The sequence below is a fragment of the Triticum aestivum genome, chromosome 1A (genome assembly GCF_018294505.1).
Source record: "Triticum aestivum cultivar Chinese Spring chromosome 1A, IWGSC CS RefSeq v2.1, whole genome shotgun sequence".
Classification (NCBI taxonomy): domain Eukaryota; kingdom Viridiplantae; phylum Streptophyta; class Magnoliopsida; order Poales; family Poaceae; genus Triticum; species Triticum aestivum.
In genome coordinates, this window is record NC_057794.1 from 103291721 (window position 1) to 103363809 (window position 72089).

Sequence of the window (72089 nt, forward strand, 5' to 3'; positions counted from 1 at the left end):
CTTGGCCCATGACGGCTCAGAGGAAGGAGTGGTGGACCTAGCAGCACGGTCCTCAGCAACATTCTCAGCAGCAGCCGCCTCCTCACTAGCAGCCCTCCTAGCAGAAGAGGCCTCAACACGGGTAGTGGTGTTGGCCTAGTTGTGCTTGACGCGGAGGCTGATGGACTCATGGCGAATCCAGTCTGGAGCAAGGAACTCATCACCCGGGTACATCTTCTCCCAAGTGGTGGAGAGCAGCAGAAACATGTACGGTCCATAGATAGGTACCTTGTGAGTGAACACCGCAAACCAAAGCTCACACCACATGATGTGTGAGACATCAAGTGGCTGAGTCTGAGAAGAACGTGCCTCTGCACATAGGAGCAACATGTCCACTAGATATGCATGGACCTTGTCCTTGTCGCCAATGCGTGGGAACAGAGTGTTGCGAAAGATGCGATGCATGATATCCAGAAAGGAGTTTAACACTCAAGTTGACCTGCCATTGGGGAGCACCTTCTCAACAAGGAAAGGCTGAAGCAGGTTCTTGTTGGCAGACTCAGAGTTGCATGGGGGCGAACCAACGGGGGTGTGAAGCTCGTCATCAGGAATGTGCAGCAGATCCATGAACTCTTTCCATGTAGCAGACAACTGACGACCATTGGTCATCCATGTCATCCTCCGCTCCTCCCCGGGATGAAAGTACACTGAGGCAAAGAACTGACAGATGAGCTCAGGGTCATAGTCATGGTGAAAAGAGATCACCGGCTCAATAGCAAACTGCTCCACCAAGTCCAGAGCCTCTCCAAAATAGTCATGAAACTTGTCCTTCCGCATGTGATGCATGTCTATCCACTTGACCTCCATGAAGGTATTCTACTTGCTCTTGATCACATCCAGATGGATGAGAACCTGTTGCTTGTTCCAGAACATCTCAGTGCCTCTGAGCACAACCCGAGGAGTCACATAGGGATTGATCCTCCGGCGTTCGACATACCCAGAGATAGAAATCTCGTCCATGCCCTTAGCAGGTTCCTTTTGCTTGCTGGCAGTGGTCCTGACATTGCGCTTGGGGGCATTGGAGCCCTCTGGGGCTTCATCTTGGGGGTTGCGCAGACGCTTGGAGCCAGTGTCACGACTGGGATTGGAATGGCGAGAGCCACCACCTGAGACACAAAAACGCAAAACACCCACAACAGCCAAGAGGGATTAATGCAAAGACCACAACAAAGCAAGAGAAACAAGCAGAAAGCACACATGATAAATGCCTAGAGAGAGATTTGATCCCTACGGTAGTACTGCCAAGTGTTGCGAAGCTAAGATAGTAGTACCGCTCTTAGACGCGGTAGTACCGTGCAAGGTCACGGTAGTACCGGGTCTAGGAGCGGTAGTACGACCTTAGCGCCTCATCTAGCACGGTAGTACCGCGTCTGTTGAGCGGTAGTACCGCACGAGCTAGCACGGTAGTACCGCACCTGACGGGTGGTAGTACCGCAAGAGCGGTAGTACCGCACATCAGACACGGTAGTACCGCACCGCGTCAGATCTGAACAGGTTCAAATCTGAGAAAAGCCCGCGAAACCACGGCGGTACTACGGTTGGACAAAGCTACCACAAGACATCATATCAAGTATGATTCCTACGCATCACGACTCTCCTACATCCTACTCTTGCATAGATTTGGCCTAAAATCTCAAGAACAACAAGTTTCTCCCCAAAAACCTAGAAGCAGAGAACAGCCAAGAAAAAGAGGGATTTGGGGAAAAACCTTGGTCCATGGCAAGAGGAAGTGGTGGGGAACGATCCCACCGGCCGGAATCCGAGGAGAGTGGCCGGAGATGGAGATCCGGCGAGGGCCTCCGGCGCCGTTCTTGAGCGAGAGAGAGAGACGTGGGGAGAGAGACAAATGAATGGGTATGTGGAGTTGGAACTCCCCTGCTCGAGTCATAACCCCCACACTCCCTCGACGGTGCGGTAGTACCGTGCCCCAACGCGGTAGTACCGCCCGGCGCGGTACTTCCGAAGTACCGCACCTGAGCAGTAGTACCGTGCTGTGGCGCGGTAGTATCGTGCCTCCCAAAGTGGTAGTACCACGGCCAGCCACGGTAGTACCATGAGCTCAAGAAGATGCACGTTTCGAGCACACGAAAAACTGGGTCTTTGCACAAACACTCCGAGCCAACACGACACCACAAGACCACGCAACACACAAAGCCAGAAAGGCACACGAAAAACGAAACAACCATGAGACACCACCTCTCCAAAGAGAGGGCGGTGGCCGTAGCCACCTATGTTTGAGTCAATTGGTATGGCACCGCGAAGAATTATCCTTGGGTCCATGACCAAAACTCGTCTTTGAAGCACAAGTACCATCAAACATGGCTAATGTGAAAGACTTGATCGATTTATGCATAATGGGGGGAGGGAGAGTTCATTGAGAGAACATCACTCCCCCTATGTCTATGCCTACATCTAAACAGGACAACACATTGAGTATGGTGGGGTGTGCAAGGGTTCAAGCAACATTGCTCGAATCAATGATATTTAGCTCATGCCTTAACTCGCGAAATCTTGCTTCATCCAAGGGCTTCATGAAGATATCTGCAAGGTTATCATGAGTGTTGACATAGTTGAGCTCGATCTCTCCTCGCCTAATGTGATCCCGAATGAAGTGATACCGAATCTCAATATGCTTCGTCTTGAAGTGTTGCACCGGATTGAGAGAGATCTTGATGGCACTTTCATTGTCACACCAAAGAGGCACTTTGTCACAAATGACACCGTAATCCTTTAAAATTTGCCTCATCCATAATAGATGTGCACAACAACTACCGACCGCCACATACTCCACTTTGGTGGACGAGAGAGACACACAACTTTGCTTTTTGGAAGACCAACTTACCAAAGAACAACCAAGAAATTGGCACCCTCCGGAAGTGGACTTCCTATCCACTTTGTCTCCCGCCCAATCGGAATCCGAATACCCTACAAGCTTGAAGTTTGCTCCTCTTGGGTACCATAGGCCAAAGTTTGGGGTATGAGCCAAATATCGAAAGATTCGTTTGACCACCACATAGTGACTTTCCTTAGGCGCGGCTTGAAAACGTGCACAAATTCCCACACTCAACATGATATCCGGTCTAGATGCACAAAGGTAAAGCAAGGAACCTATCATGGAGCGATATACCTTTTGATCCACCGCTTTACCATTGGGATCTATGTCGAGTTGGCACTTGGTGGGCATGGGAGTGGAAGCCGGCTTGACATCACTTAGCTTGAATCTTTTGAGCATGTCTTGAGTATATTTGTCTTGATTGATGAAGGTTCCTTCTCTTCTTTGCTTCACTTTGAACCCTAGAAAGAACTTCAACTCTCCCGTGGAAGACATCTTGAACTTTGAGGTCATGAGAGCGGCAAATTCCTCATTGAAAGCTTTGTTAGGGGAACCAAAGATAATATCATCAACATATAATTGGCACACAAACTACTCCCCTTTGACCTTCTTAGTAAAAAGAGTGGGGTCGATTAGCCCAACTTCGAAACCACGGTCTTGTAACAACTCGGTAAGGTGGTCATACCACGCACGTGGGGCTTGTTTAAGGCCATAGAGTGCCTTATCGAGTTGATACACATGATCGGGAAAGTAGGGATCCTCAAACCCGGGGGGTTGCTTGACATAAACCAATTCATTAATGGGACCATTAAGAAAAGCACTCTTCACATCCATTTGTTGTAACTTAAAGTTATGATGAGAAGCATAGGCAATCAACATGCGAATAGATTCAAGACGAGCAACGGGAGCAAAGGTTTCACCGTAGTCGATACCCTCGACTTGGGAGTAGCCTTGTGCTACCAAACGAGCCTTGTTGCGAATGATAATCCCATGGGAATCTTGCTTGTTCTTAAATATCCACTTGGTTCCGATGACATTGTGGTTCCCCGTCAGTCTTGGCACCAATCTCCACACTTTGTTGCGCTCGAAGTTGTTGAGTTCTTCATGCATGGCATTGAGCCAATCTAGATCTTCTAGCGCCTCATAGACCTTGTGGGGTTCCACACAAGAGACAAACGCGTGATGCTCACAATAATTTGCTAATTGTCTACGAGTGCTTACCCCCTTTCGTAAGCTTCCAAGCACATTCGTCATGAGATGATCCTTGGTGGAGATCTTGGAAGCAACCTTGGTGACACGGCGCTCTAATTCCTCCTCGGGGGTGAGACGAGGAGTGATCACTTGATCATCTTGAGCGTTGTCTTGAGCTTGTTCTTGTTCTTGAACTCACTCGGAGGAGAGAACTAGACCTTGGGCATCACTTGATGTGTCAACACCGTCTTGAGCGTGATCTTGCCCTTGGTCATGTTCTTGAGGATAAGGGCCTTCATGTTGTTCTTCAGAAGTGTGTGGGCCTTGGGTTGGTGATGGCTCCGCTTGAGTGGAGCTTTGTCCTTCTCCTTCGGCCACAAGGGGTTCCTCAATGGGTAGGATAAAGCCAACACACATTCTTCTTATGGCTTGGGGAGGAATTTCATCACCTACATCACAAGTGCCACTTTGCTCCACTTGGGAGCCGTTATTCTCATCAAACTCCACGTTACACGTCTCCTCAATAAGTCTCGTGGATTTATTGAGGACACGGTAAGCATGAGAGTTTGTAGCATAACCAACAAATATGCCCTCATAAGCTCTAGCCTCAAATTTAGACAACCGAACACCTTTCTTGAGAATGAAACACTTACACCCGAACACCCGGAAGTACTTGAGGTTGGGCTTGTTACCGGTGAGTATCTCATATGGAGTCTTGTTCAAGCCCTTGCGGAGGTAGAGCCGATTGGATGCATGACACACGGTGTTGATGGCTTCGGCCCAACAGTTGTACAGAGACTTGAACTCCACCATCATGGTCCTTGCCGCATCCATCAATGTCCGGTTCTTCCTCTCCGCAACACCGTTTTGTTGAGGGGTGTAAGGTGCATAATGTTGATGCTTGATCCCCTCATCACTAAGAAACTCATCCAAGGTGTAGTTCTTGAACTCGGTGCCGTTGTCACTTCTTATTGTCAAGATCTTTGCATTGTATTGATGTTGTGCTTCATGTCACATCCCTAGCTCTACCTTGGCCTTGTACTAGCTTGGTTGCTGCATCATGTTTAAATTCAAATGAAATTTGAACTGAGGAATTCAGAAGCCTCAAAACCCTAATTAAAAGAAGGGCAAGCAACCCTTAAATTGCATTCTGTGAATCCAAAATGCCCTAAAAATAGTTTTGTGAATTTTGGCAAGGGTTATACATCAAACCAAAATTCTGGAATATTTTTAAGGAATTATTTGGTCTCTGAATTTAAATCAATAATCTATTTGAATTTGGGGATATATCCATAATATATAATGAATATATTTTCAAATGCTTTGAAATATTTTATGTACTTTTGGAATAGTCCAGAGAGGTAACATAAAATATTTCAGAATGTTTTGGCACTGTATGAAATTATTTTGAGTTTGAAAAACAGTGGCAAAATAAAATAAAAAGGGAAACAGAACTGAAAATTTAAAAAAAGAACATTACTCACCAGGGCCACTTACCTGCGCGGCCAGCCCACCTGGCAGCCCACTGGCCGGCCCAGCACTGTGCTGGCCCGTGCCAGCCACCTGCTTCCTCTCGCCAGGCAGGCAGAGAGGAGCACGCCGGCGCGCGCGCGGGCGCCACGCCACCAGGCTGCCTGCCTGCGTCGCCTGGCCACCGCGACGCCTCGCGTCTTCTCCCCGGCGCCGCCCCGACTCCCTGGACCCCCTCGCTCTCTTCCTCTCCCTCGTTCCCCTCCTCTGTCTCGTTCTCTCACGCTCCACCGAACACGCCCACCGCCGCCGTTCGCCGTTGCCGCAACCACCGCTGTCCCGACAATGCCCTGAGCCGCTCCCAAGCTCCTGCGCCTCGTCACCAACCCCCTCACCGAGCCACACAACCGAAAGAGCCCCGGAGCGCCGCCCCGATGTTTTCCCCCTCGTCGGCTACCGAGGATCGCCGTCGTCAAATTCGTCGCCGCTCATCCTTCCCCGAGCTCGCCGTTCATCCCACGGTCATCTACGTGAGCTTCTGATCATCCTCCCCCTCTCCGTTCCCTCTCTGGCACGCCGTAGCCGCCTCGCGCCTCTCGCCCGACTGCGCCGCCGCCTGCACTCGTCGCCGGTGATGCTCCGGTGACCATTTGGTCCCGGGCATCGCGTCAACACGCTCCCCGCATCGCGTAGAGGCCGTAGGTGCTAGCGCCACGCCGACTAGGCCACCGCAGCCCCGCGCACGAGCTGGCCGAGCTTCAGCCTCCGCCTGGCCTCGTCGCCGGCGAAGCTCCGGCCACTCCCCGGCCAAGCCACCACCATGGCTGGGTGCGGGCGATCACCAGCTGCCCGTAGCTGCCCTCCGCGCAGCAAATGGCGCCCTGTGGGCGAATCCCGCAGCACGCCGCCGCGTCTGTCCTCGCCGGCGGCTAAACGCCGGCGGGTTGACCGCTCCGACCGGCGGGGGTTTGACCTCTCTCTCTCACTGACGTGTGGGCCCAGGCGCCTGCTTAATTAGTATTAGGTTAATTAGTGTTAATTAATTTAGTTAATTAGGTGAGCCACTGACATGCGGGCCCCGCTCGGCTAACTAAGTTAGTTAGGGCTAACTAACCCAGTTAGTTGACTGGGTCACTGACCAGTGGACCCCACTGGTCAGGTTTGACCAGCAGCAGCGTCTGTTGACCTGCTGACGTCATAGTGATGCAGTGCTGACGCAGTAACTCTTTTTCTGTATTTATTCTTATATAGGAAATTCCAGAAAATTGTAAAAACTTCTAAAAATCATAGAAAATTAACCGTAACTCCAAATTTAATAAATTATATATGAAAAATTATCAGAAAAATTCAAGGAATCCATCTGTACCATTTTCATGCATGTTAGAACAACTTATCACTACTGTTTAGGGCAAATGAAGTGAATGCCATTTAAATAACCACATACGGAGTTTGAATTTGAATCTTGTATTCAAACCAACTTCATTTAATCTGGTTTTAGGTACATTAGCCCAAAACACATTCATATTGCCATGTCATAGCATGCATCATATTGTGCATTGCATTGATCGTGTCTTTTCTGTGTTTGCCGGTATTTGTCCCCTCTCGATAGACGTGATACCGATGATGTGATCGTTGACACTGATGAAGACTCAATGTTATCTTCAGAAGTGCCAGGCAAGCAAAACCCCCTTGTTCATTCCGATAAAATCCCACTCTCTCGCTCCTGCTCTCTTTTACTGCATTAGGACAACATCGATTCATCTGTTACTTGCTGCGGTAGTTGAACCCCTTTATCCTCTGCATGACCTGTCATTCCACAGTAATTAGATGAAACCCACTAGCATGAGTAGGAGTTGTTTGAGCCCTGTTGTGCCTACTCGTTCATGCTTGTTTGTCATGCCTGCTACTGCCTAGAGTTGAGTCAGGTCTGATTCATCGGGGATGAATCAGAGGTGTGTGAACATGTCCTACTGTGTGTGAGCTAAGTGTGTGAACACGATTTGGTAAAGGTAGCGGTGAGAGGCCATGTAGGAGTACATGGTGGGTTGTCTCATTGCAGCCGTCCTCAGGAACTGAGTTCTGTGTTTGTGATCCATGATTCAGCTACTACCACGCATTGGGCCCGAAACCAATGGACCCTCTCGGCTTCTTGATCACCCTTGTCCTCTGTCCAGGAGTTGCAAGTAGTTTCTGGTGTTTGTAGTATGCTGGAGGCCGTGGACAGCGCTGACCGTAGGGGTGGGCTGTGATGCGGTAGGCACGTGGCCGGGTAAACCGGGCACCCGTTTGGTGTCACGGAACCCTGTACACATCGTTTGGGGCTGTGAGCGAAACTCCGGCCGGATCTCCTCATGGATGGAACCCGAATAGGCGATAAACCTGGACTAGAGACTTAGGTGATTAGGTAGGTCGTGGCCGACACCCACGTTGGGCTTCCGCTTGAAGGTTGCCGAGTACATGTCGTGTAAACGGCGGTAAGTGGTGAGAGCGTGTGTGAAGAAGTACACCCCTGCAGGGTTAACCTAATCTATTCGAATAGCCGTGTCCACGGAAAAGGACTTCTGGGTTGCTTATATCAGTTCATAGACAAGTGAAAGTGGATACTCTAAAATACGCAAGATAAGCGTGAGTGCTATGGATGGCGTTCTCGTAGGGAGACGGGAGCGGATCCATAGTGGTGTATTGGTTGGTGAATATGTGGACTCGTGTGCGCCACCTCAAAAGAGTTGCTTGCAGTCGTAGTTTAGGATAGCCACCGAGTCAAAGCTGGCTTGCTGCAGTTAGACCCCACCACCCCTTTGTTGATAATGATGCATATGTAGATAGTTCTGATGTAAGTCTTGCTGGGTACATTTGTACTCACGTTTGCCTATTTTATGTTTTTTTGCAGAGAGACTTCAGTCTCACTAGTATTTCCGCGTGGTCTTCGACGTTTAGCTTGTTACCTCAGCTACGATCTTGTGCCCTCGGCAGGATCTGATAGATAGTCAGGCTTCTCAGCCTTTTTCATTTATAGTTGTCTGTACTCAGACATGATAGCTTCCGCTTGTGCTTTGACTTGTATGCTCTGAGTGTTGGGTCATGAGACCCATGTTTGTAATATCTCGCTCCTCGGAGCCTATTGAATAAACTACTTGAGTCGTAGAGTCATTTTGTGATGCCATGTTGTATTGCACATATCGAGCATATTGTGTGTATGTTATTGAAATGCTTGGTATGTGTGGGATCTGACCATCTAGTTGTTTATCTTTAGTAGCCTCTCTTACGGGGAAATGTCTCCTAGTGTTTCCACCGAGCCATGGTAGCTTGCTACTGCTCCGGAACACTTAGGCTGGCCGGCATGTGTCCTTCTTCGTTCCTGTGTCTGTCCCTTCGGGGAAATGTCACGCGGTGAATACCGGAGTCCTGTTAGCCCGCTACAGCCCGGTTCCCCGGAGTCCTGCTAGCCCAGTGCTACAGCCTGGATTCACTCGCTGATGACCGACACGTTCGATGCTGGGTCATGGATGCCTGTCCCTGTAAGTCTGTGCCGCTTTGGGTTTACGACTAGCCATGTCAGCCCGGGCTCCTTATCATATGGATGCTAGCGACACTGTCATATACGTGTGCCAAAAGGCGCAAACGGTCCCGGGCAAAGGTAAGGCGACACCCGTGGGAATACCGTGCGTGAGGCCGCAAAGTGATATGAGGTGTTGCATGCTAGATCGATGTGGCATTGAGTCGGGGTCCTGACAGCGTTGGTATCAGAGCTTGACTGCCTGTAGGATTACCAAGCCAAACTGGTCGAAGTTGAGTCTAGAAATTCTTTAGTTATATAAGGGAATTGATTGTGGGATGGAACGTAAGGCTCTTTTACTCCTTATACCTCATGCCCTTCTGATCTGAGTCATCTTATCTTTCCTACGGGGTTAAGAAACTAGGCTATCTCTTCTTTCTATCAGGATCACGTGTTACTAATCCGTAGACTTATAAGATTGTTGGACTTAAGCCTCGTTTCAGTCCCTATTACTTCCGTATGTTAAATTGTTGATCTCGAAACCTTGATTTTGTGCTTCTGAGTGGTTATGCCACCGTTTTTGTGAATGTCTCAAATCTTTTCTGAGCATTTACAGCCGTTATGCTGTCCAAGTCATCCCAGGTTTCTAAATAGTCTGATGCACTTGCAAAATCCTTTCCCTCTGGTTTCGATGTTCCTTTATGCCAGCTCAACCACACTAATCGGTGAGTTGAGGTAAATTATTGCCTTGACATATATGTTGGAGCTATTATTATGACCCTAGGTGTTTTAGGGAGTCATCTAGTGGTCTAGCCATGATTTGTGTCCTAGTGTGAAGATTCTGGCTTTTATTCTCGAAAGCATCCCGTGATGCCACTTAGTAGTAGGTATTCTACTCCTTGGGCTTTGAACCCGAGATTCACTCTACTTACTTCATGTTGATAGTGTTTGCTAGTTCCTTTAGGATATTAGTAACCTTTGCATTGGTCCTCGAGGTCCATGGTATTTCCCTTCTTCCAAATACTATGAACCACTTATGGCAGTAGTTTGTTGGATCAAAAGATCATAACCAGAGTGCTCTCGATGGGTTCTCCATGCTATATTGTGACTCTGCCAGCTCAACCTTTCTGCATGGGTTATCCGGAAGAAATATGTTGAACTTCGTCCGACATACTAACCTATGCATCCACAACTCAGAAAATTATATGTTCCTTTGAGTTGTTCTCCGTAGTTGCATTCTGACCCTCGTCTATCAATTGATAGTCAGGAGTATGCGTGCGTTCGTTCATCGATGCCTATGACTCTTGTGGTCTGTCAAGCCATTCTATTCCGGAATGACTAGGAGAAACAAACTCCAGTACCTCTTCCATATCTAGGATTGGGTCAAAGCAATTGTATTCCGCAGATCAAAATGCTAATCCAGCTTCTGGTCTGTTCTACCTTGAAGTATTACCATCTTTATATCGAGATTGTTATAGGAATTGCACACCATCCTATGAACTCTTGGTACAGTGATACTTCTTGCCATCATTGTTCATTCCTCGGTTCCTGTGTTATTGTCACCGGAATGCCGACAAATGAATCATGGTGTGTGAAATCAATACTCGTAGCAACCTCGTTGCTTGGTAGTTAAAGGATAATAATTTCATTCTTAGTTTGTTGGTTTTTGAATCATCCTTCTAAGACTGATCGTGCTACCTAGTCCTTATTTTGGTGCACCCTTCGATTGATGAGTTAGGATTTTGTCAAGTCCTCACCCATTTGATCATATCGTCTTGCCCTGAAAAGCAAGATTGATCTCGAGCTTAGTAACATATCGGTGGTTCGTGACTTTCCAAATATCTTCTTGGAGGTGTTACCGGGTTGTCACCTGACCGCTATGTTGAGTTCGTGATCAAGTTGGTTTCTTGTGAACCACCTTCTCTCCAAGAATCGGTGTTAGATATCCCTGAGCTAGTTGGTTAAGCTAGACAACAACTTGGAGAGTTGGAAGATAAAAGCTTGTCTGACTTAGTTCATGTTAAGGGATATCTTTTTGTGTGTGTGTGTTGAAGAAAGATGATATCTTCATCAATTGGTCCTTGTGAACAATTGTTGGATCTATTATCCTACCCAAACCTTTGATTGAGTATGGGCTATCATCCAATCAGCCTAGAACCAACGATATTCGTAATGTTGTCTTACTCGTGGTTGATCCCTCGAGGATACACCATTATATCTTTTGGGTCTAACCAATGCTATCACTTGTTCACTTAACTATGGAATTCCTTTTAAAAGGAAACCCGGATGAATTGTTGTTGAGCCCATTGACAACATCCTTATCTCCTCCATGATTTTGTTGAACATTAAGCTAGTGTTGGAAACTTTTGAAAGCATTTGTTCATGCTAGTTCATGAAGCATATGTTCGGATGTAAGTAGTGACTTCCTTTAATTCATGTGCATCTGATGCAAGTTGCCGCCGTGGATTCGGGAAAGTCAATGTTGCTTTCTTTGGAATCATTCCAAATCAGTCATGCACACGTGCGAAGAATGCTGTGGTTTGAAGACTTGCAACCTTCAATCTATATGTATCCCTAGCACACCAAGCCACTGATTGATTTGTTCAAGGAGGAGTTCCTTCATAAGAGCTAATCCGGACTTATGTAAGGACTTCGATACCCCCGCTGATGGTTCCCAACCAGAACTCGGTAGTGTTTTATTGTAAGACTACCATGTGGGCATGCTTGTCTGGGACAACGTGTTCACATGTTAGTAGCAGAACCAGCTCATGTTCTGGAGCTTGCTATCGTAGTTCATCTCCCGAGAATCCCGCAACGTCATCTCGTCAATTGGTGTTGCAAACCTTCATTTTTCTTCCTAGACTCGATGGGTCTGGAATATCCTGACACCAACCAGATCTGAATCTCAGGCAGATATGATGGTTGGAACATTTCCCAAGAACTATAATATCGGTCCCTCGAAAACCGGTAAAGTGGATGTCGTGGCCAACACATCCAGCCGGAAGACCTGTTATTATAATATCTTGATTGATGAAGTTGACCCCCCCCCCTAGGGATTTCGTAGGATTTACTCCCTAGTTGCCCCTATGGATTTTTGTGTTCCCGAAGTCCGACCTTTTACTTGATGTTTTAGATATCAAACCATATCTATGAATGGGTTATACTAGCACATCAAGGAGAACATTAGAAGCGGAGTGCTAAATGTCTCTCGGTCGATCATCTAGATTTTATTTGCTTGGCCTCGCTAAGATGAAATCTGAGAAAGTGTTATCCTCCTTTGCATCTGCATCGTCCATCGCTATTCATCATGGTAGTATGTTGTGTTGTCAGCACCCTTGACGCGGTTGGTGATAAAACCGTGATGATTGTGGAAATGCTCAAGTTCTTGAGAGCACGCACAAGCGCTACGTCTTATCATCGGCACTAGCTGGGATTGCCCCAGATTTCCTCGGTTATGCTATAACCACTTCAACAGTGAATTAACTCTCTATTGTTGGGTTCTTCCCCAGTTACCAGAATCATTCCCAGCATTTGCATTTTGTTCCCAGCTTGCACCGCCAATGTGCCATTCTACCATGGGTCTCTTCCATTTCCGGTGATAAGCAAAATTCATCCATTACATTGTCTTCAACAAGGTAATCCACATCATCCAAGTTTGAGTATGCCATTCTATCGAACCCCTCTAAATGGTCGATTATGATTTGCCTTAAGTTGGCATAAAGAGTTTCAATGATCTCTGAATCAAAGGTAATTCTTTTGCCACTTAAGGGGAGATATCTACGAGTCACGGTTCCGAAGGTGTCTCGTTGTGGTATCATGGCAACTCAACTCCTCGCTACGTTGACAATCGTTTACCACCTTCTTAAGCGTGGAATCGTTGTCCACCTAGTGAACCTTCGTCATCTGTTCCACTCCATTTCTTCAAATCTGTGCTTCGTCTCCCAGCTCAAGAGATGTTGCTATGTCTCATTCCGTGAGTTGTTCGATCTTCGAGAAGATCGACCCTTCTAGAGTCTCCTTCTTCCCTCCATGTCATGTGGCAGGATTTCTCAGAGCAAGACGACAAGGCAAAGATGGTGAATGAATCAACGTTCAACTGAAGTGCACCCTGGGTCGTGAAGATTATACTAGTTGCGTTTCCCCTTCACCTTACCCTACGCTTGAATCTCGAGACGAGATTCTTGTTTAGTGGGGGTGAGTTGTCACATCCCTAGCTCTACCTTGGCCTTGTACTAGCTTGGTTGCTGCATCATGTTTAAATTCAAATGAAATTTGAACTGAGGAATTCAGAAGCCTCAAAACCCTAATTAAAAGAAGGGCAAGCAACCCTTAAATTGCATTCTGTGAATCCAAAATGCCCTAAAAATAGTTTTGTGAATTTTGGCAAGGGTTATACATCAAACCAAAATTCTGGAATATTTTTAAGGAATTATTTGGTCTCTGAATTTAAATCAATAATCTATTTGAATTTGGGGATATATCCATAATATATAATGAATATATTTTCAAATGCTTTGAAATATTTTATGTACTTTTGGAATAGTCCAGAGAGGTAACATAAAATATTTCAGAATGTTTTGGCACTGTATGAAATTATTTTGAGTTTGAAAAACAGTGGCAAAATAAAATAAAAAGGGAAACAGAACTGAAAATTTAAAAAAAGAACATTACTCACCAGGGCCACTTACCTGCGCGGCCAGCCCACCTGGCAGCCCACTGGCTGGCCCAGCATTGTGCTGGCCCGTGCCAGCCACCTGCTTCCTCTCGCCAGGCAGGCAGAGAGGAGCACGCCGGCGCGCGCGCGGGCGCCACGCCACCAGGCTGCCTGCCTGCGTCGCCTGGCCACCGCGACGCCTCGCGTCTTCTCCCCGGCGCCGCCCCGACTCCCTGGACCCCCTCGCTCTCTTCCTCTCCCTCGTTCCCCTCCTCTGTCTCGTTCTCTCACGCTCCACCGAACACGCCCACCGCCGCCGTTCGCCGTTGCCGCAACCACCGCCGTCCCGACAATGCCCCGAGCCGCTCCCAAGCTCCTGCGCCTCGTCACCAACCCCCTCACCGAGCCACACGACCGAAAGAGCCCCGGAGCGCCGCCCCGATGTTTTCCCCCTCGTCGGCTACCGAGGATCGCCGTCGTCAAATTCGTCGCCGCTCGTCCTTCCCCGAGCTCGCCGTTCATCCCACGGTCATCTACGTGAGCTTCTGATCATCCTCCCCCTCTCCGTTCCCTCTCTGGCACGCCGTAGCCGCCTCGCGCCTCTCGCCCGACTGCGCCGCCGCCTGCACTCGTCGCCGGTGATGCTCCGGTGACCATTTGGTCTCGGGCATCGCGTCAACACGCTCCCCGCATCGCGTAGAGGCCGTAGGTGCTAGCGCCACGCCGACTAGGCCACCGCAGCCCCGCGCACGAGCTGGCCGAGCTTCAGCCTCCGCCTGGCCTCGTCGCCGGCGAAGCTCCGGCCACTCCCCGGCCAAGCCACCACCATGGCTGGGTGCGGGCGATCACCAGCTGCCCGTAGCTGCCCTCCGCGCAGCAAATGGCGCCCTGTGGGCGAATCCCGCAGCACGCCGCCGCGTCTGTCCTCGCCGGCGGCTAAACGCCGGCGGGTTGACCGCTCCGACCGGCGGGGGTTTGACCTCTCTCTCTCACTGACGTGTGGGCCCAGGCGCCTGCTTAATTAGTATTAGGTTAATTAGTGTTAATTAATTTAGTTAATTAGGTGAGCCACTGACATGCGGGCCCCGCTCGGCTAACTAAGTTAGTTAGGGCTAACTAACCCAGTTAGTTGACTGGGTCACTGACCAGTGGACCCCACTGGTCAGGTTTGACCAGCAGCAGCGTCTGTTGACCTGCTGACGTCATAGTGATGCAGTGCTGACGCAGTAACTCTTTTTCTGTATTTATTCTTATATAGGAAATTCCAGAAAATTGTAAAAACTTCTAAAAATCATAGAAAATTAACCGTAACTCCAAATTTAATAAATTATATATGAAAAATTATCAGAAAAATTCAAGGAATCCATCTGTACCATTTTCATGCATGTTAGAACAACTTATCACTACTGTTTAGGGCAAATGAAGTGAATGCCATTTAAATAACCACATACGGAGTTTGAATTTGAATCTTGTATTCAAACCAACTTCATTTAATCTGGTTTTAGGTACATTAGCCCAAAACACATTCATATTGCCATGTCATAGCATGCATCATATTGTGCATTGCATTGATCGTGTCTTTTCTGTGTTTGCCGGTATTTGTCCCCTCTCGATAGACGTGATACCGATGATGTGATCGTTGACACTGATGAAGACTCAATGTTATCTTCAGAAGTGCCAGGCAAGCAAAACCCCCTTGTTCATTCCGATAAAATCCCACTCTCTCGCTCCTGCTCTCTTTTACTGCATTAGGACAACATCGATTCATCTGTTACTTGCTGCGGTAGATGAACCCCTTTATCCTTTGCATGACCTGTCATTCCACAGTAAATAGATGAAACCCACTAGCATGAGTAGGAGTTGTTTGAGCCCTGTTGTGCCTACTCATTCATGTTTGTTTGTCATGCCTGCTACTGCTTAGAGTTGAGTCAGGTCTGATTCATCGGGGATGAATCAGAGGCGTGTGAACATGTCCTACTGTGTGTGAGCTAAGTGTGTGAACACGATTTGGTAAAGGTAGCGGTGAGAGGCCATGTAGGAGTACATGGTGGGTTGTCTCATTGCAGCCGTCCTCAGGAACTGAGTTCTGTGTTTGTGATCCATGATTCAGCTACTACCACGCATTGGGCCTGAAACCAATGGACCCTCTCGGCTTCTTAATCACCCTTGTCCTCTGTCCAGGAGTTGCAAGTAGTTTCTGGTGTTTGTAGTATGCTGGAGGCCGTGGACAGCGCTGACCGTAGGGGTGGGCTGTGATGCGGTAGGCACGTGGCCGGGTAAACCGGGCACCCGTTTGGTGTCACGGAACCCTGTACACATCGTTTGGGGCTGTGAGCGAAACTCCGGCCGGATCTCCTCATGGATGGAACCCGAATAGGCGATAAACCTGGACTAGAGACTTAGGTGATTAGGTAGGTCGTGGCCGACACCCACGTTGGGCTTCCGCTTGAAGGTTGCCGAGTACATGTCGTGTAAACGGCGGTAAGTGGTGAGAGCGTGTGTGAAGAAGTACACCCCTGCAGGGTTAACCTAATCTATTCGAATAGCCGTGTCCACGGAAAAGGACTTCTGGGTTGCTTATATCAGTTCATAGACAAGTGAAAGTGGATACTCTAAAATACGCAAGATAAGCGTGAGTGCTATGGATGGCGTTCTCGTAGGGAGACGGGAGCGGATCCATAGTGGTGTATTGGTTGGTGAATATGTGGACTCGTGTGCGCCACCTCAAAAGAGTTGCTTGCAGTCGTAGTTTAGGATAGCCACCGAGTCAAAGCTGGCTTGCTGCAGTTAGACCCCACCACCCCTTTGTTGATAATGATGCATATGTAGATAGTTCTGATGTAAGTCTTGCTGGGTACATTTGTACTCACGTTTGCCTATTTTATGTTTTTTTGCAGAGAGACTTCAGTCTCACTAGTATTTCCGCGTGATCTTCGACGTTTAGCTTGTTACCTCAGCTACGATCTTGTGCCCTCGGCAGGATCTGATAGATAGTCAGGCTTCTCAGCCTTTTTCATTTATAGTTGTCTGTACTCAGACATGATAGCTTCCGCTTGTGCTTTGACTTGTATGCTCTGAGTGTTGGGTCATGAGACCCATGTTTGTAATATCTCGCTCCTCGGAGCCTATTGAATAAACTACTTGAGTCGTAGAGTCATTTTGTGATGCCATGTTGTATTGCACATATCGAGCATATTGTGTGTATGTTATTGAAATGCTTGGTATGTGTGGGATCTGACCATCTAGTTGTTTATCTTTAGTAGCCTCTCTTACGGGGAAATGTCTCCTAGTGTTTCCACCGAGCCATGGTAGCTTGCTACTGCTCCGGAACACTTAGGCTGGCCGGCATGTGTCCTTCTTCGTTCCTGTGTCTGTCCCTTCGGGGAAATGTCACGCGGTGAATACCGGAGTCCTGTTAGCCCGCTACAGCCCGGTTCCCCGGAGTCCTGCTAGCCCAGTGCTACAGCCTGGATTCACTCGCTGATGACCGACACGTTCGATGCTGGGTCATGGATGCCTGTCCCTGTAAGTCTGTGCCGCTTTGGGTTTACGACTAGCCATGTCAGCCCGGGCTCCTTATCATATGGATGCTAGCGACACTGTCATATACGTGTGCCAAAAGGCGCAAACGGTCCCGGGCAAAGGTAAGGCGACACCCGTGGGAATACCGTGCGTGAGGCCGCAAAGTGATATGAGGTGTTGCATGCTAGATCGATGTGGCATTGAGTCGGGGTCCTGACACTTCATTTGCAAAGTCAATGACGGTTTGTTGGGTCTCGCTCTTCCTCTTGAAGAAATACACCCACGTGTACTAGTCATCCACAATCACCAAGCAATACTTCCTACCTCCAAGACTATCGAAGGATGGAGGCCCAAAGAGATCCATGTGAAGGAGCTCCAAAGGCCTCTTTGAATAAATGATAGTCATGGGAGGGTGAGCCTTCTCATGTAGCTTTCCTTCGATACACGCACTGCAAGCACGATCTTTAGCAAAACTAACATTCGTTAGTCCACGGACATGGTCCCCCTTGAGGAGACTTTGCAAAGATCTCATATTGACGTGGGCTAAACAGCGATGCCAAAGCCATCCCACATCAACTTTAGCCATTAGGCACGTCGCGGTCTTAGTGGGTCGCTCCGAAAAGTTAATCACATATAGACCGTTCTCGACATGCCCAACAAAGGCTACTTTAAGAGTCTTGCTCCACAAGAGGGCCATGGTATCGATATCAAAGAAAGTGGCAAAGCCCATGATTGCAAGTTGACGAACGGAAAGTAAATTGTATGCAAGGGACTCAACAAGCATGACCTTCTCGATCGTGAGATCATGAGAGATGACCACCTTGCCAAGTCCCAATACCTTAGAAGATGAGGCGTCACCCCACTTGACATTGGTGGGCATAGATGGAATCTTGTGCATGTCCACCACCAAGTCCTTGCTTCCGGTCATATGATTTGTAGCTCCGCTATCGAGCAACCATGATCCCCCACCGGAAGCAAACACCTACAAGAGATCAACGCTTGGTTTTAGGTACCCATTTTGTAATGGGTCATTTGATGTTAGTAACAAGGGTTTTTGGAACCCAAATAGACCATTCAATGTATTCATGAAGAGAACCAACAAATTTGGCATAAACATGCCCATCACTAGCACGGCATAACACATAAGAAGGATTAAAATCGCCGGCTTTGATGGGAGGGGTGGCATTGCCCTTCTTGACATTGCCGCCCTTTGCAATGTTCTTCTTCTTCTCCTCGGAGGCACTCTCTCTCTCCTTTACAAAGGTTTGCATGAGAGGAGGAGGTTGTTTGGTCTTGTCATTCTTCTTCTTGTTCTTGGAGTCGGGCACGTACCCAACCCCTTCCTTGGCCACAACTCCCTTTTGGTTGATCAAGATATCATTGAGGTTCTTCTTGCCTTGTATGCAAGTCGCAAGACCTCTCTCAAGTTGCCCCTTTAGCTTAGCGTTCTCCTCAACGATATGGACATGCTCACAACACGGGTTAGTAGCATTTGCATTATCAATTAACATCATACGAGGGAAAGTGGCTTTTTCCTTGGTTAGCTTTACTTGAAGTTGATCATGCGACTCTTTGAGGCTAGCATGAGCACCCTTCAAGACCTTGTGAGCCTTGTCAAGTAGATCAAACTCCTCTTTGAGTCTAGCAAAATCAACCTCAAGTTTGGCCTTCTCGGAGTTTAGCACATGAGAAACAATGAGGACATGATCATAATCTTTCTTTAACTTAGCATGATCAACGTTGTGTGACTCCTCAAGAGCCAAACGAAGACCACACTCTTCCTCAAGAGCATTGGAAAGATCCAAAATCTCATCGGCATAGTCATGACTATGCCCTTCCATCTTAATGATGGTGTTTTCGTGAGCCTCGATCATGTCATTGGCTTCACCAAGTTGTTCCAAGAGAGCAACAAAGTGCTTCTTGGATTTTCCCTTGAGTTTGCCCATAAAGGCCTCAAACTCATTAGCCTCCACATTAGCTTCCTCAAGTTCATTAATGCTATTCGTCGGAGAAGGATGATTAATGATGGTAGTTTTGATGTTGGAGGTTACCTTGTTGGTGGCTTTAGCCATGAGGCACTTGGCTGTGATGCTCTCATTGGGTGAGTCGAAGAGAGACACCCGTGGAGTCGTCGCAATGGCAACGGAGGCCATGGCAACCGACTCATCACTTTCATCATCGTAATCATCCTCATTGTACTCTTCTTGTACCACCCATGCCTTGGGAGGAGTCTTCTTGGTGAAGTTGCTCTTGTTGGGGAACGACTTGGCCTTGTCCTTTCGGATGAGCTTGCCACCATTGTCTTCCCTCTTCTCATACGGGCACTCCACAACAAAATGACTCACGTTGCCACAATTGTAGCAAGTCCTTACATGTTGCTTGCTCTTCGTGCCACTTGAGTTGTTTTTGCTAAAGTTTGGCCTCAAGTTTTTCTTGCTCCAAAATTGCCTTGAAGCAAGTGCCATGTGTTCATGATACGCATACTTCGTATCTTCGGGGTTGCTCTCCTCTTCTTACTCTTCTTCTTCTTCAACGGTGAGCTTGGCCTTCAATGCAAGGTTAGGCTTCTTTGCCCTTTGAGAACGAAGCACCGCATTATCGGCGGTCTTGTCCGAAATGTTCACGGCCACAAACTCATCCAACACTTCGCTTGAGGTCAAAGTGTGGAAGTCCGGTCTTTGACGAATGACGGAGGACATGGCCTTGTGATAGGGCATCATTTCCTTGAGGAATTTGCACTTGACCCAATTGTCATCCGTGTCCTTGCCCCCGTGATCTCGTAGTGAGACCGCGAGTTTGGTTACTCTCCGATAAAGCTCACGAGGTTCTTCATCTTCTTTCATTGCAAACTCATCGGCCTCATCTTGCACCACTTCATAGTTGGAGCGTTGAATGCTTACGCTTCCCCGGTAGAGAGAGACAACACAATGCCATGCATCTTTGGCCAAGGCGAAGGGACGAAGATGAGGTAGGTCTTCGGGTGGAATTGCATCTTGAATGATGAAGAGAGCATTCTCATTGAATTAATTGTCCGTGGCTTCTCGAGGAGTGAAGTTGCTTGGATCATGCGGATAGAAACCTTCTTCAATGATTCTCCAAAGGTTAGTGTTCACATGATTTAAATGACGTTTAAAGCGGTAAACCCAAGAATCAAAATCCTCATTTTTCACAATCTTAGGGGGAGGACCGGCATGATTCAAATGAGTGGAAGGAACCGGTCCACCATAAACAAGTGGTGGTTCCACATGGGCAAAAATGTCGGTGCCATTCTTACCACTAGAAGAAGGAGCCTTTTCACTACTAGCTTCCCCCTTGTCGGGGATATCATCCGTCACCTTGTCGGCGGGGTCACCCACTTTCAACGATGCGGTGGATAGTTTAAGCCCCTCAAGAAATTTAGTAAACATGCTTTCAACTTCGGTCGCCATGGAGGTTTTCAATGTCTCCAAGGCCACATTGAACTCCTCACAAGAGACCGAGGTTCCCCCATCGCCCGTAGACGAGGTCGGATTCACACCGGAGTGTTCCTCCACACCGTCTACGGTATCAACCATACTCTTTGGACGGTAAAGTCCTTAATAAAGAGATGAGGCTCTGATACCAATTGAAAGGATCGATATGGTTGACTAGAGGGGGGGGGGGTGAATAGGCAACTAACAATTTTTAGCTTTTCTTTAACAATTTAAACTTTGCATCAAAGTAGGTTATCTAGATATGCAACTAGGTGAGCAACCTATATGATGCAACAAGGATAGGAACGCAAGCAAGCAAGATATATGAAACAAATAAGCTTGCACAAGTAAAGGCACGAGATAACCAAGAGTGGAGACGGTGGAGACGAGGATGTGTTGCCGAAGTTCCTTCCCTTTGAGAGGAAGTACGTCTCCGTTGGAGCGGTGTGGAGGCACAATGCTCCCCAAGAAGCCACTAGGGCCACCGTATTCTCCTCACGCCCTCACACAATGCGAGACGCCGTGATTCCACGTGCCCTTTACAAACTAGGTTGGGGCAATCTCCACAACTCAATTGGAGGCTCCCAATGACACCACGAAGCTTCACCACAATGGACTATGGCTTCGCGGTGACCTCAACCGTCTAGGATGCTCAAACACCCAAGAGTAACAAGATCCACAAGGGATTAGTGGGGGGAATCAAATATCTCTTGGTGGAAGTGTAGATCGAGGCCTTCTCAACCACTCCCGAGCAAATCAACAAGTTTGGTCGGCTAGGGAGGGAGATCGGGCGAAAATGGAGCTTAGAGCAATAATGGAGCTTGGGGGTGGAAGAGATAAGTCAACGGGGAAGAAGGGGACCCCTTATATAGTGTGGGAAAAGGATCCAACCATTACCCACCAACCAGCCCACGGCCAGCGGTACTACCGCAAGGGCGCGCGATACTACTGCTTGCAACCAAGCGGTACTACCGCACGGCTGTGCGGTACTACCGTACCGACCCACGGTACTGCCGCAACTCTAGCAACAGAAAAGATAAATAGACGCGCAGGAGCTGGGGCCGGTACTTCCGCACTCGCGGTACTACCGCACCCCCATGCGGTACTACCGCAAGGCAAACACCCCAGCCAGGGGGAAGGGAACTTCCATGCCTACTTCCACAAAGAAACGGAAGTAGCAAAAACCCGACACAATAGTACTGCGGAGGGACGGTACTACTGCCTGACTGCAAAGCGCAGTACTACCGCTCGGTGAAAGCGGCACTACCGCGGTAGGTTCGGATGTAAAAAAATTACATCCGCCCCTACTACCGCAAAGGGGCGGCAGTAGCCTGGTGGGCAGCGGTAGTGCGGCTCCAGGGGAGCGGTACTACCGTGGGCACCTGCGGTACTACCGCGCCACCGCGTGGTACTACCGCGGATGCCTACGGTACTACCGTTTTCCTGGGAGCAGTACTACCGCGACCAACCACAGCAGCCAGACAAGGGAGGCAAGAAAACGGAGGAAGCTCCAAGGAAAAAGGAGGGGACAAGAAGGAGACGTGTACGTGATGATTCCACCCAAACCTTTCCAACGCGGACCCCCTCTTAATAGTACGGCTTTCCTACGACTCAAATCCACCAAAAAGAAACATAGAAAAGACGCCGTCTTCATCAGTCTTCGAGGGGCACCCAATCGTCTTGTGCCTAGCAATGAAGTGTCTGGAATACTCAAGGCACACGATTAGTCCGCAAATGCGTTGTCATCAATCACCAAAACACTTAGGGATAAATATGCGCTTACAGACATCGACATTGGTGCTTTCACTGAGAGTTCCACTGTGTCGTCGATGAAAGGCTCGATGGCTCGCCCTGTCCTTAAAGACAACATCACCTCCGGGGGAGCTCTGGTCCCAGGCCAAACCCTCTAGCTGGGCGGCTTTACTATGATCGCCCGTTCGTCCGATGAGCCGATGATGACCTCTTGGGCCATCGAAAACCCCCTTCACATCAACTCCGAGCACTCCAAGCATATGGATTCGATGGAGTTTTCGTCTTGGAATGAACTCCTAGATCGCATCGCCGCTTTGGGAATAGCCACAGACTATGATCGGATCGGGCCTAAAACAGATCAAGGAGAAATCGAGAACCTACCGGTCACCCACCAGATTGCGGTAGTCGTGGAGCAGGACGGCGAGTCTTCTTCTATACCGAAGATGGACTATGTTCGGATCACCGATCAGGAAGAGCCGGATACTCACCTGTGAAAGGATGCGACCAGCCCTCCGAACATAGCATCAGACGGCGGTCCTAAACAATCAGAAGATATTTCGGAACCCGGACTGTTAAGTCCAGAAGGTCGTCAAACTCCGGATAATCGATCAGGTAGGGGTTCAATTTAATTCCACCCACCCACCCGGACGTAGATGCTCTCATGAGCATAAAACAACAGCCTCAGGAAATGGTCCACCACTTCTGGGCCAGATTCCTCCTTGTCAAAGACAAGGTAAAAGATTGCCGTGATGAGGACGCAATATCAGCGTTCTGCAACAATTGCACGGACAAAGGAATCCTCAACGCCATCAATCGCCGCTGCATACTGAAATTCGCTGACTTAGCAACCATCGTACAAAAGTACAGCGCGATGGAGAGCACCTGGAAAACTTAGGCAACTCGCTGGGAACCGTCAGTCCCAACTCAACTCTCCCTACAGGCGAAAAGGGCGCACCCTCGTGGCACGCCCAGTCCAACAGTCAAGAAATACAAAACCGCTATGCGGCACGGCACCATTCTGATGGGGTGGATCGATGGCCCATGAAAAATACATACAACACCAGATACCGTGGCAACCCACAGCCTTAGAGCATGTTGGATACTATGACAGGTAGCCAAGAGTGGCGAGGAAATCCTTATCAAGGACGACCCAGAACGAGATCCCCCAGAGGACGAATTGACGGTCTTTGAGACATTCGCTTCAAACAACAAGCGCAAAAGGGTGCTTCGCGAGCTCACCGAAGTCTGCCAAATTACTAAAACAAACCCCTAGAACGACACGGCTATAACATTCAACGCCGGTGACGAACCAAAGTACAAAACAGTATGAGTGCCAGCCGCGTTAGTCCTCAGTCCCATCGTGGACGGGTTTCGACTTACCAAGGTCCTCATGGACGGCGACAGTGGACTAAACCTCATTTATGAGGACACACTCCATAAAATGGAAATAGACAGGAGCTGCATCAAGCAAAGTAACACAACCTTTCGAGGAATTATTCCCAGTCGGGAGGCGTGGTGTGCGGGCAAAATCACACTTGACATAGTATTCGGCATGCCGGAGAACTATCGGTCCGAAGAAATAACTTTCCAAGTGGCCCCTTTCAGCAGTGGATATCACACCCTGTTGGGCCGGGATGCTTTTACACGCTTTCAGGCCATAGCCCATTACGGGTATATGAAGCTCAAAATGCCCGGACCAAACGGTATAATCACTCTCGTCAGTGATCCGGAGACAGCACTCCGTGCTGAAAACAAAACTGCATCCCTGGCCCTGGAGGCGCTATCCAAAGCCCTCGCGGCCGAAGAATTAACCGCACTACACTCCACGGTGGACATGGACGACGTGATCCTCAACAAACGCCCTAAATCCAAATCCTTCAAACCAGCAGAAGAAATAGTCAAATTCTAGGTCCACCCAACGGACCGCAAGAAGACATCATCTATCGGAGCTCAATTGAACCCAACAGTTGACACCGCACTACGAGAATTCCTGCGCAAAAACTGGGACATATTCGCCTGGCACCCTTCAGATATGCAAGGGATCCCAAGCGAGCTGGCAGAACATAGCCTCAATATATTAAAGGGATTTAAACCGGTTAAGAAAACACTGCGGCGCTTTTCCAAACCCAAGCGACAAGCCATGGGGGAGGAGCTGGCCAAACTCATCAATGCTAGATTCATTAGAGAAATCAAACATCCGGACTGGCTGGCAAACCTGGTGATGGTACCAAAGAAGGACAAATCCTGGCACTTGTGTGTCGATTTCAAAGACCTCAACAAGGCTTTCCCTAAGGATCCCTTCCCCCTCCCCTGCATTGATCAAATCATCGACGCCACCGCATGACACGACTCACTGTGTTTCCTTGAGGCATATTCCGGATACCATCAAATCAAAATGAAGGAGTCCGATTAAGCCGCAACACCATTTATCACCCCATATGGGCCATTCTGCTTCAACACCATGCCCTTTGGGCTCAAGAACGCCGGCGCCACATACCAACGCATGATTCAAACATGCCTGGTGAAACAGATTGGCAAAACGGTAGAAGCTTACGTCGATGACGTCGTCATCAAAACTAGGCACGTTGAAACACTCATAGACGACTCACGTCTTACATTCGACAACCTCCTAGCGTATGACATTAAGCTCAACCCGAAAAAGTGTGTCTTCGGCGTCCCCGCTGGAAAACTGCTGGGCTTCATCGTTTCCATTAGAGGAATCGAAGCAAATCCAGCTAAAATCCGAGCTCTATCACAGTTGGCTACACCAACAGACCTCAAACAGGTCCAAAAGCTAGCTGGATGCGTAGCAGCGCTAAGCCGCTTTATCTCCAAATTAGGAGAAAAGGCACTACCACTCTATCACCTCTTACGGCGCACTGATAACTTCGAATGGACAGACGCGGCGACTGCCGGGCTGGAGGAAATAAAGGCCCTCCTAGCAAGCAACCCAATCCTGGCCGCACCAAACACCGGCGAGCCCATGTTGTTATACATATCGACAACACATCAGGTGGTGAGCGTCGTGCTCGTCGTTGAACGAGAATAGGACGGACACAAATTTCCGCTCCAAAAACCAGTATACTATGTATCAATTGTCCTCACACCGTGCAAATCCCGGTACCCCCACTACCAAAAGATAGCATACGCGGTCTTCATGGCATCCCGCAAGCTACGACACTACTTCCAGGAGTGTTCAATCACGGTGGCTTCTGAGGTCCCACTCAATGACATAATAAACAACCGCGATGCCACGGGACGAATCACCAAATGGGCCATAGAGCTACTTCCATTCGACATAACTTTCAAGCCACGACGAGCCATCAAATCCCAAGTACTGTCCGACTTCATCGCCGAATGGACAGAGGCCGAACTCCCCAAAGAGTACGACACATATTCCAATTGGGTTATGTATTTTGACGGCTCCAAAATGTTGGCAGGGCTGGGAGCGGGAGTCGTGTTAACATCCCCCACTGGAGACATCGTCCAGTATGTACTCCAGATATTATACACAGACTCTAACAACACAGCCGAATACGAGGCCCTACTGCATGGTCTTCGGATGGCCGTATCCATGGGCATACAACGCCTGGAGGTGCGCGCGGACTCAAACCTCGCCATATCTCAAATAAACGGCCACTTTGACACCAAAGATCCAAAGATGGCAGCTTATCATAATGCCGTATTAAAGATGTCGGCTCGCTTCGAGGGGCTTGAATTTCATCATGTCGCCCGAGAAAGTAACCAAGCGGTGGACGTCCTTGCTCGCATCGGCACTAAGCGTGACCCCGTCCCACCCAACATCTTCCTGGAAAGGCTTTTCAAGCCATTTGTGGTGTGGCAAGGGGAGAGCAGCAACAATAGTCCAGATCCGAATATAACTCCAAATCCCGAACACACCGATAGTATCGGGGGCCCAGCCATCGAAGTAACACCGTCGTCCCATCTCATTATGGCAGTAATTTCTCCATGGACGGAACCTTTCTTGGCCTACATTAATAGGAAGGAGCTCCCCAAAGACCAGAATGAGGCTCACCGCATTGTCCGACGCTCGAAGGCCTACAAGGTTCACGACGGAGAGCTCTACAAGAAAAGTACCACCGGAGTACTTCAAAGATGTATCTCTGAAGAAGAGGGGCGGCAGCTTCTAGCGGAAATTCACGCCGGTCTCGGTGGATACCACGCCGCAGCTCGGGCTCTTGTTAGCAAGGCCTTCCGTACTGGGTTTTATTGGCCGACAACCCGAGCAGACGCACAGGACCTTGTCCAACGCTGCGTCGGATGCCAACTCTTCGCCAACCAAAGCCACATGCCCCCAACTGCCTTACAGACTATCCCCATCACTTGGCCTTTCGTGGTCTGGGGACTGGATATGGTTGGCCCCCTTAAAGGGGGGAGCCACAAGAAAAAATATCTGCTGGTTATGGTGGACAAATTCACTAAGTGGATAGAGGCTAAACCGGTCAAAACGGCTGAGTCCGGCCCGGTGATAGACTTCATATCCGGTGTTGTGCACCATTATGGTGTCCCACACAGCATCATCACTGACAATGGCTCTAATTTCACGGCCGACAAGGTAAAAACCTGGTGTACTAATCTAGGTATTAAACTCAATTACGCCTCCATCTACCACCCACAAACCAACGGTCAAGTCGAACGAGCCAACAGTCTTATTATGAGCGGCATTAAGCCCAGACTAGTGCGGTCTTTGAAAGAATCAGACAAGCACTGGGTTGAGGAGCTCGACTCCGTACTCTGGGGGCTGTGGACCACGCCAAACCATACTACCGGATACACACCTTTCTTCATGGTGTATGGCGCAGAGGATGTATTGCCCTGCGATATTATTCATGACTCACCTCGAGTGCGTATGTACGAAGAGAGAGAAGCCGAGCTTGATCGGCAGGACAACCTAGATGCCCTGCAGGAGGAACGCAATGTCGCAAAAGCCCGTTCAGCATTTTACCAACAACAGGCTCGAAGATATCAAAGCGGAGAAGTACGGGCCAAGACTTACAACGTTGGCGAACTCGTTCTGCGCCTGCCGGAGAAGAAAAAGGACAAACTCAAGCCCAAATGGGAGGGTCCCATCATAATTGACGAAGTTCTCACCGGAGGAGCATACCGTCTTCGCGATTCATCAGACAATCGCCTCGAGCCGAACCCCTGGAACGCGGCCAGACTCCAAAGATTCTATGCCTACCGCCAAACCCATTGTTCGTCTCCTCCTCCCCTGTAGTTTCCATTATTTTTTCTCTCTTTTCCGATTACTTCCTTCTTTCTCGCTTTAACGCTTTGGCACGGCTAGACTGCACACCATTGACACATACATCTCTAAATATGTACGTCACTTGTACCTGGGGGCTTCTTGGACAGAGGTTCTTGTCATTCCTTGAGCATTAAGCTCCTCACATATGAGTTTTCCATATGTACCTTTTCTTTGCCACTATATGCATCGATATGACTTAAGTTTTGGCCAAGCTGGGTTGCCTGGCTCCTGTGCTTATGCCCTACGTTCTCGTTAGTTCGGCTAGGGCATAAAGGGAGCACCTCTGCGATTGTTACTGCTGGGTCGTCTGGATGTGTACCTCAGACTGGGTGAAGTCGAAAGCTAGCGTTCTTAAGGGAATATCCGGTCAGTGAATTAAAGATGTTTTCTAAACTCACTCCACTGTGCACCCCCAGAAGTTATACAAATTGTGGTGCTCGCATCACAATTCAGACATGTACATTAAATGCATGCACACCCAGGGAAAGGAACCCTTAACGGAACTATTCTCTCTGGATGATGTTTCTTACAATACCAATGTAATATAACATAGCTAGCCGGATACAACTTGTTTGTTCAAGCAACTATGACCCCTACGCCTAGTTTTCCAGGCATACCTTGGCCTATTTAGCCGTGACGGTATTCGGAAACACTCCGCACCTTCGGGTCCGGAGGTTGAAGCGAAAAGGTATGCCATGACAAATGATATACAATTCAGCTAAAGTTTTACATAATGAGGAAAGTACATAGTCACTTGGACTCGAACACTTCCTCCTCTACACCTTCCAACAAGCAGTCTAACTTACAATCCTGTTGGGAATATTTGGCGGCCACCTCTACTTGGTCATATACTAAACTAACGGGAATTTCTTCCCCATTTGACCCTAATGGTCCAACCCGAGCCATGTGATTTGGATCCTGCTTGGTATATCATGTTTTCACCATGGCCCAGGCCTCTCGTGCGCCCTCACGGCAGGCCGATATCTTCCATAGTCCGCCGCGCTCCCTTGAACAGCTCTACAAGCTCCTCCATACTTCCTGGAGGGGAGGCAGAGGGCCATAAGGCCTTGGCAACGCTCCGCATGGCCAGCCAGACATGTTCGTGCACTTGCTACAGTCTTTGCAGCAGATCACTCGATGATCTGGACACCTCCTCTTTAGGACGGCCTGTCAATATACCTACAAACATGACTATATCAGTCCCATTTATCTCCGAACTACTTTAAAAATAGTTCAGACACATACTGAATATGCCGCCCCGCAGCTTCTTGCTCTCCTTCACGGAATCGGGTAGCTGGGCTCGAACATCTTTCAATTCTTCACCCAATGTAGTGTTGGAATCCTGTAGCTTGTTTTTCTCGTCTCTGACGCGGGTCAGCACATGCTCGCCTGTGGCGTGTTGCCTTTTCGCCTCTTTTTCTCCCTCTTGGGCGATCTTCAACTTCTCTTCAAGTTGATCAGACGACCCTACTATGTGATCAGCAGCAGAATTAGCACAGTTGGTATATAATCATTGTTCCTCGGTAGAGGGGAACACTACTAGAAGACGACTTCTTGACGTTTTCCAGTTCGGCAGTAGCAATATTTAGCTGCGACCGGCACTGGTCCAGCTCCTGGGCTAGCAAGCAATTCTTCTCTGTAAGGACCTGGTCGTACAACGATCCTTAAATCAGTTGTGCCAACTGCTTTCAGTCTCGGGGGCTACGGGTACATGGTTATCCTTTTTTGACAAAGAAAACTTACCTGCATTTCTGTCAGATATTGCTTCATGGCTCTTCTAAGCCCATCTCGAGCAGCTCAGATGTATGCGTCGCCCAAGCTAAAGGCATTAAAAGCCTCCTCCGAGAACTTGGGGTCTCGCAAGACAGCCCTGCAGCGCCGATGGTTCATGGCGCTCTCTACCTCCGAGTTGGTGACGGACATATTTTCCGAACCCTCGGCCGAAGGGTAGTCCAGCACTGTACCCGCACCAGCCCTAGTATCCCCGATTGGATCTAAATCCTGGTTATTGGGAACACCACCGACCGGATCCGCGGACACAGTTCGGCGAACCTTCTACCTGTAACCAAACAAACATACAAGTCACAGTCGGATGTGACTACTGAAAAGCATGTTTATCCGTACCTCCTCGATGAAGGCTTGGCTGTGTCTCCACCCGCCTTCCTCTTTGAAAGCTTGCCCGTTGCGGGAGCCGATCTCTTTGAAATTGCTGAACATCTCCCCTATGAAGCACGATACAGTGCGGTGGGTGAGGTAGAATAAGAGCACTCTTTTAGAGAATGTGTTTCTTAATTATTTACATGTGAAGCAGGAAGAATGCTAGGGTAGACGGCGGTGATGGCCACTTCTATGCCGTCATAGCTTGTCTGGTAAAACACCCCCCCGCAAGCACCACGAATATCTCCGGATCCTCTTCAAACCCAGGATCTAGCTCCTGATTGTGGATCTCCAGCTATGGGGCGGGACTATGAAGTCCTTCGGTGACCTTCCGCTAGTGCTGTCATAACAAACAGGCTTGAAATTTATCAAAAGTAATCCGGAACGGGAATGAGTGGAATAGAGGGGTCAAAGCTTACCCAACTGGGAGGATGGCACTAGGTGTGGGTTATATGGAACTAGGTGTACTGGGAAGTTTAGTCCCACCCCAGAAGTGGAAGAGGAGTTGGACCTCCTTATAAGGGTTTCTCTTCTACATGCTATTGGAGCTTGAGAAGAGAAGAGGCCCTCGCGCACTCCTCCTCCGCTGCCCGCCTCGCCATGCCACGCCTCGTCACGACGCGCCGTGGGCTGCGGGATTGAGCCGAGCCGAGCTCACACCTACGCGCTTATTTTTTCCAGTCACTAACCGAGTGTTCTCTGATAGATGGGCCACGATCTAAGACGTCGAATCATGGGCTATCACGGACTCGGACGTGGGTCGAGCCCACGTCTCTCCACGCGGCTGCGCCTATATAAGTGTGCGGTGTCTCCTAACCCTAGCCGCCACTAACAGATCACATCTGCTCCCACACGCACGCCCACCGTTGTTCCCTTGCTGCTACTACCGCCGGTGACTCCATCCCGTCCGCTACGTACACGGTCGACGAGAGAGCAGGTCTCCGAAACCACGCCCTTCTGGTTCCTGTACGGGGTGAGGGGCGAATAGGTTTTTGGGCAGCGATTAGCCCACAATAAGGACGCCGCTGCCGCCACCAAAGCCGCGGCCTCTACATGGCCTACTGGAGGGTATAACTCGTTTATCCCGCACCTACTGTTTTCTGTTTTAGCCATGCTAGCGTTATACGTAGATCTTTCTGCAATTAGCGTAGTATGTGCTAGGTTGACTGAATATCCGTATGCGTTTATTTGTGTCAATGCCATGCTAGTGATTTACTCATGGATTAATTCAATCGAGAAATTGCCTATTTACTCAACAATCCAAAAACCTATTATGTGTAGGAATTTTTCAGCAAGTGGCTTTGCCGCTGCACTGAAACCGGATAAGTTTACCGGTTCGTATTTTAAGTGTTGGCAGACTAAGAACACTTTATGGCTCACGGCTATGAACGTGTTCTGGGTCACCGGTGTCTCCACGGGAACAATTGCTCCTGAACAGGAGAAGGCGTTCAAGGAGGCAACCGTTGTGTTCCTCAGAGCAGTTCTTAGCATGATCGGAGATAAACTGGTCGACGCATATTTACATGTGCATGTCGCCAAGGACTTGTGGGATGCGCTCGAATCTAAGTTCAGGGCCGCTGATGCCGGGAGCGAGATGTATATTATAGAGCAGTTCCGCCTTTGTTGGAAAAGGTTATGAGAGCATTTATCCAAGGCATGGTGGGGGGAGGCTATATTGACGGCATGTCATGTCCTGAATAAAGTTCCGACAAAGGATAATGAGATCACTCCCTATGATAAATGGGCAAAGAGAAGGACAACACTCTCGTACTTGCGTACTTGGGGCTGTTTGGCGAAACTCAATGTGCCGATCCCCAAAAAGCGTAAGCTTGGACCGAAGACTATGGACCGCGTTAATTTGGGCTACGCAAAGAACAATGTTGGCTATAGATTTCTAGTAGTGAAATCTGAGGTACCTGACCAGAAGGTCGGTACAATTATGGAGTCTAAGGATGCTACATTCTTCGAGGATATTTTTCCTATCAGAGATATGCAAAGCACTTCTAGACAGAAATCTGAGGAGACTCCTGAACCTGCCATCCCTATGGAATATTATGAACAAACACATGATGGAAATCCCGAGGAGGATGATGAGGAAACCCTTGGTAGGGGCAAGAGACAAAGGAATGCAAAGACCTTTGGTGTTGATTTCTTCGTGTACCTCGTGGATGATACTCCTACTTTTATTTCAGAAGCGTATGCCTCACCAGAAGCTGACTACTGGAAGGATGCGGTCCGTAGCAAGATGGATTCCATCATGGCTAACGGGACATGGGAGATCACTGAGCGTCCCTATGGTTGCAAACCATTGGGATGTAAGTGGGTGTTCAAAAAGAAGCTTAGGCCCGATGGTACGATTGAAAAGTACAAGGCTAGGCTTGTGGCCAAGGGTTATGGCCAGAAAGAAGAGGAAGATTTCTTCGATACTTATTCACCTATGGCTAGACTGATCACCACTAGAGTATTACTCTCGTTGGCGGCCTCGCATGGTCTTCTCGTCCACTAGATGGATGTTAAGACGGCTTTTCTGAATGGAGAGCCAAATGAGGAAATCTATGTGCAACAGCTAGATGGCTTTGTGATAGATGGTCAGGAAAGAAAGGTGTGTAGGTTGCTGAAATCTTTATATGGCCTGAAGCAAGCACCTAAGCAATGGCATGATAAGTTTAATACAACTCTGACATCTGTTGGCTTCGTTGTTAACGAGGCTGACAAATGTGTATACTATCGCCATGGTGGGGGCGAAGGAGTTATACTATGCTTGTATGTTGATGACATACTGATATTCGGAACCAACCTCAAAGTCATTGAGGAGGTCAAGTCGTTTCTGTCTCAGAACTTTGAGATGAAAGACCTTGGTGTGGCTGATGTTATCTTGAACATCAAGCTACTGAGAGATAACGAGGGTGGGATTACACTTCTGCAATCCCACTATGTTGAGAAGGTGTTGAGTCGTTTTGGATATTCGGACTGCACACCATCTCAAACACCATATGATCCTAGCATGTTGATTCGAAAGTCCAAAGGCACGGCTATAGATCAATTGAGATACTCTCAAATCATTGGTTCACTGATGTACCTAGCGAGCGCAACGAGGCCTGACATCGCGTTTGCTGTGAGCAAACTGAGCCGGTTTGTTTCCAAATCGGGTGATGTACATTGGCATGCTGTTGAAAGAGTTATGCGCTATGTGGAAGGTACTATGAACTATGGACTTCACTATACCGGATACCCATCGGTACTTGAAGGGTATAGTGATGCAAATTGGATCTCTGATGCTGATGAGATGAAGACCACAACTGGGTATATGTTTACTCTTGGAGGTGGCATTGTTTCCTGGAAGTCTTGCAAGCAAACGATCTTAACAAGATCGACAATGGAAGCAGAATTAACAACATTAGACACATCTGGTGTCGAAGCAGGATGGCTTCGAGATCTTTTGATGGACTTGCAATTGGTTGATAAACCGGTTCCGGCTATCCTTATGAACTGCAATAATCAGACTGTCATCACCAAGGTGAAAAGTTCAAAGGACAACATGAAGTCCAACAAACACATAGGAATGAGATTAAAGGCTGTCAGAAAATTAAGAAACTCCGGAGTGATAGCGTTGGAGTATGTCCATACAACTAAGAATCTGGCAGATCCCTTTACGAAAGGGCTATCACGTGTAGTGATAGATAATGCATCGAGGGAGATGGGTATGAGACCCACATGAGTTGCCATGGTAGTAACCCAACCTATGTGATCGGAGATCCCGTGAATTAGGACCTGGGAAAACAAGCCAGTGGTGAACTGAGGAGAGTAACTATACTAACCCACTCCGTTGGAGATGCAATACTCTCGATACTGTATGGTAGGATGACTACTGTCTTAATGTGTTCCGAAGCTTATATAAGCAAGATGCTATCCTACAGAGCGATCTTTGGAGGAACACACCTATATGAGCTCGACTGTTGGTCACAGTCTATGAGATTGGGGTGATCTCTAGTAAGCTCATGAATAGGCCAGGAGTGTGACTTATATGCTCCACCCAAGGGGTCAGCCTTCGGCAACCTAGTACTAGTAAGACATATGGTGAAACTTCTTTACGCCAAACTGACAATTCAAGGCATAGTCCATTGTTCAGTTGTGAAGGAGTGTAACTACTTGCTCTAGGTGAAGCTCAACCTTAACAGGTCTTCACTGAAACACTGGTATATCGAAATAGTAATTGGAACAGAGGACACAATGGGCCCTCGAGATCTGGTGGGGGATTGCTGAAAGTTGAGATGGGCTCTAGGCCCATATAGCAAATTCTGAAAAATCTCTAAGGGCCCATGTGGGTTATATGGCACTAGGTGTAGTGGGAAGTTTAGTCCCACCCCAGAAGTGGAAGAGGAGTTGGACCTCCTTATAAGGGTTTCTCTTCTACATGCTATTGGAGCTTGAGAAGAGAAGAGGCCCTCACGCACTCGTCCTCTGCCACCCGCCTCGCCATGCCATGCCTCGTCATGACGCGCCGCGGGTTGTGGGATTGAGCTGAGCCGAGCTCACACCTACGCGCTTATTTTTGCCAGTCACTAATGGAGAGTTCTCTGACAGTTGGGCCACGATCTGAGAGGTCGGATCATGGGCTGTCACGGACTCGGACGTGGGTCGAGCCCACGTCTCTCCACGTGGCTGCGCCTATATAAGTGTGTGGTGTCTCCTAACCCTAGCCGCCACGAACAGATCACATCTGCTCACACACACACGCCCACCATCGTTCCCTTGCTGCAGCTGCCGCCGGTGACTCCATCCCGTCCTCCGCGTACATGGCCGAGGAAGAGCAGGTCTCCGAAACCACGCCCTTCTGGTTCCTGTATGGGGTGAGGGGCGAATAGGTTTTTGGGAAGCGATTAGCCGACAAGAAGGACGCCGCTGCCGCCACCAAAGCCGCGGCCTCTACATGGCCAACTGGAGGGTATAACTCGTTTATCCCGCTCCTACTGTTTTCTGTTTTAGCCATGCTAGCGTTATACATAGATCCTTCTGTAATTAGCATAGTATGTGCTAGCTTGACTGAATATCAGTATGCATTTATTTGTGTCAATGCCATGCTAGTGATTTACTCATGGATTAATTTAATCGAGAAATTGCCTATCTACTCAACAATCCAAAAACCTATTATGTGTAGGAATTTTTCGGCAAGTGACTTTGCCGCTGCACTGAAACCGGATAAGTTTACCGGTTCGTATTTTAAGCGTTGGCAGACTAAGACCACTTTATGGCTAACGGCTATGAACGTGTTCTGGGTCACCGGTGTCTCCACGGGAACGATTGCTCCTGAACAGGAGAAGGCGTTCAAGGAGGCCACCATTGTGTTCCTCGGAGCAGTTCTTAGCATGATCAGAGATAAACTTGTCGATGCATATTTACAAGTGCATGTCGCCAAGGACTTGTGGGAGGCGCTCAAATCTAAGTTCGGGGCCGCCGATGCCGGGAGCGAGATGTATATTATAGAGCAGTTCCTTCTTTGTTGGAAAAGGTTATGAGAGCGTTTATCCAAGGCATGGTGGGGAGGCTATATTAACGGCATGTCATGTCCTGAATAAAGTTCCGACAAAGGATAATGAGATCACTCCCTATGAGAAATGAGCAAAGAGAAGGACAACACAGCCGTACTTGCATACTTGGGGCTGTTTGGCGAAACTCAATGTGCCAATCCCCAAAAAGCGTAAGCTTGGACCAAAGACTGTGGACTGTGTTATTTTGGGCTACGCTAAGAACAGTGTTGGCTATAGATTTCTACTAGTGCAATCTGAGGTACCTGACCAGAAAGTCAGTACAATTATGGAGTCTAAGGATGCTACATTCTTTGAGGATATTTTCCCTATGAGAGATATGCAAAGCACTTCTAGGCAGAAATCTGAGGAGACTCCTGAACCTGCCATCCCTATGGAATATTATGAAGAAACACATGATGAAAATCCTGAGGAGGATGACAAGGAAACCCTTGGTAGGGGCAAGAGACAAAGGACTCCAAAGACCTTTGGTGTTGATTTCTTCGTGTACCTCGTGGATGATACTCCTACTTCTATTTCAGAAGCGTATGCCTCACCAGAAGCTGACTACTGGAAGGATGCGGTCCGTAGGGAGATGGATTCCATCATGGCTAACGGGACATGGGAGATCACTGAGCGTCCCTGCGGCTGCACACCATTGGGATGTAAGTGGGTGTTCAAAAAGAAGGTTAGGCCCGATGGTACGATTGAAAAGTACAAGGCTAGGCTTGTGGCCAAGGGTTATGGCTAGAAAGAAGAGGAAGATTTCTTCGATACTTATTCACCTGTGGCTAGACTGACCACCATTAGAGTATTACTCTCGTTGGCGGCCTCACATGGTCTTCTCGTCCACCAGATGGATGTTAAGACGGCTTTTCTGAATGGAGAGCTAAATGAGGAAATCTATATGCAACAACCAGATGGCTTTGTGATAGATGGTCAGGAAAGAAAGGTGTGTAGGTTGCTGAAACCTTTATATGGCCTGAAGCAAGCACCTAAGCAATGGCTTGATAAGTTTAATACAACTCTGACATCTGTTGGTTTCGTTGTTAATAAGGCTGACAAATGTGTATACTATCGCCATGGTGGGGGCGAAGGAGTTATACTATGCTTGTATGTTGATGACATACTAATAATCGGAACCAACCTCAAAGTCATTGAGGAGGTCAAGTCGTTTCTGTCTCAGAACTTTGAGATGAAAGACCTTGGTGTGGCTGATGTTATCTTGAACATCAAGCTACTGAGAGATAATGAGGGTGGGATTACACTTCTGCAATCCCACTATGTTGAGAAGGTGTTGAGTCGTTTTGGATATTCGGACTGCACACCTTCTCAAACACCATATGATCCTAGCGTGTTGATTCGAAAGTCCAAAGGCACGACTATAGATCAATTGAGATACTCTCAAATCATTGGTTCACAGATGTACCAAGCAAGCGCAACGAGGCCTGACATCGCGTTTGCTGTAAGCAAACTAAGCCCGGTTGTTTCCAAATTGGGTGATGTACATTGGCATGCTGTTGAAAGAGTTATGCGCTATTTGTTAGGTACTATGAACTATGGACTTCACTATACCGGATACCCGTCGGTACTTGAAGGGTATAGTGATGCAAATTGGATCTCTGATGCTGATGAGATGAAGACCACAACTGGGTATATGTTTACTCTTGGAGGTGGCGCCGTTTCCTGGAAGTCTTGCAAGCAAACGATCTTAACGAGATCGACAATGGAAGCAGAATTGACAGCATTAGACACATCTGGTGTCGAAGCAGGATGGCTTCGAGATCTTTTGATGGACTTGCCATTGGTTGATAAACCGGTTCCGTCTATCCTTATGAACTGCAATAATCAGACTGTCATCACCAAGGTGAAAAGTTCAAAGGACAACATGAAGTCTAACAAACACATAAGAATGAGATTAAAGGCTGTCAGAAAATTAAGAAACTCCGGAGTGATAGCGTTGGAGTATGTCCATACGGCTAAGAATCTGGCAGATCCCTTTACGAAAGGGCTATCATGTGTAGTGATAGATAATGCATCGAGGGAGATGGGTATGAGAGCCACATGAGTTGCCATGGTAGTAACCCAACCTATGTGATCGGAGATCCCGTGAATTAGGACCTGGGAAAACAAGCCAGTGGTGAACTGAGGAGAGTAACTATACTAACCCACTCCATTGGAGATGCAATACTCTCGATACTGTATGGTAGGATGACTACTGTCTTAATGTGTTCCGAAGCTTATATAAGCAAGATGCTATCCTACACAGCGACCTTTAGAGGAACACACATATATGAGCCCGACTACTGGTCACAGTCTATGATATTGGGGTGATCTCTAGTAAGCTCATGAATAGGCCAGGAGTGTGACTTATATGCTCCACCCGAGGGGTCAGCCTTCAGTAGCCTAGTACTAGTAAGACATGTGGTGAAACTTCTTTACGCCAAACTGACAATTCAAGGCATAGTCCATTGTTCAGTTGTGAAGGAGTGTAACTACTTGCTCTAGGTGAAGCTCAACCTTAACAGGTCTTCACTGATACACTGGTATATCGAAACAGTAATTGGAACAGAGGACACAGTGGGCCCTCGAGATCTGGTGGGGGATTGCAGAAATTTGAGATGGGCTCTAGGCCCATATAGCAATTTCTGAAAAATCTCTAAGGGCCCATGTGGGTTATATGGCACTAGGTGTAGTGGGAAGTTTAGTCCCACCCCAGAAGTGGAAGAGGAGTTGGACCTCCTTATAAGGGTTTCTCTTCTACATGCTATTGGAGCTTGAGAAGAGAAGAGGCCCTCACGCACTCGTCCTCTGCCACCCGCCTCGCCATGCCATGCCTCGTCATGACGCGCCGCGGGTTGTGGGATTGAGCTGAGCCGAGCTCACACCTACGCGCTTATTTTTGCCAGTCACTAATGGAGAGTTCTCTGACAGTTGGGCCACGATCTGAGAGGTCGGATCATGGGCTGTCACGGACTCGGACGTGGGTCGAGCCCACGTCTCTCCACGTGGCTGCGCCTATATAAGTGTGTGGTGTCTCCTAACCCTAGCCGCCACGAACAGATCACATCTGCTCACACACACACGCCCACCATCGTTCCCTTGCTGCAGCTGCCGCCGGTGACTCCATCCCGTCCTCCGCGTACATGGCCGAGGAAGAGCAGGTCTCCGAAACCACGCCCTTCTGGTTCCTGTATGGGGTGAGGGGCGAATAGGTTTTTGGGAAGCGATTAGCCGACAAGAAGGACGCCGCTGCCGCCACCAAAGCCGCGGCCTCTACATGGCCAACTGGAGGGTATAACTCGTTTATCCCGCTCCTACTGTTTTCTGTTTTAGCCATGCTAGCGTTATACATAGATCCTTCTGTAATTAGCATAGTATGTGCTAGCTTGACTGAATATCAGTATGCATTTATTTGTGTCAATGCCATGCTAGTGATTTACTCATGGATTAATTTAATCGAGAAATTGCCTATCTACTCAACAATCCAAAAACCTATTATGTGTAGGAATTTTTCGGCAAGTGACTTTGCCGCTGCACTGAAACCGGATAAGTTTACCGGTTCGTATTTTAAGCGTTGGCAGACTAAGACCACTTTATGGCTAACGGCTATGAACGTGTTCTGGGTCACCGGTGTCTCCACGGGAACGATTGCTCCTGAACAGGAGAAGGCGTTCAAGGAGGCCACCATTGTGTTCCTCGGAGCAGTTCTTAGCATGATCAGAGATAAACTTGTCGATGCATATTTACAAGTGCATGTCGCCAAGGACTTGTGGGAGGCGCTCAAATCTAAGTTCGGGGCCGCCGATGCCGGGAGCGAGATGTATATTATAGAGCAGTTCCTTCTTTGTTGGAAAAGGTTATGAGAGCGTTTATCCAAGGCATGGTGGGGAGGCTATATTAACGGCATGTCATGTCCTGAATAAAGTTCCGACAAAGGATAATGAGATCACTCCCTATGAGAAATGAGCAAAGAGAAGGACAACACAGCCGTACTTGCATACTTGGGGCTGTTTGGCGAAACTCAATGTGCCAATCCCCAAAAAGCGTAAGCTTGGACCAAAGACTGTGGACTGTGTTATTTTGGGCTACGCTAAGAACAGTGTTGGCTATAGATTTCTACTAGTGCAATCTGAGGTACCTGACCAGAAAGTCAGTACAATTATGGAGTCTAAGGATGCTACATTCTTTGAGGATATTTTCCCTATGAGAGATATGCAAAGCACTTCTAGGCAGAAATCTGAGGAGACTCCTGAACCTGCCATCCCTATGGAATATTATGAAGAAACACATGATGAAAATCCTGAGGAGGATGACAAGGAAACCCTTGGTAGGGGCAAGAGACAAAGGACTCCAAAGACCTTTGGTGTTGATTTCTTCGTGTACCTCGTGGATGATACTCCTACTTCTATTTCAGAAGCGTATGCCTCACCAGAAGCTGACTACTGGAAGGATGCGGTCCGTAGGGAGATGGATTCCATCATGGCTAACGGGACATGGGAGATCACTGAGCGTCCCTGCGGCTGCACACCATTGGGATGTAAGTGGGTGTTCAAAAAGAAGGTTAGGCCCGATGGTACGATTGAAAAGTACAAGGCTAGGCTTGTGGCCAAGGGTTATGGCTAGAAAGAAGAGGAAGATTTCTTCGATACTTATTCACCTGTGGCTAGACTGACCACCATTAGAGTATTACTCTCGTTGGCGGCCTCACATGGTCTTCTCGTCCACCAGATGGATGTTAAGACGGCTTTTCTGAATGGAGAGCTAAATGAGGAAATCTATATGCAACAACCAGATGGCTTTGTGATAGATGGTCAGGAAAGAAAGGTGTGTAGGTTGCTGAAACCTTTATATGGCCTGAAGCAAGCACCTAAGCAATGGCTTGATAAGTTTAATACAACTCTGACATCTGTTGGTTTCGTTGTTAATAAGGCTGACAAATGTGTATACTATCGCCATGGTGGGGGCGAAGGAGTTATACTATGCTTGTATGTTGATGACATACTAATAATCGGAACCAACCTCAAAGTCATTGAGGAGGTCAAGTCGTTTCTGTCTCAGAACTTTGAGATGAAAGACCTTGGTGTGGCTGATGTTATCTTGAACATCAAGCTACTGAGAGATAATGAGGGTGGGATTACACTTCTGCAATCCCACTATGTTGAGAAGGTGTTGAGTCGTTTTGGATATTCGGACTGCACACCTTCTCAAACACCATATGATCCTAGCGTGTTGATTCGAAAGTCCAAAGGCACGACTATAGATCAATTGAGATACTCTCAAATCATTGGTTCACAGATGTACCAAGCAAGCGCAACGAGGCCTGACATCGCGTTTGCTGTAAGCAAACTAAGCCCGGTTGTTTCCAAATTGGGTGATGTACATTGGCATGCTGTTGAAAGAGTTATGCGCTATTTGTTAGGTACTATGAACTATGGACTTCACTATACCGGATACCCGTCGGTACTTGAAGGGTATAGTGATGCAAATTGGATCTCTGATGCTGATGAGATGAAGACCACAACTGGGTATATGTTTACTCTTGGAGGTGGCGCCGTTTCCTGGAAGTCTTGCAAGCAAACGATCTTAACGAGATCGACAATGGAAGCAGAATTGACAGCATTAGACACATCTGGTGTCGAAGCAGGATGGCTTCGAGATCTTTTGATGGACTTGCCATTGGTTGATAAACCGGTTCCGTCTATCCTTATGAACTGCAATAATCAGACTGTCATCACCAAGGTGAAAAGTTCAAAGGACAACATGAAGTCTAACAAACACATAAGAATGAGATTAAAGGCTGTCAGAAAATTAAGAAACTCCGGAGTGATAGCGTTGGAGTATGTCCATACAACTAAGAATCTGGCAGATCCCTTTACGAAAGGGCTATCACGTGTAGTGATAGATAATGCATCGAGGGAGATGGGTATGAGACCCACATGAGTTGCCATGGTAGTAACCCAACCTATGTGATCGGAGATCCCGTGAATTAGGACCTGGGAAAACAAGCCAGTGGTGAACTGAGGAGAGTAACTATACTAACCCACTCCGTTGGAGATGCAATACTCTCGATACTGTATGGTAGGATGACTACTGTCTTAATGTGTTCCGAAGCTTATATAAGCAAGATGCTATCCTACAGAGCGATCTTTGGAGGAACACACCTATATGAGCTCGACTGTTGGTCACAGTCTATGAGATTGGGGTGATCTCTAGTAAGCTCATGAATAGGCCAGGAGTGTGACTTATATGCTCCACCCAAGGGGTCAGCCTTCGGCAACCTAGTACTAGTAAGACATATGGTGAAACTTCTTTACGCCAAACTGACAATTCAAGGCATAGTCCATTGTTCAGTTGTGAAGGAGTGTAACTACTTGCTCTAGGTGAAGCTCAACCTTAACAGGTCTTGACTGAAACACTGGTATATCGAAATAGTAATTGGAACAGAGGACACAATGGGCCCTCGAGATCTGGTGGGGGATTGCTGAAAGTTGAGATGGGCTCTAGGCCCATATAGCAAATTCTGAAAAATCTCTAAGGGCCCATGTGGGTTATATGGCACTAGGTGTAGTGGGAAGTTTAGTCCCACCCCAGAAGTGGAAGAGGAGTTGGACCTCCTTATAAGGGTTTCTCTTCTACATGCTATTGGAGCTTGAGAAGAAAAGAGGCCCTCACGCACTCGTCCTCCGCCGCCCGCCTCGCCACGCCATGCCTCGTCATGATGCGCTACGTGTTGCAGGATTGAGCCGAGCCGAGCTCACACCTACGCGCTTATTTTTGCCAGTCACTAACGGAGAGTTCTCTGACAGCTGGGCTACGATCTGAGACGTCGGGTCGTGGGCTGTCATGGACTCGGATGTGGGTCGAGCCCACGTCTCTCCACGCGGCTGCGCCTATATAAGTGTGCGGTGTCTCCTAACCCTAGCCGCCACGAACAGATCACATCTGCTCCCACGCGCACGCCCACCGTCGTTCCCTTGCTGCTGCTGGAGCCGGTGACTTCATCCCGTCCGCCGCGTACACGGTCAATGGGAGAGCAGGTCTCCGAAACCACGCCCTTCTGGTTCCTGTATGGGGTGAGGGGCGAATAGGTTTTTGGGCAGCGATTAGCCCACAATAAGGACGCCGCTACCGCCACCAAAGCCGCGGCCTCTACATGGCCTACTGGAGGGTATAACTCGTTTATCCCGCTCCTACTGTTTTCTGTTTTAGCCATGCTAGCGTTATACGTAGATCTTTCTGCAATTAGCGTAGTATGTGCTAGGTTGACTGAATATCAGTATGCGTTTATATGTGTCAATGCCATGCTAGTGATTTACTCATGGATTAATTCAATCAAGAAATTGCCTATTTACTCAACAATCCAAAAACCTATTATGTGTAGGAATTTTTCGGCAAGTGGCTTTGCCGCTGCACTAAAACCGGATAAATTTACCGGTTCGTACTTTAAGCGTTGGCAGACTAAGACCACTTTATGGCTCACGGCTATGAACGTGTTCTGGGTCACCGGTGTCTCCACGGGAACGATTGCTCCTGAATAGGAGAAGGCGTTCAAGGAGGCCACCGTTGTGTTCCTCGGAGCAGTTCTTAGCGTGATCGGAGATAAACTGGTCGACACATATTTACATGTGCATGTCGCCAAGGACTTGTGGGAGGCGCTCGAATGTAAGTTCGGGGCCGCCGATGCCGGGAGCGAGATGTATATTATAGAGTAGTTCCTCCTTTGTTAGAAAAGGTTATGAGTGCGTTTATCCAAGGCATCATGGGGGGAGGCTATATTGACGGCATGTCATGTCCTGAATAAAGTTCCGACAAAGGATAATGAGATCACTCCCTATGAGAAATGGGCAAAGAGAAGGACAACACTCTCGTACTTGCGTACTTGGGGTTGTTTGGCGAAACTCAATGTGCCGATCCCCAAAAAGCGTAAGCTTGGACCAAAGACTGTGGACTGTGTTAATTTGGGCTACACTAAGAACAACATTGGCTATAGATTTCTAGTAGTGAAATCTGAGGTACCTGACCAGAAGGTCAGTAAATTATGGAGTCTAAGGATGCTACATTCTTCAAGGATATTTTTCCTATGAGAGATATGCAAAGCTCTTCTAGAAAGAAATATGAGGAGACTCCTGAACCTGCCATCCCTATGGAATATTATGAAGAAACACATGATGAAAATCCCGAGGAAACCCTTGGTAGGGGAAAGAGACAAAGGACTGCAAAGATCTTTGGTGTTGATTTCTTTGTGTACCTCGTGGATGATACTCCTACTTCTATTTCAGAAGCGTATGCCTCACCAGAAGCTGACTACTGGAAGGATGCGGTCCGTAGCGAGATGGATTCCATCATGGCTAACGGGACATGGGAAATCACTGAGCATCCCTATGGTTGCAAACCATTGGGATGTAAGTCGGTGTTCAAAAAGAAGCTTAGGCCCGATGGTACGATTGAAAAGTACAAGGCTAGGCTTGTGGCCAAGGGTTATGACCAGAAAGAAGAGAAAGATTTCTTTGATACTTATTAACCTGTGCCTAGACTGACCACCATTAGAGTATTACTCTCGTTGGTGGCCTCGCATGGTCTTCTCGTCCACCAGATGGATGTTAAGACGACTTTTCTAAATGGAGAGCTAAAGGAGGAAATCTATATGCAATAGCCAGATGGCTTTGTGATAGATGGTCACGAAAGAAATGTGTGTAGGTTGCTGAAATCTTTATACGGCCTGAAGCAAGAACCTAAGCAATGGCATGATAAGTTCAATACAACTCTGACATCTGTTGGTTTCATTATTAATGAGGCTGACAATGTGTATACTATCGCCACGGTGTAGCGACCCGACCTCAAACGGTCAAGTCTCTGTGCTTCAGTGTCATCCCTGGTTCGGTAATGCTGACACACACAGTACTCGAGGATTTATAACAGAGTAGCAATCACTCACTTATTACATCGAATGTCTCCAAAGAGAACTTATTACAATAAATATGGCTTAAGGCCATCTAATACGGTAACAACGGAAGGCTTGGAAGATAAAGTGAGTCCATCAACTCCAACGGCATAGCTGAGCTGCACGGCAACGACCTAATGAACTTTACTCCTCGTCTAAAAAGACTGCAACATAATACGCTGCAGCCCGAAAATGGGTCAACACATGGAATATGCTGCCAAAGTAACACAGTAGAGCAAGAACAAAATAATGCTATCACTACATGCATATTTGGCTGGTGGAAAGCTCTACGGTTATAGTTTTTGCGAAAAGCCAATTTTTCCCTACAACAAAGGAATAGATTTTAATTTAACTATCATGGTAATTGAAACATCATTGAGAAGGTTCCTCCAACTCAATCCCAAGTAAAAGTAATTGTCAACCTGATAGAGGCAAAGGTGTCCCGTCTTTCGATGAGATGATGGATATCGCTTTGGTGGAAGTCGACTTTGACGATCCGACTACGAACGTGCGAGGACGTCGCGCCTTAGCAATCGCTAAACCAACTCCGAGAGGTTATTGACCACGCCGGAGCACGATCAACCTGACCACGAGGGTCTGTTTCCTGCAAGCAAATGAAGAACAAGCAAGAAACTAAGATTGCAATCTGGATATTGCGAATATAAGATGAAAGCTTTATTGATCAAGGTGGGGTTCTGTGACGCCTTTGTCTGGTCGTTGAACACAAACGAAGTACGCGAAGTTGCAGCTATGGCGAACTTTTAATCTAAACAAAACCCCAAGGAAAAGCTACTAGATGGATCTACTTATATAGGAGCAAGGGGTGGCGGCCAAGGAGGTGGGAGGACGTCCCAAGTCAGCCTAAAACTAAATCTAGGTCGTACAAGGCCAATGGGCCCAAGTGGAGGTGATGTAACACCTTTGGACTTGTAGTTTGACTCGGATTCTGCTGCAGCATCAGATTGTTTCGTCCACAACTCAACACTCCGGACGAATTTGAAGGTGATTCCAATTGGGTTGGAAAGTGCACAAAATCTAGTTTCCAACAAAAAAAGAATCACCCAATTCGGAGTCCGTATGAAAAACTTGTGTGCGTTTTGAGTCAGGTGTGTCTGTGCAGTCCGAATCTGAATCCAGAACGTGAGAGACTTGGACTCTATCTTCTCTTGGGCCAAAAGTGACGTGAGAGAACTTTTTGGACAGCAAATAAACATCTCTTTCTTCCTTATCTTCATATGTGGATTGTACAAATGTCCCATACACCTGCAATTAGACAAAACACAAAAGTGTGTGAAGTATTTTTGTTCTGGATAACATAAATAGATTATTGAATAGTTTGCACTAGAAATCACCTGACAAATATGCATATATGCAATATTTTTGGTCATATCCAAGGTAGTCATGTCCTCATCATCCTCCCCTTCTTAAAAATAAAGCCGTCCTTGGCGTTGCTTAATCTGAAATGTGGCTAACAAAAGAGACAAGGTGTACATGTTGTATATGTATATGTCATCCATTCTTACTTCCCTTGATTTTTGCATATATGACACATGAATAGATGAGTAACTTGCATAGTTCATAAAATCTAAAGCCAAAAAATTAGCACAAGAAGTAAAAGGCATGAAAATATTGCAACTCAGTTTGCACATATAAGTGAAGCTCTTATTTATTTCAAAAGATTGGCAATGTTTATCATTAAACCATCCCAACATTGGTGAATAAACCTTACTTGCATCAAATTTACATGCTACAACATGCTTAAATAAGCAAACATGCAATAAGTCATTCAACACAGAATCATCACCAAGATTAGAGGTCATATCAAAATGATTATACATTGGTTCTTTGGCATCAATAGTTAATTCAATGGGTGCACTCAAAATTGTTGGTATTTCAGTTGTTTGATCACATGGCAAAGTCAAATTATCAACGTAGTCCTCTAAAATAGGTGGTGTGATCAAAGTAGTGGGTAGCTCATCAGATGGTGCATTCAAATTGACAAGGCATTCATCATTCTCATGTAGAGATGGAAGATCAGTACCTTTGTCATTACCTCTTATGATCAACTCAGATGATGTAGCCACTCTCGGGGGCGATGTGTCACATGGTGGAGGTGATGTAATCCTGACAACAACGGATGTGGTTGTCATAGTATGCCTAGTAGTTGAAGGAACAATCATATCAACTCTTGGAATGTGCACCGTGCGCTTGTTCTCCTCGTGGCCAACACGTCGTTTTATTTCCTGTTCAGCTTTGCAAGCAAGATGAAACAAATGGTCCATAGGATAACACTCTTCATGAATTAGTATCTCTTGAATATCACGGTTTAATCCTCCCCAAAATCTATCCATAAAATCATCTTCACTTTCTTCTAAAGAGGAATGCAACAAGGTAATTTGTAAATCATCATAATATTTTGTTACAGTTTCACTACCTTGTTTTAAGTGTTGCAACTTCTTAATCATGTCACGAGTATAATAAGCAGGGACGAAAGTATGTCGCATGGCAAGTTTCAAATCATCCCAAGTAGTAGGTATATAATCAGGGTGTAACCGACAATATTCACTCCACCAAACCAAAGCATAACCAGTGAAAGAACCAACCGCAACCTTAACCTTTTTATGTTCATTGAAATTATGGGAAGCAAATATATTTTTTATGTCGAACTCCCATTCAATATATAAAGCAGGTTTAAAACGGCCATTAAATGGTGGTATAGATACATTAACCTGATCATGTGCATTTGGATGTTTGTACACCTCTCGTGACGGTTGTGGTATTTGCAAAGGTGGTGGCACGTCTCCCGCGATCGACAAAGCCCATGAATTGACTCTGGATCCTGTCATGATTAGTAGAACAAGAAACAAAACCCAAAAATAATGTTCCTATAACTACTAGGATGTGGTGGTAAAACGCTCACAGTAAAGCAAATATCAATGTCTTACAAGTTCTTACCATGCAGCAGGCGGTGATCGGCAACCAGCGGTGTCAAGTAACTCCGAATATTGAGTAAAGCGATTGCCAGGGGAGCGTACGTATACACGGTGTAGAAATATGTGGAGCTGGGTTGGCTATATATGGTAGCAAAAGATTAGCAATAATCAATTCAAAGATGCAATGTTGAATAAACGCTCAACGACGGTACTGTGCTGGTCCTAGGCTAGACTGTGCTAGAGACGCGAGCCTAGAACACCAACAAAATCACGGCGCGGCACGTAAACAAGGGAAAAGCACACTCTGAATTTTTTTTCGCTCTTTTTTTTGCGCTCTTTTTTTTTGCGCTGCTTTTTTTTTCGAAAAATCACTATAATGGCGAGTGTCTCAAAACTCTTCCTAGGTCAAACTGACAGGATGGGCACGAATTTTTTTTTTCGACCAAATTATTTTTTCGACTGCCCGGACCCAAAAACTGGAAACAGGTCAAAAAAAACTTCCTATAATGGCACCTATCTCAAAACACTCAAAAACACCTAAAAATAGGATAGCCAAATTTTTTTTCGAAAAATGCGTTTTCGAAAAATTTTGGGCCTAAACGGAGCGTGGCTACCCGACTCTTTTTTTTTTCCGAAACCTACTCCGGCAAGGAAACACGAATCGGAATCTAGATGGATCTCGAAAACAAACCTAATATGCAAGGAACTCGGATTGGTGGTGGATATGGTGGTGGTATATGGCAGCGGTGGTGGTAGCGGTGGTAGTATATGGATATGGATCGGTGGTGGTATATGGATACGGATTCGGAGTGGTGGCGGATAAGCGGTGGTGGTAGATGGCAGGGGCGATGATGATGGTGCGGCGGCGGCGTGACAACTTATGACCAGAACTCGAAACTCTAAAAGACTAGACTCTAAGACCAGCAACTAGACACGACGATGCAACCGCAAATTCAACAAAGCAAAAACCCTAAAAAGATTATGCAAAGGCTCAGATTGGTTCGGATATGATGAACTAACCCTAATTTTTTTTGTGGCTTTTTCGTGGACTGTAGGTATGAAGAACAGACTCGATCTAAACTACGAAAAACTGTAAAATCTCACCGAGCAACCTGGAAATCTGATACCACTTGATAGAGGCAAAGGTGTCCCGTCTTTCGATGAGATGATGGATATCGCTTTGGTGGAAGTCGACTTTGACGATCCGACTACGAACGTGCGAGGACGTCGCGCCTTAGCAATCGCTAAACCAACTCCGAGAGGTTATTGACCACGCCGGAGCACGATCAACCTGACCACGAGGGTCTGTTTCCTGCAAGCAAACGAAGAACAAGCAAGAAACTAAGATTGCAATCTGGATATTGCGAATATAAGATGAAAGCTTTATTGATCAAGGTGGGGTTCTGTGACGCCTTTGTCTGGTCGTTGAACACAAACGAAGTATGCGAAGTTGCAGCTATGGCGAACTTTTAATCTAAACAAAACCCCAAGGAAAAGCTACTAGATGGATCTTCTTATATAGGAGCAAGGGGTGGCGGCCAAGGAGGTGGGAGGACGTCCCAAGTCAGCCTAAAACTAAATCTAGGTCGTACAAGGCCAATGGGCCCAAGTGGAGGTGATGTAACACCTTTGGACTTGTAGTTTGACTCGGATTCTGCTGCAGCATCAGATTATTTCGTCCACAACTCAACACTCCGGACGAATTTGAAGGTGATTCCAATTGGGTTGGAAAGTGCACAAAATCTAGTTTCCAACAAAAAAAGAATCACTCAATTCGGAGTCCGTATGAAAAACTTGTGTGCGTTTTGAGTCAGGTGTGTCTGTGCAGTCCGAATCTGAATCCAGAACGTGAGAGACTTGGACTCTATCTTCTCTTGGGCCAAAAGTGACGTGAGAGAACTTTTTGGACAGCAAATAAACATCTCTTTCTTCCTTATCTTCATATGTGGATTGTACAAATGTCCCATACACCTGCAATTAGACAAAACACAAAAGTGTGTGAAATATTTTTGTTCTGGATAACATAAATAGATTATTGAATAGTTTGCACTAGAAATCACCTGACAAATATGCATATATGCAATATTTTTGGTCATATCCAAGGTAGTCATGTCCTCATCATCCTCCCCTTCTTAAAAATAAAGCCGTCCTTGGCGTTGCTTAATCTGAAATGTGGCTAACAAAAGAGACAAGGTGTACATGTTGTATATGTATATGTCATCCATTCTTACTTCCCTTGATTTTTGCATATATGACACATGAATAGATGAGTAACTTGCATAGTTCATAAAATCTAAAGCCAAAAAATTAGCACAAGAAGTAAAAGGCATGAAAATATTGCAACTCAGTTTGCACATATAAGTGAAGCTCTTATTTATTTCAAAAGATTGGCAATGTTTATCATTAAACCATCCCAACATTGGTGAATAAACCTTACTTGCATCAAATTTACATGCTACAACATGCTTAAATAAGCAAACATGCAATAAGTCATTCAACACAGAATCATCACCAAGATTAGAGGTCATATCAAAATGATTATACATTGGTTCTTTGGCATCAATAGTTAATTCAATGGGTGCACTCAAAATTGTTGGTATTTCAGTTGTTTGATCACATGGCAAAGTCAAATTATCAACGTAGTCCTCTAAAATAGGTGGTGTGATCAAAGTAGTGGGTAGCTCATCAGATGGTGCATTCAAATTGACAAGGCATTCATCATTCTCATGTAGAGATGGAAGATCAGTACCTTTGTCATTACCTCTTATGATCAACTCAGATGATGTAGCCACTCTCGGGGCCGATGTGTCACATGGTGGAGGCGATGTAGTCCTGATAACAACGGATGTGGTTGTCATAGTATGCCTAGTAGTTGAAGGAACAATCATATCAACTATTGGAATGTGCACCGTGCGCTTGTTCTCCTCGTGGCCAACACGTCGTTTTATTTCCTGTTCAGCTTTGCAAGCAAGATGAAACAAATGGTCCATAGGATAACACTCTTCATGAATTAGTATCTCTTGAATATCACGGTTTAATCCTCCCCAAAATCTATCCATAAAATCATCTTCACTTTCTTCTAAAGAGGAATGCAACAAGGTAGTTTGTAAATCATCATAATATTTTGTTACAGTTTCACTACCTTGTTTTAAGTGTTGCAACTTTTTAATCATGTCACGAGTATAATAAGCAGGGACGAATGTATGTCGCATGGCAAGTTTCAAATCATCCCAAGTAGTAGGTATATAATCAGGGTGTAACCGACAATATTCACTATACCAAACCAAAGCATAACCAGTGAAAGAACCAACCGCAACCTTAACCTTTTTATGTTCATCGAAATTATGGGAAGCAAATATATTTTTTATGTCGAACTCCCATTCAATATATAAAGCAGGTTTAAAACGGCCATTAAATGGTGGTATAGATACATTAACCTGATCATGTGCATTTGGATGTTTGTGCACCTCTCGTGACGGTTGTGGTATTTGCAAAGGTGGTGGCACGTCTCCCGCGATCGACAAAGCCCATGAATTGACTCTGGATCCTGTCATGATTAGTAGAACAAGAAACAAAACCCAAAAATAATGTTCCTATAACTACTAGGATGTGGTGGTAAAACGCTCACAGTAAAGCAAATATCAATGTCTTACAAGTTCTTACCATGCAGCAGGCGATGATCGGCAACCAGCGGTGTCAAGTAACTCCGAATATTGAGTAAAGCGATTGCCAGGGGAGCGTACGTATACACGGTGTAGAAATATGTGGAGCTGGGTTGGCTATATATGGTAGCAAAAGATTAGCAATAATCAATTCAAAGATGCAATGTTGAATAAACGCTCAACGACGGTACTGTGCTGGTCCTAGGCTAGACCTGATAGAGGCGGGGGTGTCCCGATCTTTCGATGAGATGATAACTATCGATTTGGTGGAGACGACTTTGACGATCCGACTACAAACGTGCACGACGTTGCGCCTTAGCAATCGCTAAACCAATCTCCTGAGGTTACTGATGATGCCGGAAGCACGATCAGCCTGACCACGAAGGTCTATTCCTGCAAGCAATCGAAGAACGAGCAAGAATATGATAAAGCAATCTGAATATTGCAAATATATATGAGGTATTGATAATGGTGGGGATCCGTAAGCGGTCTTGGTCTGGTCGTTGGACACAAACGAAGTACACGAAGTTGCAATGGCTAACTTTTAACTAAACAAATCCCAAGGAAAAGCTACTAGATGGATCTACTTATATAGGAGCAAGGGGTGGCGGCCAAGGAGGTGGGAGAACGTCCCAAGGCAGCCTAAAACTAAATCTAGGTCGTACAAGGCCAATGGGCCCAAGTGGAGGTGATGTAACACCTTTGGACTTGTAGTTTGACTCGGATTCTGCTGCAGCATCAGATTGTTTCGTCCACAACTCAACGCTCCGGACGAATTTGAAGGTGATTCCAATTGGGTTGGAAAGTGCACGAAATCTAGTTTCCAACAAAAAAAAATCACCCAATTCGGAGTCCGTATGAAAAACTTGTGTGCGTTTTGAGTCAGGTGTGTCTGTGCAGTCCGAATCTGAATCCAGAACGTGAGAGACTTGGACTCTATCTTCTCTTGGGCCAAAAGTGACGTGAGAGAACTTTTTGGACAGCAAATAAACATCTCTTTCTTCCTTATCTTCATATGTGGATTGTACAAATGTCCCATACACCTGCAATTAGACAAAACACAAAAGTGTGTGAAGTATTTTTGTTCTGGATAACATAAATAGATTATTGAATAGTTTGCACTAGAAATTACCTGACAAATATGCATATATGCAATATTTTTGGTCATATCCAAGGTAGTCATGTCCTCATCATCCTCCCCTTCTTGAAAATAAAGCCGTCCTCGGCGTTGCTTAATCTGAAATGTGGCTAACAAAAGAGACAAGGTGTACATGTTGTATATGTATATGTCATCCATTTTTACTTCCCTTGATTTTTGCATATATGACACATGAATAGATGAGTAACTTGCATAGTTCATAAAATCTAAAGCCAAAAAATTAGCACAAGAAGTAGAAGGCATGAAAATATTGCAACTCTGTTTGCACATATAAGTGAAGCTCTTATTCATTTCAAAAGATTGACAATGTTCATCATTAAACCATCCCAACATTGGTGAATAAACCTTACTTGCATCAAATTTACATGCTACAACATGCTTAAATAAGCAAACATGCAATAAGTCATTCAACACAGAATCATCACCAAGATTAGAGGTCATATCAAAATGATTAAACATTGGTTCTTTTGCATCAATAGTTAATTCAATGGGTGCACTCAAAATTGTTGGTATTTCAGTTGTTTGATCACATGGCAAAGTCAAATTATCAACGTAGACCTCTAAAATAGGTGGTGTGATCAAAGTAGTGGGTAGCTCATCAGATGGTGCATTCAAATTGACAAGGCATTCATCATTCTCATGTAGAGATGGAAGATCAGTACCTTTGTCATTACCTCTTATGATCAACTCAGATGATGTAGCCACTCTCGGGGGCGATGTGTCACATGGTGGAGGTGATGTAGTCCTGACAACAACGGATGTGGTTGTCATAGTATGCCTAGTAGTTGAAGGAACAATCATATCAACTCTTGGAATGTGCACCGTGCGCTTGTTCTCCTCGTGGCCAACACGTCGTTTTATTTCCTGTTCAGCTTTGCAAGCAAGATGAAACAAATGGTCCATAGGATAACACTCTTCATGAATTAGTATCTCTTGAATATCACGGTTTAATCCTCCCCAAAATCTATCCATAAAATCATCTTCACTTTCTTCTAAAGAGGAATGCAACAAGGTAGTTTGTAAATCATCATAATATTTTGTTACAGTTTCACTACCTTGTTTTAAGTGTTGCAAGTTCTTAATCATGTCACGAGTATAATAAGCAGGGACGAAAGTATGTCGCATGGCAAGTTTCAAATCATCCCAAGTAGTAGGTATATAATCAGGGTGTAACCGACAATATTCACTCCACCAAACCAAAGCATAACCAGTGAAAGAACCAACCGCAACCTTAACCTTTTTATGTTCATCGAAATTATGGGAAGCAAATATATTTTTTATGTCGAACTCCCATTCAATATATAAAGCAGGTTTAAAACGGCCATTAAATGGTGGTATAGATACATTAACCTGATGATGTGCATTTGGATGTTTGTATACCTCTCGTGACGGTTGTGTTATTTGCAAAGGTGGTGGCACGTCTCCCGCGATCGACAAAGCCCATGAATTGACTCTGGATCCTGTCATGATTAGTAGAACAAGAAACAAAACCCAAAAATAATGTTCCTATAACTACTAGGATGTGGTGGTAAAACGCTCACAGTAAAGCAAATATCAATGTCTTACAAGTTCTTACCATGCAGCAGGCGGTGATCGGCAACCAGCGGTGTCAAGTAACTCCGAATATTGAGTAAAGCGATTGCCAGGGGAGCGTACGTATACACGGTGTAGAAATATGTGGAGCTGGGTTGGCTATATATGGTAGCAAAAGATTAGCAATAATCAATTCAAAGATGCAATGTTGAATAAACGCTCAACGACGGTACTGTGCTGGTCCTAGGCTAGACTGTGCTAGAGACGCGAGCCTAGAACACCAACAAAATCACGGCGCGGCACGTAAACAAGGGAAAAGCACACTCTGAATTTTTTTTCGCTCTTTTTTTTTGCGCTGCTTTTTTTTTTCGAAAAATCACTATAATGGCGAGTGTCTCAAAACTCTTCCTAGGTCAAACTGACAGGATGGGCACGAATTTTTTTTTTCGACCAAATTTTTTTTTTCGACTGCCCGGACCCAAAAACTGGAAACAGGTCAAAAAAAACTTCCTATAATGGCACCTGTCTCAAAACACTCAAAAACACCTAAAAATAGGATAGCCAATTTTTTTTTTCGAAAAATGCGTTTTCGAAAAATTTTGGGCCTAAACGGAGCGTGGCTACCCGACTCTTTTTTTTTTCCGAAACCTACTCCGGCAAGGAAACACGAATCGGAATCTAGAACGTGCGAGGACGTCGCGCCTTAGCAATCGCTAAACCAACTCCGAGAGGTTATTGACCACGCCGGAGCACGATCAACCTGACCACGAGGGTCTGTTTCCTGCAAGCAAACGAAGAACAAGCAAGAAACTAAGATTGCAATCTGGATATTGTGAATATAAGATGAAAGCTTTATTGATCAAGGTGGGGTTCTGTGACGCCTTTGTCTGGTCGTTGAACACAAACGAAGTACGCGAAGTTGCAGCTATGGCGAACTTTTAATCTAAACAAAACCCCAAGGAAAAGCTACTAGATGGATCTACTTATATAGGAGCAAGGGGTGGCGGCCAAGGAGGTGGGAGGACGTCCCAAGTCAGCCTAAAACTAAATCTAGGTCGTACAAGGCCAATGGGCCCAAGTGGAGGTGATGTAACACCTTTGGACTTGTAGTTTGACTCGGATTCTGCTGCAGCATCAGATTGTTTCGTCCACAACTCAACGCTCCGGATGAATTTGAAGGTGATTCCAATTGGGTTGGAAAGTGCACAAAATCTAGTTTCCAAGAAAAAAAGAATCACCCAATTCGGAGTCCGTATGAAAAACTTGTGTGCGTTTTGAGTCAGGTGTGTCTGTGCAGTCCGAATCTGAATCCAGAACGTGAGAGACTTGGACTCTATCTTCTCTTGGGCCAAAAATGACGTGAGAGAACTTTTTGGACAGCAAATAAACATCTCTTTCTTCCTTATCTTCATATGTGGATTGTACAAATGTCCCATACACCTGCAATTAGACAAAACACAAAAGTGTGTGAAGTATTTTTGTTCTGGATAACATAAATAGATTATTGAATAGTTTGCACTAGAAATCACCTGACAAATATGCATATATGCAATATTTTTGGTCATATCCAAGGTAGTCATGTCCTCATCACAACCCAACAATATTAATTTAAGAGTGATGAGGTACTTAAGATACTCCAAGTAGTAGATACTCAAGATGTCCATAATCAGGGACACGACTAACCATGATTAGTTTGTACACTCTGCAGAGGTTTGCGCACTTTTCCCCACAAGACTCGATCGCCTCCGTTGAATTTCTCGCACTACATGATGTTTGAGAAATGGATGACCGAGACATGGTCGTTCAGGAACATTAACTCTCTACTCCGGGCAAACCATACCAAACCTACAACCCACTACCTGCTGATCCACCTCTTCAAGAGCTTCACGTAACTTACTCAACTATGCTAGAGCCCATAATAGCTTGTGGCTGCACACAGAAGTTTCTAGCATGAATCATCTCAGTTCCCCTTGAGCTTGGGTGGCGGTCCATAGGAAGATCACATGGGTACTCCGGGATTTCCAAAAAATACAGGCAACACTCGGTACTCCAGGTGCCTCAATCCACCCAGATGTGTGTTTAAGTTGCCACCTTAAGTTGAACCATTAATTAACAATCTCACATCTGTCATGGATTTCACTCACCCAAACCACGTCTACGAGCATAGCATAGCAATATAAGCAACACGTAGAAGTAACTCCCAAGGGATTGAATGTAACAGGGCAATATGTTCTACCTCATCAACTACTTCCCAACCCACAAGTTAATAACATCCTAACCATGCAATGTTTTAGGATTGGAACTAATGCATAAAAACTAGGTGGTAAAGGGGTATGATCAAAGTGTTACTTGCCTTGCTGATGATTCGCGAAACCTAGGGACTCCAAATAACACGCTTCGCACTCCGGGAATTCTATCGCAAACAAACAATAGCATACATAAGCAATCAAGCAAAGAAACATGGGTAGATCTCAGATAAGAAGATCTAACCAGAAAGTTCAACTTAAGAACTCCGGTTTGCAAAAAGAATCAAATCAAACGGAGCAACGAAACTCAAATGGCAAAAGAAACAAGATCCATTTACTAATCTGGACCTAGGTCAAATTTTACAGTAGCAAAAGCTTGTTCAAGTTGGTTAAATGGAAAGAGGGTCTCCAGACGAAGATCTAGGTGCCTGAATCACCTGATTCCGACAAACGAGCGAAAAGATAAACTAGAATGAAAATTGGATCAGAAATCACGATCAGAAATAACCGCAGAAAAATCCAATAAAAGAAAACTGACGAACAAGCTAACAAACGAGCGTTCGTTATCTATAACTAATGAGCGAAAACCGTTCGTTAAAATGAACGTACAGACGAACGTCCGCTAAAAAGAAAAACCGGGAAAAACTGACGAACCAAAAAAAACGAACTAGGGTTTTCTTTTAAAAAACCAGATCAGTTTTCTTAAAAAAACCGGGGCAACGGCTACCTCGTCGGTCCGGCGAGACGAGGCGGCGACGGCGTGGCGAGGCGCGGCAGCGGCGACGGCTGCGGCTGCGGGCGGCGGGGCGAGGCAGCGATGGCGGGTGGTGGTGGCGGTGGGGGTGTATATAAATGGGATGGGGTGCCTTGGGGAGGGGGCAAGAGGCGGCGAAGAGGAGTCCTGACCGGACTCCCGGTCCGAGTCGGGGCGGCGGTGGCGGCGCGGCCGGTCTCCTGGAGGGAGACGGCGCGCGGGAGAGGCGGGCCGGCGGCTGGGCTTCGGCCCAGTTAGCCCCTGCGCAACTTTTTTTTAAAATAATTCCGCCGAAACAAAAAAAATCTTAGAAAATAAAATAAAATTCTAAAAATGCCAAAACAATTTTTCACCATCTAAATAAAATAGTTAGAACGAGATGAACATTTTCTTGCCCCTAAAATGCATTTTTGAAAACGTGCAATTTTTCTAATGCAAACAAAATTGCAATAAAATCCAAATAAAAACAAATATTTGATTTTAATATTTTCCCTCCAATATTTCAATTATCTTGGAGAAGTCATATTATCTCCTCTCATATATTTTAATATGAAATATTTTCGGAGATAAAAATAATTAAAACCAAAAATCCTCGTTTCAAAATTTGATAAAATCAAATTTGAAAACCGGGGAAATCCCCAACTCTCTCCGAGGCTCCTTGAGTTGCTTAGGATTTCAAGGATCGTGAGACGTAATGCAATAAAATATTATATGCAAGAATGATCTATGTATAACATTCCAAATTGAAAATTTGGGATGTTACAAACCTACCCCCCTTAAGATGAATCTCGCCCTCGAGATTCGGGTTGGCTAGAAAATAGGTGTGGGTGGTCTTTGCAAAGGTCATCCTCTCGTTCCCAGGTGGCTTCGTCTTTGATATGGTGGCTCCACTGAACTTTGCAAAACTTGATAACCTTGCTGAGGGTGACTCGACTGGCAGAGTCCAAAATCTTGACTGGCTTCTCCTCATAAGTCAAATCATTGTCCAACTGAATCGCCTCCAAGGGTACGGTATCTCTTAGCGGTATGTCGGCCATCTCAGCATGGCACTTCTTCAACTGGGAAACGTGAAACACATCGTGAACTCTTGACAGTCCTTCAGGTAACTCCAACTTGTAGGCAACTTCTCCCATCCGTTCCAAAACGCGATACGGTCCTACGAATCTCGGGGCTAATTTTCCCTTAACTCCAAAATGTTTCACTCCTCGCAGAGGTGATACTCGTAGATATGCTCTATCTCCAATTTCATAGGTTACCTCCTTGCGTTTCGGATCTGCATAACTCTTCTGTCTGGACTGAGCCATCTTCAGTCTATCTCGAATCAGTTTAACTTTCTCCTCAGACTCTTTGATCAAGTCTGGTCCAAACAACTGTCCGTCTCCAACTTCATCCCACATCAACGGTGTTCTGCACCTTCGTCCATACAGGGCTTCGAACAGTGCCATCTTCAGACTAGCTTGGTAACTATTGTTGTATGAGAACTCTGGGTAAGGCAAATTATCATCCCAACTAGATCCATATTCTAGCGCACAGGCTCTCAACATGTCCTCTAGAATCTGGTTGAATCTCTCGGTCTGTCCATCCATCTGCAGGTGAAATGCTGTACTGAACTCCAATCTCGTTCCCAAAGTCTGGTGCAGCTGATGCCAAAATTTTGAGGTAAACTGTGTCCCTCTGTCCGATACGATGGTCCTCGGAACTCCATGCAGACATACGATCCTGGTCATATATATCTTGGACAACTTTACACTAGTATAAGTTGTTTTCACTGGGATAAAGTGTGCTACTTTGGTCAAGCGGTCAACTACTACCCATATAGAATCATATCCTGATTTGGTCCTGGGCAATCCGGTGATAAAACCCATGCCAAGTTTATCCCACTTCCATTTGGGTATCGGCATAGGATGTAGCAATCCTTCTGGCTTTTGATGCTCTCCCTTCACTCTCTGACATACATCACATACGGCTACATACTCGGCGATGTCCTTCTTCATCCCTGTCCACTAGAAACGTCCCTTCAAATCCAAATACATCTTGGTGTTTCTGGGGTGTATCGAGTATGGTGAGTCATGAGCCTCCTGAAGTATTAACTTCCTGATCTCTGTGTTATTGGGCACATAAACACGGTCCTCAAACCATAAGGTGTCGTGTTCATCCTCACGAAAACCTTTGGCCTTTCCTTCGCTCATTTTCTCTTTTATCTCCGCAATCTCTTTGTCATCCTTTTGAGCTTATCGAATCTTTCCCAACAATGTAGACTGAACCTCCATTTTTGCAACAAAACCTCTAGGAACAATCTCCAATCAAAGTTCCCGGAGATCCTCTGCTAACTCCTTTGGCAATCCCATGCTCTCTAGGGTATTAGCATAACTCTTCCGGCTCAAAGCGTCTGCTACGATATTGGCCTTTCCTGTATGATAGTGAAGCTTCATGTCATAATCCTTTATGAGCTCCAACCATCTCCTCTGCCTAAGGTTCAGTTCCTTCTGTGTGAAAATGTACTTCAAACTCTTATGATCCGTGTACACATCACAGTGGTTTCCAATAAGGTAATGCCTCCAGGTCTTCAACGCATGCACTACGGCTGCTAGCTCCAAATCACGCGTGGCATAGTTCAACTCGTGCGGTTTTAGTTGTCGTGAGGCATACGAAACAACTCTTCCGTCCTGCATAAGCACACTTCCAAGTCCTAGGCGTGAGGCGTCACAATACACTTGAAAATCCTTACGTATATCTGGCAGTGTCAGCACTGGGGCTGTAGTCAAACGTTTCTTCAACTCCTGGAAACTTGCCTTGCAATCTTCCGTCCATTTAAACTTGGTATCCTTCTTCAATAATTCTGTCATTGGCTTCGCAATCTTGGAAAAATTCTCAATGAATCTCCGATAGTATCCTGCGAGTCCAAGAAAACTGCGGATCTCGCTAACTGAAGTGGGTGCCAACCATTCAGTGACTGACTGAACCTTGGTGGGGTCTACTGCTATACCTTCTCCTGATATAACATGTCCAAGGAATCCGACTAGCTTCAACCAAAACTCGCATTTGATGAACTTGGCATACAACTGATGTTCCCTGAGTTTCCCGAGAACTAGACGTAAATGCTCCTTGTGTTCGTCTTCATTCTTCGAATATACCATTATATCATCAATGAACACCAGAACAAACTTATCCAAATATTCCATGAACACTTTGTTCATCATGCTCATGAAGTAGGCAGGGGAGTTAGTCAGTCCGAACGATATGAGCATATATTCGTATAACCCGTACCGTGTGGTGAAGGCTGTCTTTGGTATATCCTTCTCGCGAGTCTTCAGCTGATGGTATCCTGATCGCAGATTGATCTTCGAAAACACCTTAGCTCCTTGCAGCTGGTCAAACAGATCATTGATCATCGGCAATGGGTACTTGTTCTTAATCGTTACTTCGTTCAAGGCCCGATAATCAACAACCATTCTTAGGGACTTATCCTTCTTCTCAACCAAAAGCACTGGGGCTCCCATGGTGATGAACTCCGTCGAATGTAACCTTTCTCCAATAACTCCTCAATCTGTTTCTTAATCTCCTCCAGATCATTCACAGGCATCCGATAGGGTCTCTTGGATATTGGCCCTGTGCCTGGCAATAGCTCTATCAAAAACTCGATATCTCGATCCGGTGGCATGCCTGGTAACTCCTCTGGGAAAACATCCGGGTAATCCTTTACTACATGCACTTCCTCCTGAACAACTCCCGTGAGGGTATTTACTTGGCTACTTCTTGGCGCATGCCTAGATATATATTTGATCCTTTTTCCCTCAGGGGTGGTGAGACAAATCGACTTACTCGCACAGTCAATGCTTCCTCCATAGTTTGACATCGAGTCCATGCCTAATATCACATCCAATCCTTGTGACTCCAAGATAATTAGGTCGGACGAAAAAACATGGTTTTTAATGGTTAAGGGTATCTGGTCGCACCATCGACTAGCCATATACTCTGCTCCTGGTGAACATACTAACAGAGGGGTCCTAAGGGTTTGGGTCGGTAGTTTAAACTTATCCACGAATTCCCTTGATATGTATGAATGTGATGCACCAGTATCAAAAAGAACAAGAGCGGTAAATGACTTAACCAAAAACTTACCTATAACCGCGTCTAGCTGCTGTTCAACCTCCTCCATGTTAACGTGGTTTACTTGTCCTTTGTTGAATGGATTGGGCTTCTTCCCAGTGCTCCCATTTTCGTTTCCATTCTTCCCTTCAGGGCACTCCGTGGCATAGTGTCCAGTCTTCCCGCACTTGAAACAAGTAACGTGGCTTAGGTCCCTCTTGGTGGGTGTGGCTGGATTGGGGCGGTTCTGATTGTTGCTTGCTCCATTCCCATTCCATTCCTTGGGCCAGTATGATTATGGTTACTTCCTCCATTATGGGTGTGGCCTCCATGGTTATGAATAAGTCCTCCCGAGTTCGGGGTTAGGCAAGGCTTCTGCTGAGCTCCTGAGTTATACCTCCCTTCTCCATACTTCCTCTTACGGCTCTCAATCTGCTGCTGCTTCCCTTCAATCATAAGAGCCTTATCTACCAACTCCTGGTAGTTGTTGAATGTTGCCACCATCAACTGCATGCTCAACTCATCATTTAGCCCTTCCATAAACTTCTCCTGCTTTGCGGCATCTATGGCCACATCATCAAGGGCATAGCGAGATAACTTGCTAAACTCATCCGCGTACTGAGCCACGGTACGGTTCCCCTGGCGTAAGTTTCGAAACTCATGCTTCTTCATACTCATAGCTCCAGTTGAGACATGAGCTGTACGGAAGGCTTGCTGAAACAGGTCCCATGTCACCGTGGCTATAGGGTAGGTGACAGTGTAATTCTCCCACCATGAGGCTGCTGGTCCATCCAACTGATGTGCGGCAAAACGCACCTTCTTAGCATTGGTACATCATGCAGTGGTTAACTCCCTTCCAATCCCGCGGAGCCAATCATCTGCTACTATAGGCTCGGTGCTACTGGAAAACACCGGCGGCTCCAACCTCAGAAAATGAGCTAAGTTGTCAACTAGTGGTGGTGGTGGATTCTTCTTCTTCTTCTTCTTCTTGTTGTTGCCTTGGTTCTGAACTAACAGCTGCATTAGGGTATTCTGTTGCTGGATCAACTGGGTAAGCTCCGGTGGGCAAATCTGGGGTCACGTCTCGGAGGCATCTGATGGGTTTAGAGGGGAGAGATTAGAATAGAATGAGGTCTAATGAGAAAGCACTACCCATATGCACATGATACAAACACAATCATTTCACTCAATCAATCAAGCAAGGGCATACAATCGGTCTAGAACTATCGCAAAAGTGCTCGGACTACTCTATTTACATGGTGGAATACTACTACTGATGTGGTGGTCTACTAAAAATATTCCTCGGTTGAAGACTCCATGATGTCTGCTCCAGCTTCGTCTTCAAAGTCATCATCGCTAAGGTCGGAGTCGATGTCGTCGATGATGATGTAGTCCTCCGGGCGAATCTCCTTGGGTTCTTCGTCTTGTTCTACTGGTGTGGGGTCTCCCATGAATATTCCGATCTTCTTAATCAGGTCATCATTCTTCTCCACTAGTACGACGATTTGCTCCTCATAATCTTCACGTGTAGCCTTGAGTTCTTCCTCTAGTTCCGTGATCCTAGTCATTGCCTTCTTCAGATCTATCATGCCTGCGCACATCTGATTCTCCTGGCGTCGAATGTACTGGTTTAGTTCCTGGATGAAACCTGCAATTGATCTATACTTCCTGGTGCTGGTCATCTCCCATTGCTTGTCTCAGCGCCCACAAATCTGGTAGATAGTATCCTTAAGTTCCTTTTGGTAAACTTCTCCAATACGTCCCATGGTGATGTGAGTTGCCATACTCTTTCCTAGACTCCAGGTTGGTGCATCGAAGGAAAACTCTATGGGTTTAGTGACTGGCGTGAAGGTTCTTCCTGGAACTTGAACTTGAATCATCCATCGCTCCTCTTCTGGCAAAGTGGCGTTGTAAGTCCCGGTGAAGCTTGGTATTCCTATGTTCAGGTACCTAGTGGCTTCCTTCAAGTGTCGTCCAAAAGGTGCTTCTTCATCCGGTTGTGCAAACTTGTTCCTTGCATCCGCCATCCTAAAGATTGGAAAATGGAGAGGAGTCAGAAATGAGAAGAGAATAGTGATCTATGGTTTTAGCTTAGTGGTCGTGTCCTACACTCAGCGTGTGCCCTGATACCATCTTGTAGCGACCCGACCTCAAATGGTCAAGTCTCTGTGCTTCAGTGTCATCCCTGGATCGGTAATGCTGACACACATAGTACTCGAGGATTTATAACAGAGTAGCAATCACACACTTATTACATCGAATGTCTCCAAAGAGAACTTATTACAATAAATATGGCTTAAGGCCATCTAATACGATAACAGCGGAAGGCTTGGAAGATAAAGTGAGTCCATCAACTCCAACGGCATAGCTGAGCTGCACGGCAACGACGTAACGAACCTTACTCCTCGTCTGAAAAGTCTGCAACATAATACTATGCAGCCCGAAAATGGGTCAGCACATGGAATATGCTGGCAAAGTAAAATAGTAGAGCAGGAACAGAATAATGCTATCACTACATGCATATTTGGCTGGTGGAAAGCTCTATGGTTATAATTTTTGTGAAAAGCCAATTTTTCCCTACAACAAAGGAATAGATTTTAATTTAACTATCATGGTAGTTGAAACATCATTCAGAAGGTTCCTCCAACTCAATCCCAATTAAAAGTAATTATCAACCCAACAATATTAATTTAAGAGTGATGAGATACTTAAGATACTCCAAGTACTAGATACTCAAGATGTCCATAACCGGGGACACGACTAACCATGATTAGTTTGTACACTCTGCAGAGGTTTGCGCACTTTTCCCCAAAAGACTCGATCGCCTCCGTTGAATTTCTCGCACTACATGATGTTTGAGAAACGGATGACCGAGACATATTCTTTCAGGAACATTAACTCTCTACTCCGGGCAAACCATACCAAACCTACAACCCACTACCTGCTGATCCACCTCTTCAAGAGCTTCACGTAACTTACTCAACTATGCTAGAGCCCATAATAGCTTGTGGATGCACACGGAAGTTTCTAGCATGAATCATCTCAGTTCCCTTTGAGCCTGGGTGGCGGTCCATAGGAAGATCACACGGGTACTCCGGGATTTCCAAAAAATACAGGCAACACTGGGTACTCCAAATGCCTCAATCCACCCAGATGTGTGTTTAAGTTGCCACCTTAAGTTGAACCATTAATTAACAATCTCACATCTGTCATGGATTTCACTCACCCAAACCACGTCTACAAGCATAGCATATCAATATAAGCAATGCGTAGAAGTAACTCCCAAGGGTTTGAATGTAACAGGGCAATAGGTTCTACCTCATCAACTACTTCCCAACCCACAAGTTAATAACATCCTAACCATGCAATGTTTGAGGATTGGAACTAATGCGTAAAAACTGGGTGGTAAAGGGGTATGATCAAAGTGTTACTTTCCTTGCTGATGATTCGTGAAACCTAGGGACTCCAAATAACACGCTTCGCACTCCGGGAATTCTATCGCAAACAATAATAGCATGCATAGGAAATCAAGCAAAGAAACATGGGTAAATCTCAAATAAGAAGATCTAACCAGAAAGGTCAACTTAAGAACTCTGGTTTGCAAAAAGAATCAAATCAAACGGAGCAACGAAACTCAAACGACGAAAGAAACAAGATCCGTTTACTAATCTGGACCTAGGTCAAATTTTACAGTAGCAAAAGCTTGTTCAAGTTGGTTAAACGGAAAGAGAGTCTTGAGACGAAGATCTAGGTGCTTGAATCGCCTGATTCCAACAAACGAGCGAAAAGATAAAATAGAACGAAAATCGGATCAGAAATCACGATCAGAAATAACCGCGGAAAAATCCGATAAAATAAAACTGACAAACAAGCTAACAAACGAGCGATCGTTATCTGTAACTAACGAGCGTAAACCGTTCGTTAAAACGAACGTACGGACAAACATCCGCTAAAAAGAAAAACCGAGAAAAACCGGCGAACCGAAAAAAATGAACTAGGGTTTTCTTTTAAAAAAACCGGACCGGTTTTCTTAAAAAAACCGGCTGCAATGGCTACCTCGTCAGTCCGGCGAGACGCGACGGCGACGGCGGGGCGAGGCACGGCAGTGGGCGGCGGTGGCTGCGGGCGGCGGGGCGAGGCGGCGGTGGCGGGTGGTGGTGGCGGTGGGGGTGTATATAAAGGGGAGGGGTGCCTTGGGGAGGGGGCAAGAGGCGGCGGAGAGGAGTCCTGGCCGGACTCCCGGTCCGAGTCGGGGCGGCGACGGCGCGGCCGGTCTCCTGGAGGGAGATGGCGCACGGGAGAGGCGGGCCGGCGGCTGGGCTTCAGCCCAGTTAGCCCCTGCGCAACTTTTTTTTAAATAATTCCGCCGAAACAAAAAAAATCCTAGAAAATAAAATAAAATTCTAAAAGTGCCAAAACAAGTTTTCACTGTCTAAATAAAATATTTATAACAAGATGAACATTTTCTTGGCCCTAAAATGCAATTTTGAAAACGTGCAATTTTTCTAATGCAAACAAAATTGCAATAAAATCCAAATAAAAACAAATATTTTTCCTCCAATATTTCAATTATCTTGGTGAAGTCGTACTATCTCCTCTCATATATTTTCATATGAAATATTTTCGGAGAGAAAAATAATTAAAACCAAAATCCTCGTTTCAAAATTTGATAAAATCAAATTTGAAAACCGGGGAATCCCGAGGGTCCTTGAGTTGCTTAGGATTTCGAGGATCGCGAGATGAAATGCAATAAAATATGATATGCAAGAAGGATCTATGTATAACATTCCAAATTGAAAATTTGGGATGTTACACATGGTGGGGGCGAAGGAGTTATATTGTGCTTGTATGTTGATGACATACTGATATTCGGAACCAACCTCAAAGTCATTGAGGAGGTCATGTCGTTTCTGTCTCAAAACTTTGAGATTAAATACCTTGGTGTGGCTGATGTTATCGTGAACATCAAGCTACTGAGAGATAATGAGGGTGGGATTACACTTCTGCAATCCCACTATGTTGAGAAGGTGTTGAGTCGTTTTGGATATTCGGACTGCACACCTTCTCAAACACCATATGATCCTAGCGTGTTGATTCGAAAGTCCAAAGGCACGGCTATAGATCAATTGAGATACTCTCAAATCATTGGTTCACAGGTGTACCAAGCAAGCGCAACGAGGCCTGACATCGCGTTTGCTGTGAGCAAACTAAGCCGGGTTGTTTCCAAATTGGGTGATGTACATTGGCATGCTGTTGAAAGAGTTATGCGCTATTTGTTAGGTACTATGAACTATGGACTTCACTATACCAGATACCCGTTGGTACTTGAAGGGTATAGTGATGCAAATTGGATCTCTGATGCTGATGAGATAAAGACCACAACTGGGTATATGTTTACTCTTGGAGGTGGCGCCGTTTCCTGGAAGTCTTGCAAGCAAACGATCTTAACGAGATCGACAATGGAAGCAGAATTGACAGCATTAGACACATCTGGTGTGAAAGCAGGATGGCTTCGAGATCTTTTGATGGACTTGCCATTGGTTGATAAACCGGTTCCGGCTATCCTTATGAACTGCGATAATCAGACTGTCATCACCAATGTGAAAAGTTCAAAGGACAACATGAAGTCCAACAAACACATTAGAATGAGATTAAAGGCTGTCAGAAAATTAAGGAACTCTGGAGTGATAGCATTGAGTATGTCCATACGGCTAAGAATCTGGCAGATCCCTTTACGAAAGGGTTATCACGTGTAGTGATAGATAATGCATCGAGGGAGATGGGTATGAGACCCACATGAGTTGCCATGGTAGTAACCCAACCTATATGACCGGAGATCCCGTGAATTAGGACCTGGGAAAACAAGCCAGTGGTGAACTGAGGAGAGTAACTATACTAACCCACTCCGTTGGAGATGCAATACTCTCGATACTGTATGGTAGGATGACTACTGTCTTAATGTGTTCTGAAGCTTATATAAGCAAGATGCTATCCTACACAGCGATCTTTGGAGGAACACACCTATATGAGCCCGACTGTTGGTCACAGTCTATGAGATTGGGGTGATCTCTAGTAAGCTCCTGAATAGGCCAGGAGTGTGACTTATATGCTCCACCCGAGGGGTCAGCCTTCGGCAGCCTAGTACTAGTAAGACATGTGGTGAAACTTCTTTACGCCAAACTGACAATTCAAGGCATAGTACATTGTTCAGTTGTGAAGGAGTGTAAGTACTTGCTCTAGGTGAAGCTCAACCTTAATAGGTCTTCACTGAAACACTGGTATATCGAAACAGTAATTGCAATAGAGGACACAATGGGCCCTCGAGATCTGGTGGGGGATTGCTGAAATTTGAGATGGGCTCTAGGCCCATATAGCAAATTCTGAAAAATCTCTAAGGGCCCATGTGGGTTATATGGCACTAGGTGTAGTGGGAAGTTTAGTCCCACCCCAGAAGTGGAAGAGGAGTTGGACCTCCTTATAAGGGTTTCTCTTCTACATGCTATTGGAGCTTGAGAAGAGAAGAGGCCCTCACGCACTCCTCCTCCGCCTCCCGCCTCGCCACGGCACGCCTCGTCACGACGTGCCGCGGGTTGCGGGATTGAGCCGAGCCGAGCTCACACCTACACGCTTATTTTTGCCAGTCACTGACGGAGAGTTCTCTGACAGCTGGGCCATGATCTGAGACGTCGGATCGTGGGCTGTCACGGACTCGGACGTGGGTCGAGCCCACGTCTCTCCATGCGGCTGCGCCTATATAAGTGTGCGGTGTCTCCTAACCATAGCCGCCATGAACAGATCACATCTGCTCCCACGCGTACGCCCACCGTCGTTCCCTTGCTACTGCTGCCGCCGGTGACTCCATCCCGTCCGCCGTGTACACGGTCGACGGGAGAGCAGGTCTCCGAAACCACGCCCTTCTGGTTCCTGTACGGGGTGAGGGGCGAATAGGTTTTTGGGTAGCGATTAGCCGACAAGAAGGACGCCTCTGCCGCCACCAAAGTCGCGGCCTCTACATGGCCTACTGGAGGGTATAACTCGTTTATCCCGCTCCTACTGTTTTCTGTTTTAGCCATGCTAGCGTTATACATAGATCCTTCTGTAATTAGCGTAGTATGTGCTAGCTTGACTGAATACCAGTATGCATTTATTTGTGTAAATGCCATGCTAGTGATTTACTCGTGGATTAATTTAATCAGGAAATTGCCTATTTACTCAACAATCCAAAAACCTATTATGTGTAGGAATTTTTCGGCAAGTGGCTTTGCCGCTGCATTGAAACCGGATAAGTTTACCGGTTCGTATTTTAAGCGTTGGCAGACTAAGACCACTTTAAGGCTCACGGCTATGAACGTGTTCTGGGTCACCGGTGTCTCCACGGGAACGATTGCTCCTGAACATGAGAAGGCGTTCAAGGAGGCCACCGTTGTAATCCTCGAAGCAGTTCTTAGCATGATTAGAGATAAACTGGTCAACGCATATGTACATGTGCATGCACCAAGGACTTGTGGGAGGCGCTCGAATCTAAGTTCGGGGCCGCCGATGCTGGGAGCGAGATGTATATTATAGAGCAGTTCCGCCTTTGTTGGAAAAGGTTACGAGAGCGTTCATCCAAGGCATGGTGGGGGGAGACTATATTGACGACATGTCATGTCCTGAATAAAGTTCCGACAAACGATAATGAGATCACTCCCTATGAGAAATGGGCAAAGAGAAGGACAACACTCCCGTACTTGCATACTTGGGGGTGTTTGGCGAAACTCAATGTGCCGATCCCCAAAAAGCGTAAGCTTGGACCAAAGACTGTGGACTGCGTTAATTTGGGCTACGCTAAGAACATCGTTGGCTATAGATTTCTAGTAGTGAAATCTGAGGTACCTGACTAGAAGGTCGGTACAATTATGGAGTCTAAGGATGCTACATTCTTCGATGATATTTTTCCTTTGAGAGATATGCAAAGCACTTCTAGAGAGAAATCTGAGGAGACTCCTGAACCTGCCATCCCTATGGAATATTATGAACAAACACATTTTGAGAATCCCTGTCACACCCTAGCTAGTTCATGCATTAGAGTGTTGCATCATGTTTATTCTTTCATCAGAAACCTGAAATGGGGATGACAGAACCCCCAGCCCCCTCTGAAACCAACTAGGGTTTACTAAAAACTTTTTCAATGAACCTGAAATGCCCTTCTAAAATGCCCATCATTTTTGTCCTGGTTCAGAACCCCTGCCAAAAGTGATGCACATTTTCCTAGGTCATCCTAGGGTCTTTGAATTAAATCATAGATATTTGAATTTGGGCATTTAAAATTATATAAAATATTCAGATGCCCAAATATCTCCAAACTAAAATGTTTCATGTTGGAAATAATCCAACTATGGACCAGGAGTAGTTTGGTGATTTTAGGAGTTGCCTAAGTATTTTTAATAAATCAACAAAGTTGCAGAAGTATTAAAAACAGAAAACAGAAAAAAATAGAAAACTTACCTGGCGCCAGCACCCGGCCCACCTGCCGGCCCAGCCCAGCGCCGCTCCAGCGAGCTGCTTGCCGGCCAGGCAGGCAGGCAGGTGCCCGACGGCGACCGCAGCGCGCGCCACGCACCTGCTCGCCGCCTCGCCGCTCCCCTCGCCCGGTGACATCGTGGATCGCTCCCCCTCTCTTCCCCGAACCTCCCAGACACCCCCTCTCCTCTCCAGCTCCTCCCCCTCGCGCCTCCCAGCCATGGCCGACGCTACCGCCGCCGTGCCTACGTCGTAGCCGTGCTCCCCGCCGCCCGTGCGTCCTCTCGTCATGTCCAGGAGCTCCGCCGCTGTCCACTTCATCGAGCAAGCCGAGCCCCGAGCGCTCGCAACGCCCGAGTCCACCGCAACGACCTCGCCCGAACCGCCGTCGCCGGAGATCCCCTTCAACGACGTCGTCGCTCCGGTCCGTCACCGGCCGCACCAAGGGCTTCGTCGAACTCCCCGTGAGCTTAGCCATCTTCCCCTCCCTTCTTTTCTTGCTCCCGAGCCGTGTAGCGACCTCCCGGAGCTCAACCGCACCCACCACCGTGGAGCTCGTCGCCGACGTGCTCCCGGTCACCCTCCGACCACTCCACGGTGTCCATCATGCTCACCGCGTCACGTAGCACCTAACTAGCTACTCCCCGCACCTCACCGACCCCCCTAGCGACAAGTTCGACTTCGGCCGAACTCCGGTGGCCGCCAAAGTCGTCGCCGGCGCCAACTCCGGCCACCCCGACCCCAACGGACTCCACCAAGAGCTGCGGTTCGTCCTCAGCTCCTCTCCAGTGGCCTCCGCGGCTCGTTTGGTTGCCGGAACGGCAAAAACCACTTCCGCCGCCGCGTCGGGCTCGCCGGCGGCTAAACACCGGTGCAGCCGACCCGGGTTTGACCACGGGTGGGCCCTGGTTAACTCCCCTGAGTCAATGACAGGTGGGGCCCAGCCCTGTTAACTAATTAGGATTAGTTTAAATTAATTTTAGTTTAATTAATCACACTGACACGCGGGACCCACTGTCAGGTTTGACCTAGACCGTGTCCCGTTGACCTGCTGATATCACACTGACGTCAGGCTGACGCAGTAATTGATTTTCTGGATTTAATCTAATATAGGAAATTCCAGAATATAGTTTAAATTTCAAAAATTCATAACTTTTAATCTGTAACTCCAAATCAGACAAATTATATATGAAAAATGATCAGAAAAATCCAATCTATCCATCTGTACTATTTTCATGCATGACTAAACAAGTTAACTTGATGTTTAATGCAGAACAAGGTAAAACACTTTAAAGGGCCATGTATGAGTTTGAAATTTGAATCTTTGGTTCAAATTGGTTCAAACCCTTCTGGTCTTAGTTGCATTAGCCCAACACACTCATATTGCCATGTTTCATGCATGCATCATATTGTTGCACATTGTTTGGTGATGGTTGTGTATCGGTGTTCTTTGCGGCAGGTTCTGCCTCCGAGGAGTACCGTGATTACCCTAACGAAGAACCGTATCAGTGCATCGAACCATCAGGCAAGCAACCAACCATTTGATCATATCGATACAATCCCATGTTCTCGCTCCTGCTCTCTTTTACTGCATTAAGACAATGCGTTTCAAACTGCTGTGTGTTACGGTAGTTGAACCCATTTCCTCTGCATGACCTGTCATTGCCACAGTAACTAGATGAAACCCACTAGCATGTGTATGAGTTGATTGAGCCATATGTATGTGTTGTTCCTACCTTGCTATGCCTGCTATGCTTAGAGTCGTGTCAGGTCTGGTTCATCGGGGTGATGGGCTAGAGTGAAATGATTATGTCGGTAATGAGAGTGGTGTGGTAAACACGATTTGGTAAAGGTATCGATGAGAGGCCATGTAGGAGTACATGGTGGGTTGTTTCATTGAAGCCGACCTTAAGCACTGAGATCTGTATGTGTGATTTAAGATTCAGCTACTACCATGCATTGGGCCCGAAAACAATGGACCCTCTCGACTTCTTATTCACCCTAGTTCTCTGTCCAGGAGTTGCAAGTAGTTTATGGTGTTTGTAGCCTACTGGAGGCCGTGGACAGCGCTGACCGTAGGGGTGGGCTGTGATGCGGTAGGTACGTGGCACGGTGTACCGAATACCCGTTAGGTATCTCGGGAACCCTGTTCACATCGTTTGGGGCTGTGAGCGATACCTCGGCCGGATCTCCTCATGGATGGAACCCGAATAGGCGATAAACCTGGACTAGAGACTTAGGTGATTAGGTAGGTCGTGGCCGACACCCACGTTGGGCTTCCGCTTGAAGGTTGCCGAGTACATGTCGTGTAAACAACGGTAAGTGGTGAGAGCGTGTATGAAGAAGTACACCCCTGCAGGGTTATCATGATCTATTCGAATAGCCGCGTCCGCGGTAAAGGACAACTTGGTTGCCTATACAGTTCATAGACAAGTAAATGGAAACTACTAAAAGCCTCAAGATAAGTGTGAGTGCCAAGGATGGCCTTCCGTAGGAAGACAGAGGTGGATCCTCGGTAGTGTATTGAAGTGGTGAGTAGTGGACTCGTGTGCGCAAAACCATTTCAAGTTGGAGTCTCGTAGGATAGCCTAGCCAAGAGTCAAAGCTGGCTTGCTGCAATAACTCCACCAACCCTTCTTGATAATGTGCATGTATGTAGGATCTGATGTAAGTCTTGCTGAGTACCTTTGTACTCATGTTGCTATAATTTACATTTTTACAGAAGACGCTGCAACCCCTTCTGATGGGTTCTTCGTAGACGTTGACATCAATGAGTAGGCTAAGGCCCAGGTGGTGATCCTGAGCTTGTGAAGGACCACGTAGTATAGCTAGGCTTCCCAAGCCTCTTTTTATTTTACTAGTTGTCTGTACTCAGACAAGCTACTTCCGCTGCTGGTTTGTATGACT